We start from the raw sequence: 66434 nt of genomic DNA on the forward strand, positions 1-66434 counted from the left end.
TTCAGAGCGGTAAGTGAGCAGTGCAGCAGGGCAGGGAGAGATGCCTGAAACTCCTGCACTGATCCTCTCCTCCAGAAGCACTCAGAGGCCTTGAGGTATTAGGGGAATGGGAAGGGGGTGCCTTAAAGATACAACATTCCTCTTGCAAGCTGCAGTGAAAAGGTGGTTTGTTTGGGTTTTTTAGATGAAATGTGTAGTGACATGGTCCTCCGCATCTTGCTGACTCTGCACTGACAAGAACAGTGAGGCTGAATCACACAGAACTGCCTTATGCCCAAACACATGGACTGTCAGCATCCCGCTGCTGCCAGGCACAATGGCCATGGCCTGCGTCTCTTCCAACCCAGCACCTCACATGTTGGCAGCATGGCTCACTGCTGTGCCGTGGCATGGCCACAGCTTAAGCTGAGCAGAGACAACCTCGGTTGCCAAGCTGCTCTCCATCATATATTTGAAAAGTTGTCACTGTCAGGTGAAGTCCCCAGTGATGGGAAAAGGGGAAACATTGCTCCCATTTCTAAGAAAGGGAGAAAGGAAGAACCAGGAACTACAGGATGGGGAGCCTCACCTCTGTGCCTGGGAAGATCATGGAGCAGATCCTCCTGGAAGAGGAGTTAAGGCACATGTGAGATGAGGGAGTGATCTGAGACAGCCAGCATGGCTTCACCAAGGGCAGAGCATGCCTGACCAATCTGGTGGCCTTCTGTGATGGAGTGATAGCATCGGTGGGCTAAGGAAGGGCAACTGATGTCATCTACCTGGAGCTGTGCCTTTGACGTCATCCTGCACCACTTCCTTACCTCTAAATTGGAGAGAGACGGATTTGAAGGCTGGGCTATTTGGTGGATAAGGAATTGGTTGGATGGTCGCAGCCAGAGGGCTGTTGTCAATGGCTCTATGTCCAGGGGGAGGCTGGTGACGAGTGGTGTCCCCCAGGGGTCCGCCTTGGGACCGGTGCTCTTCAGCATCTCTATCAGTGACACAGCTGATAGGAATGAGTGCACCCTCAGCAGTTTGCTGATGACACTGAGCTGAGTGGTGCAGTTGACACAACAGAAGGAAGGGATGCCATCCAGAGGGACATTCCAGGGGGAATGTCTTCAAACAGCAAGAGGGGAGATGTCGGTGAGCTGTGAGGAAGCAATCCTTTCCTTGGAGGGCGGTGAGGCGCTAGCACTGCTGCCCAGAGAGCTGTGGGTGCCCCATCCCTGCAGGCACTCAAGGCCAGGTGGGATGGGGCCCTGGGCAGCCTGAGCTGGTGGGTCAGCACCTGGATGGTCTTTAAGGTCCCCTCCAGCCTAAGCCATTCTATGATTCTATGATTCAACCCCTGTCTGCATTCTGATAAGAGATCTCTGGTCAGGGCATGGTGCAGCTGTTGGTTCAGCACCAGGCAGTCTTTCCTGAGCCCAGAATCTTGTAGGATGTGGCCTGGCCTGCACACTGGCATCACTCAGAATAATGAATGCACAGCATGAGAGGGACAGCACTGCTACCTGCTTGCAAGGGACATTCCTATGGGTGCAGCTTTCCAAACACCTCAAGCCCTGGTGCACCACACGCAGCACACCAGCGTGCAGCACAGTGACAGATCAACTTGAGTAAGATCACATGGCATGTGTGGGGATCAGGCCCAGCCAGAATGAAAAGGCAGATCATGAAAGGCAGATCCTACCTGACCAACATAATATCCTTCTATGATCAAGTAACCCACCAGATGGATGAGGATGGATGGCTGTTGATGTGGTCTACCTAGACTTCAGCAAAGCCTTTGACACCATCTACTACAGTATTCACCTGGAGAAGCTGACAGCCCATGGCCTGGAGGTGTACATTCTTTGCTGGGTAAAGAACTGGCTGGAGGGCTGGGCCCAGAGAGGGATGGTGAATGGAGTTACACCCAGCTGGTGACCGGTCACAGTGGTATTCCCCAGGGATCAGTACTGGGGTCAGTCCTGTTTAATACCTTTATTGATGACCTGGCTGAGGGCATTGAATGCACCCTCAGTAAGTTTGCAGGCAACACCAAATTGGGGGGAAGTGTCGATCTGCCTGAGGGTAGGCAGGCCCTGCAGAGGGACCTGGACAGGCTGATCGCTGGGCTGAGGCCAACGGGATGAAGTTCAACAAGACCAAGTGCCAGATCCTGCTCTTTGGCCACAACAACCCCACACAGCGCTGCAGGCTTGGGGCAGAGTGGCTGTGCGGAGGGAAAGGACCCGCGGGTATTGGTCAACACTCGGCTGAACGTGAGCCAGCAGTGTGCCCTGGTGGCCAAGAGGGCCAACGGAACCCCACACAGAGCATGGCCAGCAGGTTGAGGAAGGTGATCCTCCCCCTCTGCTCTGCCCCAGTGACGCCAAATCTGGAGCACTGTGTCCAGGTCTGGGCTTCCCAGTTCAAAGGAGACAGGGATCACCTAGAAAAAGTTCAGTAGAGTGCCACGAAGATGACAAAGGGCCTGGAGCATCTCCCATACAAGGGAAGGCTGAGAGCCCTGGGGCTGTTCAGCCTGGGAAAGAGAGGGCTGAGAGGGGATCTCAGCACTGTTTGTAGATATCTACAGGGAGTTGTGTTGTCAGGGCCGGGCTCTTTTTGGTGGTGTGCAGCAACAGGACACGGGGCAACAGGCAGAAACTGGAACCCAGGGAGTTGTATACGAACACAATGAAGAAATTTTTTACTGTGAGAGTGACAGAGAACCAAAACAGGCTGCCCAGAGAGGTGGGGGGGTCTCCTCTGGAGACCTGTCTGGACGCCCACCTGTGCAACCTGCCGTAGAGAACTGCTTTAACAGGGAGTTGGACTCGGTGGTCTCTGGAGGCCTGGCAATGCCCGTGGCTCTGGCCGGGAGGGCTGTGACGGCCACCGGTACCGCTCTGCTCCCACGACTCCCCAGTGCCCACAGCCCAGGTGCACTCGGGGCCAGCCCACCCCCCACCGCCCTGATCTGAGGCCTGGCACGCACTGAAACAGCCACAGAACATTTCAAACTCCGTCCCCTATCGCTTTCAAACAGGGAAATCAAAGCAGAGCGCTGCGCTTTGTTCCGTGGGGGAGCAGAGCTCGAGGTGAGTGGCAGCGTGGCCCAGCACTGCTTCAATCAGCCCCAGCCCTGCTTTGAAGCGGTGCAGAAATCTGAGAGGAGGGGCAGGGACCCGAGTTCTGCTCTTTCACGGCAGCTTCACAGAACCAAGAGATGTGGGGGGTACGAGCAAGCCCTGCCCGCACCGGAAAATACACCTCTGAGCAGGCAGAGTGCAGAGCCAGAGCATCGTGTGAGCAGGAGCAGTGCCGAGCTGCCAAGCCCCTTCTCCTTCGCAGCCTCCTCTCTTTCCCACAGTACAGCTCCATATGCTGCCCTCCGTGCTTTAGAGCCACGCTGACTGAAGGGCAGCATGCTGTGTCCATATGCAGAGTTGATGGGTGCACTATTTGATGGATGGAGAACTGGTTGGGAGATCGTACCCAGAGAGTGGTGGTCAGTGGCTCAGTGGATTGGTGATGAGTGGTGGCCCTCAGGGGTCAGTGCTGGGACCTGTGCTCTTTATCAAACAGGTGCCCCGTCCCTGCAGACAGCCAAGGTCAGGCTGGACGGGGCTGTGAGCACTCATGGAGCTGTGGGTGTCCTTGTTCATTGCAGGGGGTGGGAGCAGACGGCCTTTGAGGTTCCCTTCCAACTCGCATGCTTGTACTGTTCTCTGACCCCAGAACAGCTCGTACCCCAGCCATTGGGGTAAAGCTGATCGTTGAGGTTCCAAAGGTAACGCGGGTGTGTGGCGTTAATTGGGGGTGCACGCAGATGGCTGAATGAATTCCCGCCCCTCAGCTGGTGCGTGCTGACCGGCACGCGTGCGTTGTGCAAGAGCTTCATTTCAAAGAGGAAAGGGGAAAGCAGCTTCTGCGGCAGTAAATCACGATGGGTGGCTTGCACGGCGCGGACGGAGCAAGGCTTCGAGCAGAGCCCGGAGCGCTGCGGGTAAACGCGCGCCGCAAGGGGGCGCCCTAAGGCGGTGGGAGGAGCCTAAGGCGGTGGGAGGAGCCTAAGGCGGTGGGAGGAGCCACGGTTAAGCCCCGCCCACGCCGCGGACGCGGCTGTGGGCGGGGCTTAACCGTGGCTCCTCCCCGCGGTGCTCGGTCGGTGGGGGGGGGGCGGCGGCCATGGCGGTGTTCTACTGCTCGCTGTGCCGCCGCACGTCCTTCACCGGCCGCCGCCACCTGTACAGCGCCGCGCACCGGCGGCGGCTGCAGGAAGCGCTGGGCCGCCTGGAGGAGGAGGTGGCGGCGGCGCGGGCGGCGATGGAAGGCGCGGCCGTGCGGCTTTACGACCCGGCGGAACACGAGCGGCGCGTGTGGTGCCTGTGCTGCGGGCGCGGAGTGCGGAGGGACGGGAGGAGCGGAGCGCTGGCTCTGCCCCACGCCGGGCTCCTGCAGCACTTGGCCGGGTAGGAGCGGGCGGGGCGGGGCGGAACGGGGCGGGGCGCGCGGTGCCGGCGGTGACCCCCGTCTCCCCGTACCCCTCGCAGGGCCGAGCACCGGCGGGAGACGGCGCGGTTCTGGAGGGAGAACCGCGCGGAGGCGGCGCTGCGGGATCGGTTCGTGGTGGCGGAGGAGGAATACGCGCGGTTCGCGGCGGCGCTGGAGCGGGCGGTGGGCGAGCACGAGGAGCGCGAGCAGGAGAGCATCCGCCAGGTGAGGGGTGCGGGCCGCCCCCGCTCCGCTCCCCCTCCGGGAGGGACCGCCCCTCAGCGCCGCTCTCTCCCCGCAGATGGCGGCCCGCATCCGGGAGGCGGAGCGGCGGCAGCGGGACACCGTGCGGGCGGCCCTCGAGGTTGGTGCCGCGGAGCTGAGCCGTATCCAGCCCTGCTGCGCCGAGCGCCGCGGGTGGGACGGGATTGGGGGCGGGGCGGGGCGGGATGCCGCTGAGGACCAGAAATATCGTTGCTTTTTCCTGAATCGAACTCAGCCTCCAACGGAACCAGAGCTTTGTGCGGGACCTTCCGGCTGCAGCTCCGCTGCGGGACCCGCCCGGTAAGAGCCCTTTCCCCGCATCGCTGCCTGCCCGTACCCCGCCCCCATCCCAGGCCCCGGCACCCTCCGCCCATTCACATCCTTAACCAGCTTTTACCTCAAGTACAGCAAGCACCATATGCCCAGACAAATTATTCCCCCCTCCACAAAGAGGTATGTAAGCATTAATCGCCATAAAAACGCACTGTGTTTAAAAGCTTAAGCTTATCGTACTCCAAGACCAATTCCCCTTCTTCTTATCATAAAACTCCCCAAACATCGCTCAGTGCTGTTCCGGGCTCATCTCTCAGCCTGCCTTGTGGCTCCTGTGTTCCAGGGACACCTCTCGTTGTGCCGAGCTGCCTGGCTCAAGCGTGACGCAGACAGGACCAGACTTAGGCTGGATGGAATCAGGCCAGGCTTTGACCTTCATTGGCCACCAGGTGGGAGCAAAATGTTGCTAATGAGTTCGATTTCAGTCCCTACCAATTACGTGTTACAAAATAAAACGAGGGGTTACAGTCACCCCAGTGAACCTCATGCTGAAAAAGGCATCTTTGTGCTCAGGCAGATAGTGAGCTGAGGTCATCACCCAGTGGTAACTTACACTGAAGGAAGCATAAATACACGTTAAAAGAGCTCTTCTTAGAGACAGGGGAGAATGGTCTCCCTCCCTGTAGCAAAATTTCATACTGGAAGGGAATTTCTCAGGTATTTTTTGTGTACAGTGCAAGCAGTGTCATTCCCTGTTCACAGAGGCACTTACAAGCATCAGTTTCTAATTACTGTTTTATGTTCCCCTTAACAGGAAACAGAAGGAAAAGGAAACGTTCACACAGGTAATCTTGGCTGCTTCCCGGCTCCTTTTCCAACTACCCTGAAAACTCGTGGTTTGCAAGTGTAACAGGGCTAACACGGAGCAGTTTTGGAATGGTTACAGCATAACCAAAGGTGCTCACTCTTTTGCTACTCAATCGATGTGCTAAAATAAAGCACTTCCGTATTTTGAGACTGTGCTTCTGCTGTGCAAAGTATACAGCTTTAGGTGTGATCTGTCATGGCCTTAACCAAGGCAGGCCTGATGCCTTTTTTTTTAAACAAAGCAAAGTTTACTTTTTCTTCACTGCTTACTTGACAGAGCAAGCTGCGGGTACAGAGGAAGAGGGAATATTCTGTGTCTCAGGCCGGGCCATTAATTTCACTGCAGTGGTTAAATGCATTTTCCCTATGATTTCCAGGAGCAAAACCTCCCTGGCTAACAGAGGAAGATGAGGAGGATGGAAGCAAACAACAAATTGGACCTTCGTATGAGGAATTTCTCAAGCAAAGTAAGCAGCTTATATACATTTAGATTCACTCCAGTGCTGCACTAAAGAATCAAAAGGAATTTGACTGAAAAAATCTCCCCAAACAAATTGTCTTTTTAGAAGAGAAGCAGAAGCTCAAAAAGCTCCCAGCAGAGCGCGTCGGTGCCAATTTTGACCATGCCTCTCAGACAGGAGACAGCTGGCTTCCTTCCTTTGGCCGGGTTTGGAATCACGGCAGGAGGTGGCAGTCCAGGTGAGCCCGAGTAGCACGGACTGACGCTGAACTGAGGGGGAGCAGAGGGCACCAAGCTGAGTGGTGCGGGTGACACGTGAGAAGGGACGCCATCCAGAAGGACCTGGACAAGCTTCAGAAGCGGGTCCCCATGAACCTAATGGGGTTCAGCTAGTCCAAGGTGCTGCACTTGGATTGGGGCAGTCCCAGACATGAATTCTTCTCCAGTCTGTGCTCCTGGAGAGCAGCCCCATGGAGAAGGACTTGTGGGTCCTGATGGACAGAAGCGGGACATGAGGCAGCAGTGTGCGCGTGCAGCCCGAAGGCCGACAGTCCCCTGGGCTGCAGCAACAGAGGGGTGGCAGCAGGGAGAGGAGAGGGAGGGGGTTGTCCCCCTCTGCTCTGCCCCTGGAAGGCCCCACCTGCAGTGCTGTGCCCCTTCCAGCCTAAGCCATTCTATGATGTCTGTCAAGTAGCTGAAGATAGTGCTAGGAAGCACAGTTCACTGAAAGAACAGAACAAATTGAGGGAGCTCCTGTTCTAAATTATCATGTATAGCACTATCTCATGAGATGAGGCAGCTTTCATTACCTCTTTATAAAGATTGCTGAATGCTGACACCTACACTCTCTTTCAGGCATCAGTTTAGAGCCGAATCAGGGGAAAAGAAGAAAAAAAGGTGATCAGAAGAGGAAAACAGAACAAAGCAAGCTCTGACCTTTGTGAAAAGGTGAACTATAGGTAGCTCTACCTTCTGTCAGTGCCATGTCTTTTGGTACTCACACACACACATATATATACAAACACATTTGAATGCATTCAGTCTTTTGAAGGGTGATATTACTAAGGATGTGATGAGTTGAGCACAGTTACTGAAAGCTACGTGGCAAGGGGATGCTGCAGCAGATCCACTCTCCCTCTAAAGGACACTAAGCACGTATCCAGGCATGGATTTCTGAAGTCATAGACAACACAAAGGCAGATCCTGCCAGCAAGGACAGTCTGTTGCCTAAGCAGTGCCTTCATAGATAGAACTTCCACCTTACACAGCATGTCCTGCCAGTGTCCTGCACTGCATTTTAGCATGGTATCTCCTTAAATAAATTAAACTTATTTAAAAAAATCCAGTTCTGCCTCACATGAAGGGCAACTGTAATTAATCTTCAGCAGAAGAAAGGAAGGCTTAGATTTTTTTTTTTGTTGTATGGCAATTATTCCTCTAAATAATATACTTCATTTTAGGGCTGCTTCTCTACACTTCCCTTGGCCTGATCAATCTTGTTTCCTTGTAAAGAAATACATGGTCATGGCTTGTTAGAGGCAATTTAAACAAATAATCTAAGTATCTTACCCTATGCAAGAAATAGGCTTCTATTTTCCTCTTACTAAAAACAATGTGTCTTGCATCACCTAGAGCAGCTAGTGATGTTAAAACTTTCCCACTATAAAAGAATGTTTATGCTGCATTTGCAGTACTTTATAAATGCAAAAAGCCTATCAAAAACTGGCTAGAATAACAAGACAAACCCTGATTTGTACCAGAATCTACCATGAATAATGCATTAATACACACATTTTTGAACAAGCAGCAAAAAAAATTATTTCAATAATTTTATTGTATGCATCTGTATATGACATTGTTGAAGAGGTCGCTGGAGAACCTGCAAAGCAAGAAGTCCCAAATCAGACCACCAGTTCAAAGCAAGTGACTGGGAATCTCTGCTTAAAGAAGAGCACTCAGTCACAGTATGCTTTGACAGCAAGGAGGATGTATTATCTACAGCCCACAATGCTGGGAGAGATCATGCTGATTTCCCCATCCAAAGGGCACTGCAGACAAAATAGGAAATTCCTCTAATTCTGGAGGGCTGATGTTTCCAGAAATTCCACCTTAAGAGTTAGAAGGCAAGCAACATCCTCTGAACAGACTGGAAAAGTGACTAACCCCAAGCAGCATGAAATCACACACCATATACTTGCTGCTGCTGCATGCAGCTGTTTTCTAGCCACTGACATGGTAAAACCCAGTACACGAACAGTCTGCTGTCTCACCTTCCTACGCATCCTCCCCTGCAGCAGGTGCATCTCCACCCTTTGTGTTTCTGGTGTAGATCACTTGGGCTCGGTGCTTAGATACCAGTTTGATCAAACCTGTGAAAGAGGCAGTTTGAGCACACACCTACTGGGCAATGCCAGGGATGTTGTGCTGTCCTGGGCCGTTTTAATGCAGTGGGCCAAAAGATGTCCGATACAAAATACCACCAGGGTACGTGACATTCAACATTAAAGATTCAAGATGGTTTCCACTAAAAAGAATGGAATCCCAGTGTTAGCAGGGATAATGACTGAGTACACGTACATACTTAAGGCTTCTGTTCAAGTCCAGGACTGGCTGCATTACAGCTTATCTTGACAGTATTTTCTTTGTACAGTATTACCACTAAATACATCAGAACCTTTGAAATACAGATGGAGGCAGTAGCTTTTGGAAAACACACCGAATTGTGTACTTCAGGTGCAGCATGAAATTTTGTAAAGTGGTGATGAAAATATCTAATTCCAGCAACCTGGTGTTCTTCCAGAGTTTTGAGTGCTTACCTTTACCAAGCAGTTCTTGGAGAGCAGCTCTAGCCAGAGAGCCTCGAATCTTCAGTCTTTCTGAGACAACCGCTGGTGTGATGAGCTTGTAGTTGGGCACTTCTTTGCACAGTTTGTCATAGGTGGCCTTGTCAAATAGCACAAGGTTGTTCAACTTGTCTCTCACTTTCCCCTTGGACCACTTCTACTCAAAGAGAGAGAAACCAACCATCAATCCGTCTTATAAGCAAAACTTAAAGCAGTAGGCTTGGCTATTTAGCACATCCTAAGAACCGAGCCACACCTTCAGCTGGCTCTGTGTCGCCTCACAAACAGGAGGACTAACAAGTCACGCAAGGAGCACGGCGCGGTGCTACTCGGATTGAACGCTACCCTCCGCAATTCACCGATCAAGCAGCAGCTCCCACAGCCCGACGGCCCCGTCCCCCACAACCGGGGCCCAGCTCAGGCCGCGTGTGTGCGAGGCCCGAGGCGCCGTTCCCACCCCCGCGCGGGCTCCCACCTTTTTCTTGGCCTTGCCTCCCGACTTGTTGACTGGGTCCTTGTCCTTTTTGGCGGACTTGCCCGCGTCCTTCTTCTTCTTGTCGTCTTTGGGCGGCTGCAAGACGGGATGGGGAACGGGACGATGAGGGAAGGCGACAGTGCCCGGCTGCTCGCTCCGAGCCCACCACCTCTCCCCGCGCCGCCCCCGCCCGGCCCCACGCTCACCATGCTGCGGCTGCTGCTCCTCCCAAGATGTCGGCCGAGAAAGGAAGCTCCGCACGCGCGGCGGCCGGAAGACCCCGAGGAGGGGGCGTGGTCTGTGACGTCACTTCCGCGACCACATGAGACAACGTCACTTCCGCGTGCGGGCGGCGCCATGGCGATCTTCAGCGTGTACGTGGTGAACAAGGCGGGCGGCCTTATCTACCAGCTGGACCACTACGCGCCGCGCAGCGACACCGAGAAGACGTTCAGCTTCCCTCTGGACCTGGTCCTGCGGCCGCGCGACGAACGCGTCGTTGTGGCCTTCGGGCAGCGCGACGGCATCCGCGGTGCGCGCCGGGCCGGGGGGGTGCCGGGCCGCGCCGGGCCCCGCTGACGCCGCGCTGTCCCCGCAGTGGGCCACGCCGTGCTCGCCATCAACGGCGCCGAGGTCAACGGGCGCCTGACGGCCGACGGCAAGGATGTGCTGGAGTTCCTGAGCAACCCCGCCAACTACCCCGTGTCCATCCGGTTCGGCCGCCACCGCCTTTCCTCCAACGAGAAACTGATGCTGGCCTCCATGTTCCACTCGTGAGCCGGGGGCGGCGGGCAGCAGGGCCGGGGGGCGGGCATTGAGGCCGGGGGCTCAGGGCCGTCTCGTTACAGGCTGTTCGCCATCGGCTCGCAGCTCTCCCCGGAGGTGGGCAGCTCGGGCATTGAGATGCTGGAGACCGACACCTTCAAGCTGCACTGCTTCCAGACGCTGACAGGTACCAGCCGGCCTGCTCGGCTCTGCAGGGCTGCCCAGGGCTCAGCCTTCCTCATGCTCCTCTTTGTGATTCCAGGGATCAAGTTTGTGGTGCTTGCTGACCCCAGGCAGGCGGGGATAGATGCCCTGCTCCGCAAGATCTATGAGATTTACTCTGACTTTGCTCTGAAGAATCCTTTCTACTCTCTGGAGATGCCAATCAGGTAAGGGAGAAGCCTGCTGCTAGTAAAGCAGCCTCAGCTCTTCTTTGCTTTGTGCCTGTGCAGTAACAAGTGCTGGCACAGCCCTGAAGTAACAAAGCAGATACAGAGATGACAGAAGGGGGAAAACAGTGACTGCTGCAGGTATGCGGGGGAGTTGTAGTACGTGACCTTTAAAGGTCCATTCTAGTTCCTAAGGATTCTATGATTCCACATGGCAGTGACCAGTGCTTCTTCCAGACACTGCTCTACTGAAGAAATGAGAGGTGCTGCTCCTTGGTATGATCCCTGCAGTCCTAACATAGTCTTAAAGCCCGTATAAGAAGCTTTATTCTTACCTGGCAACCAGTCCAAGGTTTGACAGCAGTCAGATTGCTGTCTCTTAACTTACAGGATCTCTCCTTGAAGGAAGCATAGCCAGGCATTGTAGAGGTGCTGCCTTGCCTTAGCCTGTTCTGTAAGTAAAGCCATCCATCCTCTTCTGATTTTCTGAATATTTCAGATGTGAATTATTTGATCAGAACTTGAAGCTTGCTTTGGAGGTGGCTGAGAAAGCTGGACCGTTCGGACCTGGATCATAGAAAATGACTTGCTTGTTGCACGGACTCCTCTCCATAAAGAGCAGGGCTTTTCTCTTCCCTGGCAGCTGTGTCCCAGAGCTCTCTTCACCACAGCAGAGACCTCACAGTCTGAAAACATGCTTCCCATTTCCTGAGATACTGGGTTGCCACCCTCACGTAAAATTTACCTTAAACAGATTTATTACTGCTCTTTACTTTGGGGCCACAGAATATTTTTCTGGTTTTGAAGCTCCTATACCTGTGAGTGAACAGTGGAAGACACAGCGTAGCCCTACTGCTATCAGTTGTTTTCTTTCCTTTCATGATTGTATATATGAATTTTTCCTGTATAGCTCTAATTTATAATTTTACAAAGGGTTTCTGTGTAGAAATAATAAACATTCCTTAGAGAGGTGGATGGCCTCTTGTTTTCTGTAAATTTACACCAGTACCACCTCATGAGGATGAGCAGTTTTGGACAGTTCTGCTTTCACCATTCTTCACAAGACAACCAGAGCCCTACAGACAGTGCTCCATTTTTATTTCACAGAGAGTACAAGATACAATTAAGTACAAAATGTAGTTTACTTCCATTATTTTAATTAAGGCTGACCATCTACTCTTGCAACCAAGCTGCTGAGTAGAGTACCTCTGATTCTTCATGAGTTGAACTCTCTCCTCTTCCAAAAACAATACATCCCGCTGGGGAAAATATGAGGATATTCAACAAAATCATGACCAAAAACCTGAGTCCAGTTATTGCCAAGAGTGATGGGTTAGAATGATCAGTGCTGCCCACTGTCAGCGGTAGCCCTGCTCAGGTTTTCTCTGAGATAGACCAGAGCTGTAAGAGATGCAGTTTTTGGCTGAAAACATTCTAGACTATACATCTTTTAATGACAAAATAAAACCCAATGCTAGAAATACTAGCTTTCATAAAACCTAGCTGCAGAGGATGTGTGCTGGTGGCAACTGCTGTTGCAATACCTGCTGCTTCGTTTTCCTAGCTGATTTGCAGAGTGTGCACTGCAAGCAGACTTGGCAGCAGCTGCCTACCTTGCAAATCATTAACACCGTCAACAGGAATCACACTGGGCACAACCAGTTAACAGAAGGAGCTTCTCTAAATGCTTTTCCCTGAAGTACTGGGAGTTTTCTTGGAAACCTGCCTATTTCTAAGTGGCTGTGGAGAGCCACATCGCAGCACTACATCAATGTTCCACTTGTCCAGAACAAAACAACACAGTACTTTATAAAAACCAATCCAGGGTAAAGCTAAAGCAACACCGCTCTCAATCAGCTGTGAAGCTGTACTGTAATAATCATTATTCACTGCTCTGTCACAGTTCAAGGGCAGAGATAGCAGGGAGCTCTCACCTAAGTCAACGAAGACAGCTGCATTCACAGCAGCTGCAAGAGATGAATGAACACAGCAAAGGTGCAAGTCAGTGCTTCTGAACAGCGAGACTAAAAAGACAGTTAATGGTGGAGACCAACAACAAGGACAAACCGAAATGTGACAGCACCTGAAGCCAGTTATGTTACAGCACTTTTAGTTTAGTATGTCAGGCTGTGAAACCTGCTTCCTTCACTGATAGCGCTGTAAAAAGGAGGTACAGTAAAATCACTGCACATGTAAACTAGCTGAATTATCACATCTCAAGGGAAACCTCGTGTCTTCAGGCACATGAAAATGAATGAGAAATTGAGATTTTTATCTAGGTTGCAGCAATAGGTAAAGTCACTCTTAGGCCAGTTAAATAAAAAACAAGTATCCTTCATTTGTGTCAGTGCAGGAGCATCCTTTTCACCAAGCAGTTTATCCTCAGTCAGCTTTCTTGGGAATCCGCCCCATCTTGGTGCGGATGTTCCGCAGTAGGAAGAAAGCCACAGTGCACACAGCGCAGGTGATTTCAGCCACCCAGAAGGCTGTGGCCCAGCTGTAGTGCTTGGCAATGGTACTGAAGGGCAGCCCAGCCAGAAATCCCCCAACTGTAAGGAAAACAAATGAAACTAGCAACACTTGACCTTCTCACTTTCACTTGTTGATGCTGTTTTTTAACTTTTTTTTTTTTTAGGTTTAAAAATTCCTCAGGTGTTGTTTGAGCTTAAAACACATGACAAAAACCTGTCACATACACCAGGAAATGTCTGGGACTTCCAGCTCATACATCTGCTGTTAGATGTCCTCCTACAATCATTAACTTGGCACGGAGGGGCCATGCCATACCTCACCAATAACAGGAGCGGCCGTCACTTTCTAGGAAGAGGGAAATGGACATTACTCACCATTGGCCATCAGAGCCACAATAGCGTGGGAGGTGCCACAGAGGTTGGCAGGGGCACTTTCGTTGGCTATAACCCCAAACAGGGCGATGGGCCCATACGAGGAGAACCCAAACACAGCTCCCAGAGTCAGGATCCACAGCTGTCAAAACAAGCAAGGTGAGAAACGAGATCTTTGCGTTTTGCCTCTGCCAAGTCAGCAGCTACATAGGTGCACGGTACGAGGAAGAGGCGTCACAGTCACACTTTCTGGCTGACACTGATTCCTTAGTCTGCAGGCAGAAGAACTCAAGCCCGAGACACACAACCCAGCTGCATCTCCAGCACACCAGTTATGCAGCGTGGGCTTCCCACTACCCTGCAGGTCGGCCCCTAAGCTGTGTACACATGACATGCCCAGTTCTGTACGGAAGAACCAGAACACAGATGGGCATGGGCAATGCACCTGTGAAATGATGGAGAGCTGCGACTCAGATCACCTTTAAAAACGATTCCAGGGATGCTAGACTGAAAAAGCCATGCTCAGTTTAGATGCAAGCAACTGATCAGATAACGATAAAGACTATCTGATAACTTCTCTGTTACTAAATAGAAACAACAAAACCAAAAGCAAAACAACAACAAAAGCCCAACGTTTCCAGTTTGGTGTTAGCTTACACTCTGAAAAATTGTGAATCAGGTAGCTCTTTCTAATCATTTATGGAAGGACAACAAAGGGTAAGTAAATCTCCAATCTCCAGATTACAGCATGAACAATAAACGCTATTTCAAGATGCTCAGGAGTAAGTAAGTAGCATCATATTTTCCAGATGGGGAACAGAAACAAAGAGTTAGGAAAGAACTTCCCGAAGTTACACAGAAAAGTGCCTGCAGGAGGAGGATCATTCCTTCTGAGCACACTCACAAAACCCCTTAAGTAACTAAATTTCACCCAATGAGTAAATGTCCTCAGAACTTTCTATACAAAACTTGAGTTTTGAATTCAGACTTTTTACAGTCAGTTAGTGTAATCAAATGGTTATAAGAAAAGGTTTCTTTTACAAAACTTACAGTAATCTTCTCAATGCCCTGGTTCTAAGGTCTGTAGTGCTAACCAACCTTGCAGGATTGGAAAAAAGCAGATCAGTGAAAGCAGAAACAGGCAGAGGGAGAAAGAAATGCAAGGCAGAAACCTCGTGTTCTTTTAGGCCTGTAAGATCAGCTAGAGGTTGGAAGGCTACAGTCCAGAAGTGATTTTCCTGAAGAAGAAAAGAGTAAGATGGAGAAGATACATTTCAGTTATTAAGCAATCACAGTGTCAGACTGAAGTCAGGTCTATGCTTAGAAAACCTGCCAGCTAGGTTTAATGCTGAGAATCACTGAATCTGACAGAGGCCTATTGCAAAACATCAACTCGTTCATCTTTGCAAGGCATAATTCTGTACCTAGTATGACTTCAGACTCTGGTCAGTTTTCACACTTTTCTCTACTGAAGTTTCAAAGCTGCATTTACCAAAGGCTGTACCCAACTCCTTGCTGACCAACTGTCAGCAAATTGCCCTACGTTTCTCTGCATGGGCAGTTCTTCTCATAGCATCATATTATGATGTTTCATTGACAAAAATTGCCTAAACTTACTCTCCACCAAAACGAATTTTTATCTTTTCACTTGGTTTACACCTCTCATCCATTGCCATCTGTAGGAATGTTTTCAGTTGGACAGCCTTCAAACACACAACCTCGAACTCTGCCATCCCACTGCATTTGCGTGGTTCCCCTCAAGCCACAATGCGGCAACCCTTTCCCATGCCTACACTGCACACATACTGATGCACAACTGCTTGTGCATGGATTACCTTGGGAGAGTTGCCTGTGACTGTTACCCGGAAAAGAAACATGGAGACACACATCCCTGCCATCATGGAAAGGAGCAGCGTGTGCCGAGGATTCCCGTAGTTTGACAGACCAACCTGTAACACAGACAGGAAAAACAAGGGTGAGAGCCTGCAAGGATTCCTTCCAATTTATATTCATAGTGAAGGATGCCATCTGCCCTGCCAGCAACATGGGTGGTGCATCAAAAGCATATCCTTTAGCAAGACTTCTGGCTTTGTTTGAGTAAGAACCCAGTGAGCTGGGTTTTAGCTGTCTTCTGGCTGGAAAAAAAAAATTATCAACAACTACATCACATCTCTTTCAACATGGAAATTTGGAAAGCAAAAAGCAGAACTGGGAACGGGCCTATTTCTCGTAGCTGTGAGCTGTGGCCTGCAGTGGCAGCACCAGCCTGACTGCACCCATTTAACACCTCAGTTACGCTGCTGAGATGGACTGTGTGCCTCCAAACTACCTCTGCATGAAGGGAAAGAGATGGGTTAATCAGGAACGGTCTGGTTTTTAGGGGTCCCATTTCAAAGCAGGGTTGTTTACACACGCAGCTGCATCCAGGAGAGCTTAGGAAGGCAGAAGAAGAAAACATGATACTGAGTATTTTCTTGCACAAAGTAGCAACTCTGTGCCTCTGTGTTCTGGGTATTCTGAATCTCCAGAACAACACAAATGTGTGCACAAGGGGAGCAGGTATGCAGGTATAACAGGAGGAGGAAAAAATATATATCTTTAAGCATTCCCAAATGGAGCCAAAAACAAAATTCAGAAGCAGCTCAGACTGAAGCTACGCTAGCTGCCCAGCACACCTGCGTACTTACTTTTGCTACTGCTCTGTCAGAAAGATATCCAGCAGCAATGCTTCCCACCAGGCCCCCGATCTCCAAGGCACTCATGTAGGAACTACCTAGAACACAGCCAAGCAAACAACAGCCTATCAGATGTGGTCACAGCAGAAGAGCTGCTGTGCTTTAGACCAAGCTCACTGATGTCAGCTCACTGTGAGCTTTGAGCAGCACTGCTGGACAAGATCCTCCAGCTCATTGCTGTGCAGGAACACCACAGTCTGCCAGGAGGGCACAGGACAGCACTGAGGCATTCAGCACGTGCAGTAACTGTATCAGCAAGTTATTTCAACATCTGTGTGCATCAAAGCAGGCAGGCCGGAGGCAGGCACACAAGTCACTCAGATATGCCCGGATCCTCTTGCTGTACCCAGCTGAGCTCTCTGCAACACCTCCAAGACAACAGCCACAACATTTAAAAATGCAGCTTTGCATCTTACCCACAAGCATGGATTGTCCCCTCTCCTGGATCAGGAAGAGCTGTCCCCAGTCAGTACAGCAGGTTTTCACACCAAAAACCACCAGGTAGCCTGTAGAGAGCACCCAGAGGTATGGCGAGAGGAGCAGCTCTGCCAAAGTGCTGTTGTCACTGGGTGAACCTGTAAGTATATCAGCAGCATAGTGTTACTCCGGCTTGAGCACTGCCACAGGACCACACCAACTCAGGGGCAGCAAGGAAAGCTGTGCGAGGAGGATTCATGTGTAAGGGCACCCTCACAGGGGAAGATATTCATCCAGAGATGCCGACTTAAGGTTGCACCTTGGTCTTTGCATCAGTCTTATAGACCTAGCCTCCCCAAAGAACACCCTGGGGAAGGAACACTGCTTTCCTACGCTAAGAGGAGCAGTCCAGCAGCACATGCATCACAGGGCAGTGCGGATGATAGATGAGTTTCCACTAGCCTTTAAAATTTGACAGCAAACCTATGTTGCAATTCTCCCCTACCTCTTCTGCTTTCATAGAAGCATCACACTCAGTGGTCTGAGCAAACATTTACTAACCAGATGTCCTAGTTAGGACAGAAAACACTGAGCAGAGTCCACCACAAGCCAGGGGTCAGGAGAACCACGGAGGGGTGAGGGGAGAGCTGCCTGTCCTCTGGAACAAGGGAGAAAGGCTTAAGGAGCCATTTCCTGCTGCTGCACTTTTTCCTCTCCATTACCCCCTGGAAGGCTGAGCTCACAATCTATAAAAACCAAGGCCCCGTGAAACCAGGGTGGTACTCAGTATGAGGAAATAATATGGACTGGGAGATGAAACAACTGCAATGTGCATGGACTGGTGGACTGAGGAACAGAACTGCCATGGTGGCCAGGCCCTCCCTCTGCTGCATGTTGCTTCCACAGCCTCAGAAATATCAGCCCCCATCTGCACGTAGCTTGGCGTATGATTTATATATGTGTGTGTGTTTCAGATATAAGTCATGTTATTTCATATACGTACATAGAAAATAAAGCACACACATATATATACACATATATGTATGATTTTAAATTAAAACACGACAGCTCGGCACTTAGCAGAATAAAGCTGCTGAAAGCATCCCTTTAAATGTATCCTGCTGAGCATTAATTTCAGGAAGAAGAAAGGACTGAGAGCTCTGTCCAGGGAGGGTGGCATGCGCGTACCAGAACACACAGAAGGCGCCGCACCATCTCTCGTGCTGCCCACTTACGGCTGAATCTATTGCTCACCTTTCTTCCCCTTCTTGGTTCCTTGGTCAATGTTGGGCAGCCCAACATCCGCTGGCTCATTTTTAATCAGGACAAGGCAAACAAACGAGACAATCACGCAGATGAAGCCAGAGAAGGACAAAGTCATGCGCCAATCGTAGTTCAGAGACACGAGAGCAGCGACAATGGGGCCTAAGCCTCCAGCCAAGTTCATGCTTGTAGACAGGATTGCCCACCAAGTCCCAAACTGGGAAGGCTCAAACCACTGCACAACAACAAGAAAAAGGGCATAAGGGCTGTGAAAGAAGAACACAACGTTGCTAATGTTGAAAATCCTCAATACAAGTCCACTCTGAGTGTTCCGGGCAACCTGAGCACAGCTCTACAAACCCAGATGAAGCGGGAGCCTCTCCTCTTGACCCCGGTCATGTAGGAAACTCCAAATGTTACACGAGTGTCAGTCACAGGAGCTTGACAGGTGTTCGTACCGTGAGCCAGCTCAGGACTATTTCCATTTACAGAGGATGAAACTGAGACACGGGATGGGAAAGACAAATCTGCGAGCGTGCAGTTCTGCGTACTCACAGGACAGGAGCAGCGTCCTCCTGGAAACGTCTGCTGGCACTGCACTGTGCGCGGTAAGGGGAGAGCTGTGGGGTATCTTTAGGACTCGCTGCTGCATTAAGATCCACGCTAACACAAGGAAGAACTCTGCCGTCAGAGCGACGGAGCCCTGGAACAGGCTGCCCAGAGAGCTGGGGGAGTCTCCTTCTCTAGAGATATTCAAGACCCGCCTGGACGCCCACCTGCATGACCTGCTGCAGGGCACCTGCTCGATCAGCGGGGTGGACGTGGCGATCTCCAGAGGTCCCTTCCAACGCCCGCAGTTCTGTGATTAGATATCGGCTCTGCACTGAAAGGTGTGCTCAGAGCCAGAACCACGCGGGCAGCTGACGGCGCCAAGAGAGCACCTGCAAGCTACGCTCGCGAACATCTTCAGAGCGCACCGCGCGGGTCGCTTCCGCTGTTCAGGAGCAGCGCACACACAGCCCGCTCTGGCGGCTCTCCTCTCGCCGACCGCTCCGGCCCCGGGAGTCGGCTGCCGCGCAGAACGGGTCGCGGCCGCTCACCCCTTTCCCGCAGCGCTTCGGGATTCTACGCCTCGCGAGCGCTCCCCGCCCGGAGCGGGGCCCTCACCTTCCGCAGCACCTTCCCGCACGGCGGCCAGCCCAGCCCCTGCGCCAGCCCGTTCAGGAACCACAGCGCGGCGAAGGCGCCGACGGAGCCGCTCCACGAGAACAGAACGTTAACGGCCCCGACGAGCAGCAGCCCGGCGGAGAACAGCCAGCGGGCGGACAGCCGGTCGGACAGCACGCCGCTCACGAACTTGCTGATGGCGTACGCGGCGGACTGGCTGCTGGTGATCAGACCTGCGGCGGCACGGCGCGGCACGGCGTCAGCGGAGCGCTCCCGCAGCCCGTCCCGCAGCGCTCCCCGCGCGGCCACACTCACCCAGGTCGTCTTTGTCCAGCGGCACCTCGGCCATGACGGCGGGCATCACGAACGAGAAGGTTTTGCGGTTGAAGTAGTACAGCGTGTACCCGACGAACATGGCTGAAAAGATGACCGCCCGGTATCGCCCGTACCCGCCGACCGCCATCGCGCCGCGCTCCTACGGGGCCGCCGGGGCGAGCCGAGGAGAACGGAGCGGGGCGAAGCGGCCAGCAGCCCGGCCTCAGCAGCGCCGAGCCGTAGGAGGAACCGGCAACGGCGATCGATAGCGGCCGCCCCGCCCCTCGCGGAAGTCCCGCCCCCCTCCTCTATCTCCATTGGGCGCCGCACTCTTCCCCCCGCCCTCTTCATTGGGAGCCCCGCCCTGCTTACCGCCCCTCTCCGCTTTTCCCATTGGGTGCCGCGCTCTGCGCCCCACCCTCCTCATTGGACACCACACCTTGCGTCCCGCCCCCCCTCATTCCCCATTGGGCGCCTCGACCTACGCCCCGCCCCTCACTCTATTCCGTTCCGCCGCGCGCGGACTCCCGCGCTGCCGAAGGTCGCGGGGCAACCTGTGGCACAGCCCCTCCCCCCTCACCGCGCGGGGCCCCCACGGACTCCGGAACACGGAAGTGCTGCCCACTTTTAATTTTCAAAGCAAACAGAACTTTTTCTTAAGGAGACCGTCAAGAAGCGTCGTTTTAATTTTTTTGGGGCGGAGGCCAACGGAGAACAACACGGGACGCACATCGACACGTGGTGCGCGGAGCAGCACGAAGGGCCCCGGGGGCAGAGGACGCGCAGGGCGCACCGAGCAGCCCGAGCACCCCGAGAGCAGGGAGCAGAGCTCACGGGCACTGCCGGGCGGTCCGTCCTGGCCCCCAGGCCGTTGCGGGGGTTGGTCTGACTACCAGGTGCACTAACACTTTCCTTCCAGCTCTGCCGTCCGTTCTTGCAGTTTCTGAACTTTTGGTTTCGGTAAACTAACTGCTCGATTAACGCTTTTCAGACTCTGCTACACAGCATGGATAGAAATGGTTTTAATTGCAGTCTGTGGAAATAGACACATCTCATTCTCATCTGCCTCCCCACTCCTGTTCCACTTTCCCGTGAATCCAATCAAGAACACACTTCACCTGAAACCACACTCTCTCTTTAAGCGAGGGTCTCTGTTGCAAAGACAATGCCATCCCACCAACACATGCTTCCAAATTAATCCCACTGCTCTGCCAGCTGAGGTGTGGCACCCAGCGCCCGTTCCAAGTCACTTCCTAAGGCTTCCCCTGTTTCTCAAATTGTATTCCCTCTACAGCAGAGTCACCGTGGTGAATTCTGTACTGAAACAATGCTCAGTGGGCACACTGCCCCCTTCAAACATGTAAGAAAAACAAAAAAACCCAAATTGACTAAGTTAGTAGCGGCAAAATCCCCAGAAAGAAGAAAATGTACATCTCTATCCCATTTTGTTTTCAGACTGTTTGTTGTGTTCCATTTACATCATAACTAACCCAGTCCATTATAAAAACAAGAAGGTAATGATGAAATAAATAGATGTTGACACTAGAGGGATCTCAGGGGGTGTTACAACTCATCGTTTTTCCTGCTTTCTCCTCCAGCTTCTGGTTTCTTCTCTTTTTTGGACTCTGTTTAACGAAGTAAAAGCTGTTACACGCTGTAATAGCTTTAACAAGACACAGTGCACAATCGAAAGTCACTGACATTCATTAACTATTCCACTCAACTTTTGATCTATGGTACATAAGTCAAGGGAATATTTCTTGGACTGATATTCAGCTGCAGAGAGCTCAAGATATTATCCCCCCCCTCCACCTCTTGCATGTTGGGTGTCTTCACAACACAGATGGCAGAAGAACATGCACATCAGCTCTTTAAGTACTTTGACAATGACAGCCTTACAGCAAAGGGTCTGGCTATCAACTGCTGTGACAGAGGCATAAATCAGCTTGACACTGAACACAGAAAATGCAGAACAGTAAGGAACCAATAAATTTCATCTTCCTCTTTACAGAATTAAGAACTACTCAATAATCAGGAGTTCCACCATATTCCTACCTCCTACATCTAAAACATGAAGACAAAAAGCCTGCACTCAGCTACCAAGTTCCAGACCACTATTCAAACATATACTCACCGGAGTCTGATCCAGGCTCCTCATCTATCACTACTTTCTCAGTCATAGGAGGTTCCTTGGCTGGACTGATATCCTCAGGTTTCTCTGTATTTCAAGCAGAAAGAAACAGTACAGAAGTGAAACTATAGAGGTTATATGGAGGGAGATTAGGTGACCATTAGCAAGGCTCAGCAAGCCAGCAGCGGCATCTCAGGAAGACGCTCTAGTACTTCACTGTGACTGTGGCTCTCTTTATGACACTCAGAAGAACAGAGAAATGCACCCTCTTACTCCTCTGTCTGCTGGGATTTAAGTCCCTAGAAGCCCTGGAGATCCACTAACTGTACACACCAGCCACCTTTGGGGCTGTGACTGCAAGCAAGATGTCTTAGGCAAGAGGAACTCTGCTGACAAACAGCAGTCTAGATTTAAGAGTAACAGGGCACTCAGAATTTGATGATCTTAAAAAAAAACTTCAGACAATACCAAATCTTAATGATTTTTTTTTTAAATGAGAATCCCCTAAGCTACAAATCTCTCTCATCAATCTATTCCTTGACACAGGACACAACCATGAATACTTGTTCTAGACATCCAGAAGGCAACTGACAGCTTATCTTTCTTACAAAGGATACAGCCCCATACATCCCAGGAAGCAGGGATTCAGAGGGGAACTAGGAGGACCATTTGGTCCTTCACCTAACCCATTTTCACATATTTAGCTGCCTTCAAAGAGTATTACGGTACGGTAATTATATAATAGTAAGGCCATACTGCCCAACTGCTCCTTACCTTCTTGCTTCCCCTCCGTGGGAGGGATAGTGTTCTCACTCTCAGAGGTTGCTGTAGCATTCTTGCCTGAATCGGATTTTGTGGCATTCTTCTCCTTTTTGGGTTTTGGTTTTGCAAACTTGGCTTTGTTCAGAAGATACTGCACTTCCCTGTCCAGGCCTGCTATCTTCAGCTCTATATCTTTGGACAGCAGGACAGGTTTCTCAGCAGGAGACAGCTTATTCTGTTCTGCCAGTGTCTCGTTTTTCCATATCTGTGGGTTGGGAGAGGAAAAATACTTTTTGGACACTTCTTAGTTCCAGGAATCACTCTATCAGGAATCACACCATCTCAAATATATCTTCTAATATTGCTCAGGATAACACTGCTCCTTTCAACTAGCTTCTTAGTTACCCAGACATAGGGCAAAAAGAAACACAACTCTCAAAACCTACTGAAGAACTACATGTAGCCAGATGATTGGCTGTGCCACCACACCTGCAGATAATGTCCCCATGCAAAACAAAAACTATTATTCCCCCAGACGTTTCTGAGGTCACAGTGGGGATTAGAAAACACTGAAACACAAAAGGTTTCTGGTGCCACTGAAACAAGACATGCACTCTCTATTTCCCCAACCTGGAGTGGAAGCAGACTATTACTTAGAACAAGAAGCACAACCCCAACTACCCCATCATTCCATCACTCATTACCATTGTTTCATTGATTGCTTTTTCCAGTGTACCCAGTTCCACTTCTGTGAATATTTGGTCAGATTCCGGGATCATTCGGGCTCCCCTTAAAATTAAAAAGAAAATTTAATTTTGTTTAGCCAAACAGACCATGAACAGACTATGCTAGGAATGGAAAACAAGGCCAACAAACAGAGCCATCACAACAGTAAGAGGCCAAAGGACAAAGAACAAGAAGCCTGTTTTGAAATGGTGCATACAGCATTGAACGCTTCTCCTTCCACTTTAAACAGGGTTTGTGAGCTTCTGTTAACACAGTCTGCAGAACCAAGCTCTACAGAAGCTGAATTTTGGCCACCTCTCCTCACAAGCATTAGTGACTTTCAGAAAACATTTCATCTGGTCACATTTTCTATGCAGGCCTCTGCATACAGTATCGGTTGCACAACTCTTCTTCCTAGCAGCTTGTCTTACTTGAGGAAGATGTTTGAGTGGTTAAGCAGACTCTCCAGGGCAGCCAGCCGTTCTGGCCATTTCCTCCTTTCCTCAACACGGAAGAAGAGGTTCCTACAAAGCTTCTTCAGCTCTGCAAGCTTGTCTTTCAGCTCCTGTAAATGGAGGAAAGTAGAAAGAAAAAAATTAGCTTGCCCAGTGTCAACTCTGGAAGTTCAAACAACAGTTGTGTAGTTCTCTATCAAGTAAACTATTTCCATACAGTAAAAAGACTGTGTGACTAAGCTTTATGTTAAATCAACAGGTTACTGATGAGACTGTTCAAGATCATTCATTAACCTGTGATTGGAAGAACTAATACACATTATCTCCATGCTTAATGCACAGAGGAAGCAAGACATTTTCAAGAACTAGATTAGAACAGTCAAGTTGGATCTATCAGCCCATGTGGTGATTCCTATGTCAGTTATAGCAGACTGGTATCTTGACTGCAATACCTTAGTTGTAGCTGCATAGCCCTCCTCCTCCATCCAGTTTGAAGCTTCACTAAGCTTTTTGGAAATTTCTTCTCTCTCCTCCTCTGTTGAGACAAACAGGTACTCTTCTTGGTAAAGCTTGTCCTGAAAAAAAAAAAAAAAAAGCAAGGGCTTCCTTCAAACACCACTGAGTGTGGAAGGGAAAGAACAGCCAGGTCATCTGCTTCTAATTGGACTGGACCCCAATCTCCACGGCTGCTGCATTCACTGACTAGGAGATTCTCCTTCAGGCCTCCCAAATCTGAGCTCCTGCTCACAGCATTACTAGGAGTATGATGGAAATACACAAGGGTTGGGAAGGCAGTAGTGGTCACCAGATACATGATGCTAAGGCTGTTGCTAGTTGCCTCTTCTGTACAACAGTCCTTGAGAAGCTGTAGCTTCTTTCCAGCCCAAGTACAACTGATCCAAAACACACATGTAAGCATACATCTGATATAATGGAAACCCAGATTTAAGGTGTTGGAAGTGCTGAAGTGAAGTGGTCATTCCCTGTTGAAGAAACCTCTCAACTTACATGGGTTTGGGAGGCCTAATGTTAGTAGAGAAAGTGACTGAAGGATGACAGCTGAGCTCTTCAAATCAGTTCAGAGAAGATCAGCTGAACTACATGAGCCACTTCTACCCACATTCCAGAAATTCTCATTTCTTTATATTCCTCTTACCTGGGTCTCAAAGATGAATGACTCCAAGCTGTTGGCTGATTTTTCTCTTTCCTGTTTCTCTAGATCTCTGACTGTCAAATCTTGGAGCCTAGCAAGCAAACAGAGTAGAAACTGATGGCAGCAAGTACCTTTAGGTGAGTACAATATCATATACACCTGTGGCTGAGCACAGCTGCACCATGTGCACAATTACCATTCCTTCAATCCTCCATCTCTAGGAGAAGCAGGTGACAGGTGGAAAAATAATAAAGACAAAGAGCAGAGAACTCTTCAACTCTTTATCAAATTCAGAACACTGACTATTTAAAACCAGAAACACTCTTTGACTCAAACTCAGCAGCAAGTTTTACTATTTGCATAATGCTTCTCCAGCTGCTGCTATCTCCTCTGCCACCAAGATCTTTGTTAGATTGAGAGTCACCTCTAGGCAGATTGCAGCAGTCCCAGAACATGGACACACATGCTATGGCAATCCAGAGTTGCCAGCATCTACTTTAGAGATATTTTTCTCTGGTTTGCTTCAAGCATTTGCCAAAGACAGGAAGCTAATCTAAGACCAGGCTGGGCTTTGTAGCCTGAAGCAGCCAGTTTCACTCAAAGCATATCAGTTTAAGGGAGCAGAAAAGGTATCACTCCTGCACAGGGAACAGAACTCAGGAAAAGACATTTTTTTTGAAGCCTTCTCTTCCTTTGGGCCCAAAGCAACTCACTTCCTTCAACTACAGCTTTAACCAAGGAGAGCCATTTAAAACGTACTTTTTCACTGAGCTCTTCAATTCATCCTCCAACAGGTCAGGCACATCATTTACGTCCAGTTCCATGGTGATCTCATGGACAAGCTTCTGCTTCTTGGGTGCTTTGACTTTTTTCTCTTCCTCCGTTTTGGCAGCAGCGCCTGCACTAGAACTCTTGGAAAGTTCTTCTTCTTTCACAGTTTCTCTGTCTTCTTTACGATCCTGTAACAGACAGGATAAATTTTCAGGCATGATGAAAGATTTGCATTGTGTTCCAAACAGTCTGAAAGATGTTTTAATGCAGCTGAATTCAAAGGACCTGGTTATCCAAGATTGCTCAAGGAAGCAAGAATAAAACTTGGGCATGTCTGCAGGACAAAACTGGAAATGTGCACTAACACATTTCCACAGGAATGGTGTGGAATTCTGTATGCAGAGAAGACACTGAACACTCAGAAAGGACAAAAGACAAAGAGAAACTTGAGTAGAAGAGAGTACGTTTTGCACTTACTGCAACTGAAGACAAACTAAACAACTTTTTCCAAGGCAGGGCGTTTACAGAGAAAGAAGAATGCCACCAAGCACTTCAAGACTATAACAAATTCATTTGCTATTTTACCCACTACTCAAACACCAAGATCTCAGTCCCGTTCCTTCAACACGATGCTTACCTGAGCCTCTGATTTCTCGCCTTCTTCGTTTTTCTGTGACGCTTTCGGAGGGACAGTTTCTGCCTGATCTGGAGGTGGTGACTGCTGTTTCTCCTCTCCCTGATCTTCACCAGCATCTTCTGCACTACTCTTCTGGCCTTGTTTCACACCCTGCTCTTCTTTAGCTGCTTCTGCTAGGCTTTCTTCTTCTTCCTGGTCAGCATGGGCAAATAAAGGGGAAACCAAAAGAAGAGTTTTTAAGTAGAAATTCCATGCAAATTGTTTCACAGATCAGAAAACTCTCTGCGTAAACAAAGCATTCACAGTGACTGTAGTCATTAGTGAGGGACTCCGCTAGGTGGGCTAGAGGCAGAATATTAATTAAGAGCTCAGTGCAGGACATGCATCCATGGCACAGAACTTTCACCTCACTGGAAGGAAACCGAATCAGTACTGCCAAAGTAACTGCAGTTGTGCCTTCATGGCCCAAGAGGATGCAAGGAGCCTGGAAGACCTGCACTACCAATGCACAGGTAGAAACCTATTTGTATGACACCACGGCAATTTAGAAATGAGCGACTTCTACAGAAACAAATTCTTTAAAGTTAGTCCACCATCGCTGGACTTGCCAGCAAAAAACTCACAAGTCTTTTTAAACACATATCACATGAAACTTGGAAGAATACTGCACTTCCTGAAAAACAGATTTAACGTCCTGATGCTCTGCCAGTCACCCTTAGTTCTGCTCACATGAATTGCTGCCTCTTTAGCAGCTGCAGCAAGACCCTTCCCTTTGCCATCAGGGTACTCACCTGAACCGAGTCTGTCAGATTCTCTCCAGTCTCTGGTGTGTGGCCACCACCTCCAAAGAGGCTTGATATGGTGTTACCAAGTTCTGTTAATAGGAGACAAAAATTAAGGAATGCAGTGGAAGGAGGAAGAAAGCCACCTTCAGCTCTCAGTTCTCCTCCCAGTTGTGATAATCACCAAGGAGCTTCCCAACAGCTTTGCTATATACACTGTGAAGCCCATTCCTTCCTGACTTTATTTTGTGGATTAGTGTGCTCACAGAAGTTCAGCCTCCACCTCTGCAGGACTACAACGTGAAATTTGTAACTTCAGCTAAAAAGCTTCAAACTTCAGCCTATGCCTGCATCAGCCCTCCCTGCATTTCTCCTTCACCCCCAAACATGCACATTTCCAACTTCTCTCTACAGGGTAGTTTTTGCACTAGCTCTAAAACCCAAGCAGTGCAAAGCACAGATCAGAGTATCACAGCCCAGACAACCAGAAGGGAGAATGACACAGGGCTGTGGATACAGGACTTGCTTTCAGGACAGGCTTTCTGAAACTATCAGCTGCAGATGAATAAAGAGAGAACACCTATGTTTCAAGTTGCGATGCATGCCAGTCACCATAGGAGCAGGTGACATCTCAGAACTCCTTGCAGCACCCAGAAAACACCTGCAAAGGGCCTTTATGTTTTCTGAGCTGCACATACAATCAGAGGCTGTGGTTAACTGCGTAACTTCCTTCCCCTCCACACACACAGTGCTTGCTGTGCTCAGATAAACAGTATGCTTGTAGTAATCCCAGCTACGGCTGGTAAAACAAGATCAGCATGAATATCGAAGTTCAGCACTTACTTGTCAGTGTTGACTCCTCCTCCAGCTTGTCTTCCACCAAGGTCTCAAACACAGATTCCACCTTAGAGAAGTGAGCACAGAATTAGTTTTAAGCAGACCTTCACTGCCATAGACAGGGACAGAACAGGGGAAAACACACAGGCTGACAAACATCACAGGGCCATGCTTACCCGGTCAAGACTCAGTACTCCACTCTCATCCATATTGAAGTGAGCTTTAATGCCTTTGGACTCATAATCCGAATGCTTCTTGAAACTGTCCCCAACTCCCTTTAACCTCACAGTAGTGAGATTGAGAGATCCAAAAATTCTGATGACAGAGACAAAAGCAGAAAAGGATTGAACTTCAGTTGGCAGAACAGCCAATCGCTTCTCACATTCATAGCGATGGACAACTGCACAGAGTAAGGAACGGCCGCTGTTTGGTTTGCTGAAGCATGTACTGGTGGCCAGTCTGATACACAGGCTGGGCACAGTGCACCACCATGGAACTGTCTGCTCAGGTGCTGGCCTTGACTCACCGCAAGTCATCCTGGTTCAGGAAAGACAGATCTCCATAGTTGACATAGAACTCAAAGTCATCTGTGTAGCGGTTGAAAGTGATCACTTTACGCTGCGGATAAGGTGCCATACGCTGGAACAAAATCCTCTTGTTATGCTTTAAACTCTTGGATTTATCATCCTCCTCAACTTCACGAGTAAACTCCACCTGCATCACAAATATAAATTAAGACATTGCAACTACAAACTTCCTTTACAGCATCTTCCATTAGAGGTTTGCAACAGCATTTGGATGCTCTACCTCATGTAAATGATGGGGAAATTAAGTATTTTTCAATACATATTTCTACATGTTTGCCTTCTTGGATAAATCCTTTCTATATTTTGAATGCTCTCTTCTGTTTTCTTTATAAGACTGGCAGAAAGATCTGCTTAACTTCCCAACCCCCTACAAAAATCCAACAGGTCAACCAAAACATTCCTCCCAACATAATCCCATTTACCTAATACCATGCACCAAAGAAGGTGAGGAAAGTATTACCTGGATAGGAAACATGGCTGCATCTCGAACCATGAAAGGCTTCACCTTAAAGGCTTTACTCAGAGCAGCTGCCTGGTAGACTGCACCCATAGCAGCAGCCTCATCAGCATTGATATTCTTGCCCAATTCCTCTCTATGAAGTGGAAAGCAAAAGACATGAGCTTTGCAGCCACTGCCACTTGCAGTTATTTGTCAATAGGAGACGTACTAGAAGGGGGCCTCACATACTCACTTGCCCACAGCTTTCAGCAAAACTTCCTGCACTTTGGGGACCCGTGTGGCACCGCCAACTAGAATCACCTGGTCAATTCCATCCTAGGGATTGGAAACAGTCACCTTGTCTTTGAGAAAGCAATTTTGGAGAGCTAAGTTCAGGGTTTCCTTATGCTCCTTCCTTAGTCACCACACACTGATGTGGTGCTTTGAGAGCAACCATGCTACATCCTGCAGTCCCAGGGCAGGTCAGTGCCTGAGAGGTCCCAGATAGGCTAACATCAGCCATGTCAGCAATAGGCATCTGAAATCAGGTCTATCAAACAGGGTTGATACAGTCACTGCTCAGTTACCTGAAATGCAGGACTTCAATCAGAATCAGTTAAACAGACTACAGTTTACACCAGAGGACCAATGACTCACAGGGCAAGCTGGACCAAAAGAGATGAAAACACAGCCTCTTAAGAGAATCAGTGCGTTGCTCTGAATATCAGAGCCAAATGATGCCCGAGAGCATCCTGGCACTCTGAAATGTAAACATTTAATAGCATAATAAGTTTCTCCAAAGGATTGCATCACATTTGGTTCAATTACAGTCAGCAAAAAGGCTTCTAAAGGGAGTGCCCAAAGGAGAAGCCTGTACAGCAGTAACTCAGCTTCCAAGCAATTTTAAGATAAAACTGTAGAAGAGAGATTGGAACCAGCATGCCAAACAAAACAATGAAAGACCAGTCTTTAAAACCTACACCCCAAGAGTACAGATTTAGAAACAGAAACAAATCAATCCTCCAGCTACCTTGTTTCTGGTGGAAAGTGCAGAGAGCCATGACAGACTCCTGCTTGACACTGCAAGAAGTAACTTCTGCAGCACCAATTCCACTCCCTTTGACAACAACAGGCATCTGTTCCTCTCAGCAGTGCTAATGCCTTGCCACAGTCACTGATGCTTTGATCACTAGACAGCAGCTCTATAAACAGAAGCCTTCTGACTTCCTAATGCATTCCTAAACATACCAGGTTCATCTCTGCGCTGCTCAAAGCCTGCTGCACAGGTCCTGGGACTCGCTGGAACAAGTCAGAACACAAATCCTCAAATTCTTGCCTTGAGACTTTGGCTTTGAAGTCAATGTCATCCAGCAGCCCCTCAATCTGCCCAAGAAAAAAGGTAAGAATTAAATTTTCACAGAGCATTCTACAACCAAAATCTCTACCTAATTTACCTAACATGCAAAGAAGTTCCAGTGTTGTTATTGCACCTAGGACCTTATAGCATTCCACCTGAGCCCTGTAATTACTGAAGTGATGACAGGATGGAACGCAGACGTAACAGACAGCTTCTCTCAAACCCCATGGAAGTTTAGTTACCAAGCTTCACACAACAAACCCTCATCCAACGCACTCATTTGATCAGTAGCGCTACTAAGTGGGCGTAGGTTTAAAGGAACTGCCAGTGCCACCACCTCTGAAAGACTACAGGTGATGTTATACTGAGACTGCAGAGGGACAGCTGGCATTTAATAACATTTATTAATATTTACACTATAACCAGTTAATTATATTAGGCAATTAATCTAAATAACCTCATCCCACCCTCAGCCTTAAGAACTCTGGAAATTCTGTAACCTTCGTACCTGTGCCATGTGGTCAGCATTTGCACTCAGGACAGTTTTCAGACGGTTGGCCTCCTTCAGCAGTTTGGCCATGGCTCGGGGATTCTTTCGGACATCTTTTGAGGGGTGCTGATCATTAAAGAGCTTTGCCAAATAATCTCGGAGACGAAGTTCCATCTCCAAACCTCCAAGAGTACGGTCAAACCTGAGCAAAGAAGGAATCAGGACAGAATAAGTTAAAGCAAGCTGAAAGCAAACAAAGCTCACAAATTATTTCAAGAGCAGAAAGAGGTCAAAATAGCCGATGTACTATCAGCTGTGACTGCAGAAGAGTAACAAATGCTCCAAAAAGAACACATTACATGTCAAGAAAAGAAAGATTCACCACCACAGTAGCCATTGAACAAGAAACTTCATGATGTTTATGGTAAAGGCCTTATTGCTAAGCACATCAAACAGCTGAGAAGCCAAGCGATGACTGTGTCAGGTCCTAGGTATCTTCTCAGAAACAGTACTGGTTTCTAGGGTTCAAACTGCTGAGCTGAATACGTAATCAACTCCCTTTTCTTATTTGGCAACGTTTAACTGCAGTGCATTTTCGCTCCTCTCCAGAAGGATATTCCACTTTTTCCAAACTGACATGCTCTACTTCTGAAAGATTGTATGAAATGGAAAGAGGCAAAAATGGATTGAAGCTGTTTAAAAAAAACAAACAAACAAAAAACCACAGCAGTCTGAAATAGTATCTGTATTACCTCCCGGGCTCCTGCAAGTTCTCAGCTACCTTCTGCACAAGACTGTGATGTCAGAATTATTAGTAACTGTAGCCATCTCACTCTAAATGTTTCCCACTTGGTTATCCAAATTACCATCCTCAAGTCTCACTGAAAAATTCTCTTTAGAAGAGACTATGAAACAAAAGATTTCCTTCCTGAGACCTGCGGGTTTTGTGTGACTCATGTTGAATTCTTACCCAATGCCCTGGATCTGCAACTGAGGTTGGGTTCCCGAGTCCTTAGTTTTCACTGTCTGATACGTAACAATAGTACAAACGGTGCTTCCTGCTCCCATGTCGTAAAACATGATATTCTGAAAAGAGAAGCTGGGACGGTGAAGCAGAAACACCTCGATATCCCCCATGAAAAAGGAAAGAACCCATGGCTTTCCAAGCTTGATATACACTAAGGTTATCTATTCCCTGGACTGGCTTTACACCATACGACAGAGATGCAGGACTTGTGCTTCAGTCAAACTAAGGAGATGTTCAGGATCACATCTGACACAAGTAGACAAGAAAGCTTTTTCACCCATTCTGTAAATCAGAAAACAAAGCTTTGCGCTTTGAAAGTTTCTTAAACCTCAGCAAGATCAACTAGTTCGAGTCAGCCTTCCAAAACCTTAAAGAATTGCTAACGTTGCTCCCCACCAGTTGATGGGCAAGGAACCAACAGGTTTACAAGATGTGAACTCCTAGCCACTGGGCCTTCATTACAGAAGCTCTGTGGCCTCTAAGGCTATATCCCCTTCACAGAGAGTTTAATCTCTTCATCTCCATTATGAACAGAGGAAATTAGTTGAACAGCAAGTGTACTTCCTCACTGTTATGGTGTTTTGACTTTTCACTCTGTAGCACTCTCTCCCCTTTATGCACGCACTTGTGTGGTACTCGGCACCTCCCAGCTACACCTACCTGTGCAGTGGCATTGATGTCTTTCCTCCTGAAAACTCCATAGTTCAATGCTACAGCAGTGTTGTCATTGATTAGCTGCAGAACCTTCAAGTCAGCCATGCGAGCAGCGTGCAGCACTGCTCTCCTCTCTGCCTGGTTGAAGTATGCAGGAACAGTGATCACTGCATCCTTGATGGGCTGCTCTGCAACAGACATGTTGTTCCGTTAGAGCAGCCACATGCAAATGCATTATAATACAATTGGGGCTATTTAAGTCCTATAATACACAAACATATGCAGATACTGTAAGAAATAGATAAATCCTTCCAACCTGCAAATTCCTCAGCCAGACCACGTGAATAGTTCAGGACCATACCAAGCATCTCCTCCGGAGAATACTGGATCGCCCTACAAGAAACAAAGAGCAGAAGTTTGTAAATACATAATCAGCTATGGAAGTCCAACAGCAGAAGTCCTACTCATAAGGAAGCCATAAGCAGTCACTTACTCTGATAGCTTGAAGATAACCGTCTCCCTCTTTGCATCCTTCACCAGTTCATGTTCTGGGAATCGGGACTGGTACAGTACCACTTGAGGGTTATCAATTTGCTTACCCAGCAGATCTTGAAAGTATCTGAATGCCACCTTGGGGTTCTTTATGGACTACAGAAAGAAAGGAAATAACCAAATTGCATTTCTTTGGCTTTGCTATTGTCAAACAAACCTCTTTCAAGAGCAGGAACATGCATTCTGTGTATGTGAACTGCAGCTGGCATCATAATTAACAAGAATTCTTACCATTCCTAGTGCACTATCACCAAAGAGACGCTCATTCTCCTTCAAAGAGACAGCCACAGGTGTTTTCCTCCGAGATTCCCTATAGAGGAAGGAAAAAGGTGATACAGGTGAACACTCAATACAGAAGTCCTAGTGACAAATGGCAATGTTTTCTGTTCAGAAAGACTACAGGAAGATGCTCAGATACCACCTACCGAGAGAAAGATAAACTCCATTAACTGGAAGTGCTACAGTAACATCATTTCTCTTCAAAACCTTCATATTTTCCAATGTTTCTTATAACAAGCTTGACTGAAACATGGACAGCAATCTTTTAAATTAATAGCTGAAGCTCTAAGGGTCAGACTACTGTCTTTCCCATAGCACTACAGAACTTAAGAATGGACATATTCTTTCTGCTACAAATCCAGCATGAAAGCTCTAAGATGAGTGTTTCACTACAATAACTATTAAATGGCTTAAAGTTGTCCACTAAGCTCATAAATACCTCTGCACACCACCCATTTCTGAATACCTTGTAACATGTCAGCAATCCTCTAACAAGGCCGCAACAAAACGACTTGCTCTGAAGAATGAAGACTCATAAGCCATTTTCTGGAACGTGCTACTTTGTAGTTAAACAAAACTTCCTTTATTTTTGTTTTCTTCCACCAGTGAGCAAAGCAAGATGGCTTCTGCCAAGTTTTAGGGTGAAAAATGCACTTATTATCTGTCTGATCCTAGACTCCTACGAAGTGAGGATGTTCCTGAGCGTACGCCCCCCCCAAGCCACATTTTTTTCCATTCATTATCTTGGGAACTGTAGGCTGTGATAGCACCCGAGTGAAAGAAGAGTTTTATTTGCTTCACAAGTGCCTGTGGGTTCTGAGCAGGTCCAGAAAAACAAATCAGTCTTCAAACTTTGTTATGGAAAAGCGATACTCCAGCTTCTTAACTCTATATGCAGAAACGTGATACCACATCCTCTTGCATTTGTAGCACAAGATATTATTCAGACTATGGGTTGCTTGCTTATAATCCTCCCACCACCAAAGAACAACTCAGCACCCTTAGGGATAAAGGTACAGGCCAAGCTGCTGCTGTGGTGCTCAGGAGTGCACTCCACAGCCATGCTAGGAAACACAAGTACTGAACTCAGACCATCCTACATTAGATGGAAGGGGATGTTCCTCTTGTGATACAGAAACAGAACTATCCGCAGCCCCTCCTTATCCCGAAGTTGCAGCCCCTAAAAAAAAACTCCACGCGAGCAAGAACCCACCACCCCTGTGCGCCTTCCCACAGCTGACAGCAGCACTTAGGTGTGCCCGAAGGACAGCTGCTTACTTGTTCAGGACAATTTCCATCGGCACCCCAGGCTTCACAATGGCAATCTTCATGGATTCGCTGCCCATGTCCACGGACATCACAGCCAGCGGCTCTGCAGCACGGCAGGAAACAGACGTGAGCGCTCGCACTCGCACTGAGGGAGGGGGCAGCTCGGCGTGCAGCACCCCGCCACCAGCAGCCCCCGAAGGGTCAGGGCTGCCCCAGCCCCAGCGAGGCCTAAGGGCCGCTACCGCTCGAGCCGGGCCCGGCGGCACCCGGAGGGCGGCAGCCCCCAGCATCCCGCCCACCCCCGCGGGAGCGGCCCAGGCCGCGTACCTGCGTGCGGCAGGCAGCAGGCGAGCAGCAGCCACCCCAGCATCCAACGGGGCGCCCGCGCCATCCTTCTCGCCGCCACGGCTCCCGGCCCGCTGCGGCGGCGCGCCACCCCCCTCCCGCCCGCCGCTGCGCCCCCGGCACCGCGTCTCGCGCAACCCTCGGCCCGGACGCGGCACGAGCTCATTGGCGCGGACGGCAACGCCGGGCACCACGCGCCCAATCCCGCCGGCCCGCGCGCCCCCATTGGGCCACGTCAGGGAAAGCCGGAAGCGGGCATGACGGGAGCTGCGCCGCCATTGGCCGGGCGCCCCAGGGTGGGCGGAAGCTTGCTTGACGGCACGATTCGCGTGCGTGCGGGAGCGCCTCCGTAGTAACAAAGGCGGGGGCCACCCGTTCCCCGCGAGCGCCCCCTGACGGCCGGAGGACCCCGCCCCTCCACGGCCCCGCTCTGCCCCGTTTCACGTCTCAGTGCTCTGACGCGTTTCCAGTAAATTGTTTTTAAAAAGTTAACATAAAAAAACAACATCAAAAAAAACAACAACAACAAAAAACCCGCCCGCGGCAGTGCACGGCGAGCGCTGTTGCCCGGCTTTCCCCAGCGTGGCCCTCAGTTCATGAACTGCGTGTAGCCCTCAGCCCCCGTGACGATGACGTCCATCCAGATGCGCATGGCCTCGGCTGACGGTGCCACCATGAAGTAGAGGCGGTCGTGGGTCTTCACGCAGAACGTCAGCGCAGGGTTGGGGCTCTGCGGAGGAAAGTGCAGGGTCAGCACATGGCAGCGGACTCCCTCGGCCCCGGGCTGGGCCTTGTCTGCAGGGCCCCCACCCATCCACCCACATCCTGGGGACACACTGTGGCAGCCACACCCAGGTCTCACCTTAGCGGCGCTGCGGAGGTGGTCGTAGTAAACCTCTTCGATGGCTTGGAAGTAGATGACGCCCTTCAGCTTTGTCTCGTGTTTATCTGCACCAAGAAGGGAACCGGTGTCAGTGGGGGCATGGGGAAGGGATGGGACAGCGCATGTGGAGCAGGACAGCCACCTGGCCATGGTGCTGGGGCTGAGCACAGGCAGGCACCGGGGCAGGGTTACCACAGGGGCACACTCAGGGACTCACCCACATAGTAAGAGACAGTGCGCTTCATGCGATCAAAGACAAACCAGCGCTTCTTCCAAGACTTGATCTTGCCCCCCATCTTGACCAGATAGCCCTTGCACATCTTCTCTGTCAGAATGACGTGGTAGCATGTGTCCACATTGTGGCCTGAGGACTCGATGTGCAGCCGCAGGTCAAAATCCTCCTTGCGGATCGGGAGGTACCGCGTCAGAGGCCGAGCCTGGGAAAGCAACACCATGCTGCAAAACCTGCTGTGTGGACACAGCACTATGCACCTATCGCCACCACTGAGCCCAGTGGCACCTCCCTGCCTGGGGAGGGGGCTCCAGCATCCCAGGAGAAGCTGGGAGCTGTGTCCCGATGCCCCACACCTGTGAGAAATGTTTCTCCCGCAGCTTGACCTCCTTCTCGACCAGCTTCTGCCGGCGGGCAGTCTCATCCTGCAGCCGGCGCTCCAACTGCTCCCGGCGCCGGCGCTCGTCCTCCAGTGCCTGCCGGCGCAGCTCCATCTCCCGCTCCTGTGAGCACAGAGGTGCTCAGGCCAGTGGCTTGGGGACCCAATGGTTCAGGGACATAGCCCCTGTCCCGGTCCCAGCCTGCTCCCAGGGGTACATCTGCTCACCCGGGACTCCATGAGCCGGGACTTCTCGGCATGTGCCTCCTTTAGCATCTTTTCCATCTCCTCAATCTTTCCTGCATCCATCCCACTTGCACTGTAAGACAAGCACAGCTGCCATCCTGCAGAGGACTGAGTGCCACTGGGTCAACACACACATGTAGCACAGCTCTTGCTGCCCTGCCTGTGCCAGGGGCTGGCTCAGCACAACCCAACGCTGCTGGAGGCTCTCGGTATGCAGCAGCAAAGCCCCTATGCTTGGCTGGGGCAAGGACAGGATGCCAGGCCCCATCCCTCCAACAGATGCCCCAAGGATCAGCCCTGCAGAGCTGGTGCTGGCAGAGGCTGCAGGTGAGCATGGGATGGAGGATGGTGCCATGAAGGTGTCACAGCAGACAGCTCGCAGCAGGCAGCTCTCATGCAGCACTCAAGCCTCTCCTTGCACAGTGCAGCAGGGACAAAGAGCCCCTCCATACCCCTTGTCTCTGCAGAGTCAGGCTCTGCCCCTCATGTGTGAAGGGAATCCTGGCTCAGCAGGTAGCTGCAATGCCTACGGCAAGGACTCCGGGCCAAAGACATGTTGCCTGCACTCTTGCACTGCTCAGCCTAGGGGCTTGAGCCAGCCCCAGGATTACCTGGACATGTTATCAGGCGAGCAGGCTGAGTTGTTGCCTGTGGAGATGCTGGTCTCCATGCTGTCCGAGCTCTCCAGGCTGAGGGTGTCATATGCGTGGTCCAGCTCCTCAGCCCGTGGGCCTGCACCGTGGGCGTGGTGGTGATGGAGAATGGAGTGATGCATGAGCGGAGGGTAGGAGGGGGGAAAGGGGGACTGCCCGTGCAAGGCTTCCCACTGCGACTGAGCCTCGGCTGCTGCTTTCTGCTTCAGCTCTGCCAGACGCCGCTTCTGCTCCTCAATCACCTGCTGACCTGCGCCCCGGGAAGAAGGAGAGAGCAGGTCAGCAGGCAGCTGTGGGTCTGCAGGCTCTGCTGCCTGGGTACAGAAGGGCACAGAGCTGCTGCAATGGAGCACCACACTCAGAGCTCGCTGCAGCCTGGCTCTGGGCTGTCCTCAAGAGCCCAGCTCTGACTCTGCAGCAGCACCATGCCTTGCTGAGCACTGCATGCAACAGGTGTGCACAGACTGCACCCAGTGGGAGCTGCACTCCTGGCTCAGCATCTCTGGGAGTGACAGAGGGGTCAGAGTGGGGCAGGGGGAGATGGAGGTGGGAGCTGCAGCTGTGGCTCTGTTGTGTGAGCAACAGCACCCATCAGGAGGAGCTAGGCCCAGAGCTCAGTCAGAGATGGTGCCTCGATGCTGCCTCTGGTTCCATAGAAGGGCTGGGCAGTCCAACTCAGCGGCCAGGCCCTGCTGCGCTCACAGCTGCTGGAGCTGCAGCAGCTCCCCCGGTGCCCCTCCCCAGGCACAGGGCTGACATGCGGCACAGCCCTCCCCAGGGACACAATGCAGCCGCTGCTCTGGGCCAGCAGTTGGCACAGGGCCCTGCCCGCGCTCTGACACACACGGCAGTGACAGCCAAGGGGTGCATGCGTCAGGCTGGCGGGAGCAGGCTGGGCAAAGCGTTGGCAAGGGAACAGCCTGGGACCGTGGCTGCCAAGCCCAAAAACCCGCCTCGGGGAGCAGCAGCTCTGGCCTAAAGAACGCCACAGAGAGGTGCTGGCCATGGCACAGCCCTGCAGCACGCCGGCTCTCGCCTCTTGTCTCAGATGCATGACTGTCCGTGCAGCGCAGCACTCAGGAGGATGAGGCAGGACCTGGGCTTCCACGCCCCTGGGGGATGTGGGAGCACTGAGCTTCTCTCAGCTCCTGTGTTGCACAGAATGCCTGCAGGGGCTGGGGGGTTTGTCCATAAGCAGACACTGACAGGCACCCTGGGGTCCTGGCTAGCCATGCTCCCTCCCCATCCACGCAGAAGGTATCAGCAAACAGCCATGCTTCTCCCTTGGGGCTACTCTAGGCAGTCCGAGCCGCTCCACGTCTCTACCTGGTACATCGCCTGGCTGCAAGGGCTCTGCTGGGAGTGAGTCGGCTGGAGATGCACCGTCAGGCGGAGGGATTGAGGGAGGGGGAGAGAGAGGGGAAAAGCGAGAGACCGTGAGCGAGGCGCCGTGTCCCGCTGGAGCCTGGCTGCTGCCTCCAGCTGTGCTGCCCATGAGGCTGCCATGGCCCTGGCTGGTCCTGCTGCCCTTGGCTGGGCAGGGAAGGGACAAAGCCAGATTCCCTCCTCTGCCAAGCTGTGCAGAGAGGCTGGACCACCACCACAGCCCGGGCTGCTCTGAGTGGCTGGGAAGGAAGGCACACCCAGTGGGAGCACAGCCCCAAGGAGCTGCGGTAGCATGGAGCTGGCACTCACCCTTCTGCTGGAGGGCCAGCTGGCGCTTGGTCTCAATGTCCTGCAGCGTGGCTGCCAGGTTGCGTGGCAGGCTGCCTGCGTGGCTCGGGGCATGCAGGGGACCCTGGGGCAAGACAGCATGCGGTGAGCACTGCCCCACGCACTCAGGATGGGGCTGGTGTTGAGCAGCAGCAGCCCTGCATGGGGCACAGCTCCTGCCATGGCTGTACCTTGGGTGAGGGGCTGCGGCCCAGCATGGAGATGTTGAGCTGTGAGGACGACGGGGTGCCGCTCTTCATCCGAGGGTTGAGGGCACCAGTGTCACCCTCCATTTTGGCACGATAGACCTGGGCAGAAAGATGCAGAGGTGAGAGGGGAAAGGAAGGCTGCAAATTCCCACATCAGGCTGAATGCTTCAGCTCCAACATCGGTACCAGCTCCTGCACCTCTCCTGTCGTATGCACACTGCTCACTCTGACAATGCACCAGCACAGAGTGGTGCTGGAGGGAGTGGTCCCACATTGCTGCAGGCTCTGCACCCAGCTGAGCACCTGCCAGCTCCCCTCGGCCATTAGCCTCCCCCAAAACAGTGGCACCATACTGTCCCCAAAGCCTGAGCCGTAGCCCCATGCAGCTGCAGGGGGAGCAGGGCATTACCTGGAGAGGCTTTTGAGAAGAGTGAGCTTTAGCTGGAAGTGGAGGAGGGGAAGAAGGAGGAGAGACAGGGGAGGAGGTCTCAAAGCCAGCCATGACCTCCTGGTACCACTTCTCTAAATCAAGAGCTGGGAGCCATACTGGGCCCCCCGGAAGTTGCTTCTCCATCTGAAGAGAGACACCGCATGAGATGGGAAGGACAGAGAAACACAGAGAGAGGAACAGACACAAACAGAGAGCATGAGAGGTCAGACCATCACTGCCCTGTGTGGTGCTTGGCCTCAGGTCGCAGGGGCACAGCAGGTGAGGTGCAGACCCAAGGGACCCCAGTGACCACTGGATGAGCCCTAGCAGCCCCAGGACACCCCTGCTCCTCAGCAGCCCAGCACCACATGCCAGGCAGAGCTCGGGTTGCTGCCGCACAGGTAGCAGAACAGCAAGGGCAGCAGTGGGGCTGCAGCTCATGGTGTTGTTTGGGCTGTTTCAGCAACACCCCAGGCACCTCAGCCCTTTCTGCATGTCCCCTTCAGCCTGCCAGCACCACTATCTGCCCAGGGAATATTTGGGGGCATAGAGAGGGAAAAGGGACACAAACCTCTGTGGAGATGGAGGGAGAAGAGAGAGCCGGCAGAGAAGGAGGAAGAGGAGTGCAGCCTGAGGATGAAGGAGCTGGAGGGGCATGGCCCAGTGGGGAACCAGCAGGGGCACTGACACTGCCCAGGATCCCCGAGAGCTGCTCAATGGTCACGTACTGGGCAGAGAGAAGCAAAGTGAGCCAGGAGAAGGGCTGCTGGCAAGGACAGCCAGGCAGCGATAGGCACAGAGGAGCAAGCAAACAGCAGTTGGGGACAAGCCCTCAGAAAAGGTCTCAGCGTCCCAGGAGAAAGGGCAGCAGGTGGTGATGCCGATGCTGCACAGTGCAGAGCACGGACCTCAGACGTCCCTTCTCCATCCCCTCATCATGCCCCCAGCCCAAGCACCGCGCAGCACAGACAAAGCTCTGCTCCCACCTGCTCCTCCCTGCATAGGAGCGGTGACCAAAGCCCAAGAGATCCCCACGGCCAAAAGGCAAAGGGCTGCCACACCGATCCACCTCCTCCCTGCTCTGCTCCTGAGCCCTGCTCCAGCACCCAGAGGGTGAACCCTGCATGGAGCAGACAAGAAGCACTCCCTGGCAAGACTGGGTCGCTCCTACTGCTCCTCCCTGCTCAGCTGCAGCTAAAGAAATCACCCAGCCTAGGGAAGAGGTGAGCTCTGAGCACCGGGTGCAGGAGGTGGCCACATGGCCAGCCCACCACAGCCCCAGGCAGGCAACCCAAGCATGCTCTGGGGTGGGTACCTCGTTGGCTGCAGGGGGCACAGCAAGCAAGAAAGAGCGTTGAGCAGCAGCAGGAGCAGCAGCAGAAGCTTTAGTGTCCAGGCTGGAGCCGTATGCATTGCTGTAGAACCTGAAAACGTCAGACAGCCTCATGTACTCCTAGAAATCCATGGCGGAGAAGGAGGAGAGTTAGACCCATATGCTGGCCTCATGGCATTGACCTCAAAACAGGAGCAAACCTCCCCATGCACACACGCGACCCATTGCCACCAGCCGAGCCCTTCCCTGCCTGTTACCATCCCTGTCTGCAGCTACCAGAAAGCAGGGCCAGGTGTCCCAGCATGATGCCTTTCTGCTGCTTTACATGCAGTATCACCATGTGCTAGGGACAGAAGACTCCAGCCTGCACTGCCACAGCTCCATCACCCTGAGCCAAGGGTTCCCAAGGTCCCCAGGCACAAGCCCTTCATGGCAAGATGGCACCATGGCAATAGGAGGTGCCTCGAGCTGCACCAGTACAACTGCAGGAAGGCAGTTCCTCAGCCAATGCTAAGCGAAGGGGAGGCACGGAACATCCACAGTGCACCAGGATTAATGCAGATGGCAGCAGCTCGGCACCAGCCACAGAGCTGGGTACAGCCCAGAGCAGGAGGAACGTGGCAGGGACAGGCAGCTGGTGTTACCAAGCTCAAGTGCCAGAGAGCTAAATGGGGAAGAACCCGGCTGCACTGCCTTGGCTTGCTGCTGCAGGGTGTGACACGCTGCCCCAAGGCATCCTTAGGGGTCTGGCACCCACCCCACTGCCAGCAAGGAGATCATTGCACAGGCTCAGCCCGCCCTGCATGGGGCAAGCACGCAAGCACATGCAGTTAGTGCCATTACCTCTTGCATCTTGGGGTAGGAGTGGGCAGAAGGAGAAGCTAAGGAGGCAGCTGCTCCTAGTGGGGGACTCAGGGGCTTAGTTCCCTGCAGCAGCTCATAAGGCTCTGAGATATGGAGGGTTTCCTGTGGGAAGGCAAAGATCACATAGGCGAGGCACGCAGAGGCAGTAGGGTCACGGCAGCAGCAGCCCCTGTCCCCACGTAGGCAGCAGAATGTGGAGGCATGAGGGCACCTCACCATCCTGCACCTCTCCCCAGCAGCAGCAGGGTGGGAAGCACTGCAGCCCCAACCTAGTGAGAGCCAGACCGGGAGGTGCTCTGCAGCTGTGCTATCCCCTCTCCTCTGGGCACTCTGCCCCCCTCCATGCCTCCCACTAACAATACAGGCTGGCTCAGGGCTCCTGCAGCATCCCAGGAGGCTGATGGGGGTGATGCTGCTGCTCCCAAGCCCAGCTCCATTGCATTTCCCTCCCTCCCAACCTGGTGACAGTCCCTGCAGCCCACAGACAAGCCTGGAGTGGTGTGAGTGCACAGCTTCAGACAGATGGTACTACAAAGCAGAGGAACTGCTGCAGACATAAACTGCAGTGCCCCAGGCTTGCCCCTGGGGGTGGGAGCAGCTCAGCACACAGGAAAGCAGCTCTCAGGACAGTACCCCATCTCCCCAGTTACCTCTTTGAGAGCTGAGGACATCTTAGGGAAGCTCCTGCCACCTGTGACAAGCTGGTATCGTCTCTCTAGAGATGCAAGTTTCTCCTTCTCCTAAGCACACAATGACAACAAAGGCAGAGAGAGGAGGAAGGTTATCATCACGCAGTGGCCAGGCCCCACCACGCTCACCCTAACAGCCAACTCCTGCTGCAAGAGGAGGCAGGATCCCTTCTCAGCCTAATCAGCAACATCTGCAAGCTGGGATGCTGCAGTGACCTGTCCTGCCTCACGGAAGCACTTCGCACACTCCTGCACCCGTGGCGCAAACATGTAAGGCTAGGGAGTGCGTGACAACCCCCTGGCCCTAACTGTGGGTATTACCTTCTGAAGGAGCCGCAGGACGTCATTCCTCTCCTGGGCCAGGCGTTCGGCCTCCTGGGCGCTCTGCAGCCGGATCTGGGCAGCCTGAGCATCCAGCGCAGCCACCCGCTCCTGGGGACAGGCAGGGGCTGAGCAGGGGGAGCTCAGCAGCGTGGCTGGGCTGGGGACATGGGGTACTGGGGACATGGGGTGCTGAGGAGCTATTCGCGTGGGACTGCTGCCCCGTGTCCCTACCTTCCTGCGGGCGATGCTGCGGTGGTACTCGGCCCTGCTCTGCAAGAGCTGCTGGCTCCGTGTCTCACGCTCCTCTTCCAGCCGGCTCTCCCTTTCCAGCTGCTGGAATTCCAGGTCCTCAAAGAGCTTGGTCTCCGTCTCCAGGGCCTCTGCTTCCTTCAGACACACAACAGGGTGGCCACTCACTCCCGTGCCTCAATGCAAAGGTAGTGGAGGAGGCACTGGGAACAGATCCCATGGGATGAGCTGCTTGTGATGGCTGGGAGCTGCATAAAGATTAGCTGCTCCCAACCTGACCCCATCCAGCCCAGGGCCACACTCTGCCAGGCAGCAGAGCCAGAAAATGCCATGTGCTAGCAGCATCATCACTACCAAGCAGCACACAGGGAGCATGGCAAGTGCCCATGTCACCAAGCTGATGGCAGATCTGCCACGGACCGGCACTACAACAGACAAATGCCCTTGGCCCTCCAGCCTTTAACTAACGGTGGCACCGTGGAATGCTGGCACTCAGCTCAGCGTCTGCAAACACTGCCCTGGCAGTGCTTCCACTGCGAGAACACATTTCCCATGCTCCAGGAATGGGACCACCACCACTCTGTGGCCATGCAGAGGGCAGAGTGTGCAGGGCGGCTGCTGGGGCTCCTCCATACCAGGACCATTGAGCATCCCTGCCCATTGCGCTCTGTGGGCAGCACCTGCTGTCACCCAGACCCACGTCAAATGCAGGAGCATCTGCCACCAGCCTGGAAAGGGGATGCAAGCATCTGTGTGCAAGAGCTGCACAGTGAGGGCTGCTCCAGCCAAAGGCTGGGGAGAGCCAGCAGCTACCAGAAAATACCAGATAATGGGAAAAAATGCTGCAGGTCGACACTAACATAAACTGACAGGACTGAGTAAATAAACGCTCACAGGAAATAGCTGGAAGCACACGCACACGGGGACACAGAGCTCCCTTGAGTTCCCATCTCAGAAGGCAGCCTGGGGACGGCACCCCAGGAGGACAGGGACCAACTCCCGCAGGCAGTGCCCAACCAGACACACGGACACAGCGACGCCTTTGCACCCCGGAGACGCTCAGCATCTGGGTGCAGGGCACTCCAGCTCGTGGGCAGGCGGGCAGGGCGCAGCCCGGCTCTCTGAGCCCATGTGTGGGGCAGATCCCATTGCATGGGGTCAAGCAGGACCCCAGGAGAGGACACCACGCTCAATGTGGAGCCCTGCTGCATGGCACACGGCTCCTCCTTGGCATGCTCAGGGCAGGATCCGTGCTTGTGCCCTGCCCAGTCCGGAGCCAGCACCGTGCCCTGGGGCCGGGTGAGCAGCAAGCTTACCGACACGGCGCCAGCCTCCTCCGGCCCGGCTGCGACGCTCTCAGTACGGCCCCAGCTGCCAGGGAAGAGCTGGCCTAAGCTGGAGCGGAGGGAGGTGGGCCATGGTCCAGGAGGGGTGGGGGTGAGACACTGACCCTTCGCATCTGCTCCCGCAACTGCTCCCGCATTGACTCAGGGCAGTTATCAAGGTGGCTCTTCGACTCATTGTAAAGCGCCCGGAGTTTCTCTAGCTCCTTCCTTTCAGCATCAACCTTTGCCCTTTCCTGAATTAGGGGAGAACAAAACAGAACAAAAAAAAAAAAAGGGGGGGGGGGAAATAAAAGAGAGAGAAAACACACTTCTCAAATCCGCGCCATGCAGAAGCTGCAGGATTAGACAGGGGTCAGCCAGAGAGGGGCATTTACCGAGAGACTGAGAGAGTAAAAGCCGTGAGAACCCTGGGCTGGGCAGCGTTACAGAGGTTATGACCAGCCCTGGACCTCCATCTCATGTTTCCATGCCAAAGACTAAGTCTTTGGGGTTGAAAAGATCAATGTTGACCTGGCTTTGCAACATGAGTTATGTCATCCCAATTCTGCAAACTGCCATTAAAGGGCTCCAGGAGCTGCTGGAGGCCCCTGTTTTACTGCACAGCCATCTTCACAACCACCACCAGAGCCTTCTGTTAATGTGCCCGGAACCCAGGGTGCTGCTGTCAGCCAGAGTAGCTCCAATGCATCGGTGAGGCAGCTGCTGTGCATCTCTGCAGCAGCGTGGCTGCCTGCAGGACAACAGGAGGCCAAGGTCCGTGCTCTCCTTGCAGAGCTGCATGGGCTGTTAGTGACATGTTAGTGGCAGGGCAGATGCACAACAAATACTTGTTTCTGTCCACAGTCAGTGCAGCCAGAGACGCCTGGCTGGCAGGGCACAATACGTAACCCTGGTTCGAGCTGCTGAGAGCAGAGAGCACAAAAAGGATCAGGAGTCCCAGCTCTCCGCATGCAGGCTCTGCCAGGACAACCCCCTGGCACATCAGACTGTGCACTGCCGCATTTTTGTGCATTGCTCAAACAAGGAAAGCCCCATCCTTGCTGGGACATTGCTTAGAAACCCCGAAAATTCCTGCAATCCTGGAAAGGAATCTTGCCCACGAGTATTTTGCCTCAAGGTCCCGTCTTACAAGTGCCTTCACTTGCTTGGTTTCTGCTGGATTTGCTGCTGCCCTGCATTCAGGTAACAGCACGGTGCTGCCTGCTGCCTGCGTGGTCCCCTTCTGAGGACTGTCCTTGCACACTACAGCAGCCACATCTCAGTGGCAATGGTACTGGTGGCACCAGCGTGTCCCACAGCTGTCCTTGCACGTCTCCCGCCCGGCACTGCAGACACATCCCTGGAGCTGGTACAGGATCCCCCCCACTCCCTTGGGGCAGGAGTGGAGCTGCTCCCTGCTCCCTCCAGCACAGGAATGCGGTGAGCTGAGGCCATCCCTCCCTCCTGGGCACAGACATGGGGGCAAAGCGGACAGAGGATGCAGAGGTGTACAGGACGTGCTGCTGCCCTGCACTCCAGGGCTGGCCGTGAGTAGGGAGAGCAGAAGTGTCAGTGGTTAGTGACAGCACTCAGAACAGCCGCTGTTAGAGCCAGTTAGTGCAGACTGAATAGGAAAGCAGGTGGTTAAGTCAACTGAGACCCTGGGAATGGGGCTTCTTTTTGCTCCTCTCCTAGTGCTGCACAACGCTGCCTTTCACTAGAGAAAATGCCTGCAAACGGTCAGAAAATCAAAAACAAACCACAAATCCCCAGCGCTGCAGTGGTGCTGCTGGGATGTGCTGGTGGCAGCTCAGCCCCACGTGGCCCCAGCTGCATATGGGCACTGAGTGATGCACGTCAGGGTCTTACAGCCTGAGACCATTGCAGGGAGGCAAGATGTGGTCTGCCCTCCCACCAGGACTGCAAAAAGAATCCAGGCCCAGGAAGGCTTACGGCAGGAGCGCACCCCGCAGCCCAGATCTGCTGCTCAGCACCCTGCAGGGAGTTCCTGGCCAAAGCTGCAAAATGCTTAGAAGAGAGCAACCCATACACCTCCAGCAAGATGGATGCTCAAGCAGTTACCACCACTATGTGTGATCAAAGCATCCTGATGGGCAGTAGAGCCGGTGGGCTTGCTGCAAACCTCAGTCTGCAGGAGGGCAGTGAGCCGGGCAGCACTGAGGCCCCATGGTCAGTGCTGGGGCAGCCCTGCAGCACCAAGCCTGCCAGCGAGACCAACAGCACGTCCCCAGCATCTGCCTCTGCCCTCCTCCAGCAGGGCTGGGGGACAACGCGCCAGTCCCAAGCAGACAGACAGACAGACCCTGGCCCAATGTGAACCCAGAGAGAGGAGAGGGAAAGGCACCACCCAGCTCGCTTGCCCTTCTTCCTCCTTTTCTACTCAAACACTGGTGCTCCCACTGCACATGAAGACACCTGGGAAGACCCTGTGGAGCTGACACAGCAGCTGTCACCGAATGCCTCCGCAGATCCCAGCGACATGTTCCCCAGGTGAGCATGGGAGAACCCCACCAGGGTCAGCCCTGCATGTGGGCACCGGGGCAGGGGACGGCACGCCACAGCCCCAAGGGGACAGCCCTGCCTCGGGGCTCACCTTGTCCCGCTCCTTCCGGATGCTGGCGTCCAGGCTGGAGAGCTTCTCCTGCAGCTGCTGCACCACCTCCTGCTCCTGCTGCAGCCGTGCCACCTCTGACTCCCGCTCACCCTGCAGCAGTGCCCTCTCCATCTCTGCCTGGGGGGGCACAGCCATGTCAGCATGGCTGCTCCAGCCCCCTCTGCTGCCCTGTGCTCACTCTGGTGCTGCCCAGACCCTTACCTCTCGCGATGTCTCCTGCAGCTGCTGCTCCAGCTCCTTGACGCGGCCCTTCAGCTCATCCAGGCGGCCGAACACACAGGCTCGCTCCTCTTCCAGCCGCTGTGCCTCCTTGGCACGGGGGCCCGCCAGCTCCTCATGCTGCAGAGGGGGTGGGTCAGCACAGTGCGGCACGGAACGGCACAGCCCAGACATCCCCATCCCCTCACCTCATGGTGTGTGCTCTCGGTGCTGCTGCACTCCTCCTTCAAGTTCTCCTCATCCGATCTCTCCAGGCTCTCCCTCTGCCGCAATACACCCAGCTCCTCCATGGCACGGCCCAGCCCCACTGTGCCCCTTGGAGCCCTCCGGCCAGCATCCACATGGCCAGCCAGCAGCTCGGAGCCGTCTGTCTTTGTGTACTCAGCACAGAGGTTCAGGATGGTCTCCAGGCGCTGCCGCTCCTGCGGGGAGGTTTGGTCAGTGCAGATCCGCAGTGCCCATCCCAGTGCCCACCAGTGTCCTGCATCAGCACGGCCGCCTGCATCAGTGCAGGGCATGGGACTCACTGCTGTGCCCAGGGAGGGGACGCAGTGCCCGTCTACAGCAGGGCACATACACACAGATGGCAGCGGGACAGCCAGGGCCAACACGCCCACACTGAGGAAGGAGAACTGTTTCTTGGGGAGCGCTGGCTGCCAGCAGTTCACCGCAACCACAGCAGCGGGACTCGGGGCACTTCCCTGTTTCCCAGCAGCATCCCCTGTGTGTCACCCTGCCCTGCGTGTCCCACTCCCACGCACTCTGGGTCATCACCACCTCTGCACACAGGAAGCGCTTCCTTCAGCTCTGGGCACATCGCCCATGTTGGGAAGGTCCCAGCTGCCCTGATGCACTTTCAGCACTCCGTGCACCAGGGGCTGCACTGCTCCATGCCCATGCACAGTGCACTCAACCAGCCCTGGGGAGCAGTCAGAGTGTCGGCCTGCAGCGTGTGCGGCAGGCCCAGGGCTGGAGACAGACTAATTACAGACAGCAGTCCCAGCCGAGCGCCGCGCTGCCTCTGCACGGGGCTATTTCTAGGTGGTGATTCAGGCTGCCTGTGCCTGCCGTGACTCAGGGCTGAGTAAACAGGGCTCCTGCTGCCAGTGCCATGGCATGGGGACAAGCAGAGGGCAGGCAGCACCCAGCAGAGTCCTGGATGGCACCTGAGGAGGTGAAACCAGCCGGCGCATCCGCAGGGCACCTTGAGTCCTTGAGGGTGTGGGCTTTGCCTACCCATCATCCCGGTCCCCTCCCTGGGGAAACGCAGGTGGTACCCCACGCCAGCCATGGGCAGCACTGGGTGCAATGCCAGTTTGGGACACGCACACATCTCCTGCTCTGCACACCATCTGGGTGAGCCAGGGCCAAGCAACGCTGCTCTGGCCCCAAGGAGCACTCCCCTGGCCCCGCTGCCCCTGCAGTCCCCGGCTGCTCCCAGCAATCCACTGGGCAGCAGGGAGAGACAGATGCACAAGGCAAGCCCCACCCAGGCAGCTGCTCGCTCTATAAAAACTCTATCCTCAACCCTAAATATAGAGATGCAATGCCCACAGAGCCTCCCAGCAGTCGCCAGCCGGGAACAGCATCTGCACACCACGCACAGGCAGCCGCTGTGTCCCTGCTGAGCCCAGCCCTGGCAAGGCACACTTCACTTTGCAGACCAGAGGCACTAAAAATTACACACCTACAACAGAAGGCGGCCATGCACATCAGAACAACGCTGCCTCAGGCTGAGCCCATGGGTTTCCCCAGCTGCCACAAGCAGAGGGGCTTGGTGAGAGGCAGCAGTTCCCCACACACCAGGGTCACCAACTGCCACTCCTGGCCATAATCTCTCTGGATAAGCTCGAGCCTAGGAGCCTGTTCACATCATTCATAAGCTGCTGTCAGCAAAATCCCCAAGAGAAAAGGCCTACATTTTGAAAATAACAGAAGCTCAAAGCCATTTACAAAGAGGCTACCTTGCACTCGCTGACCCCCTCCCACAGCCAGCAGCCCCCGCGCCCCTCGGCTCACCAGCCGCTCCATCTCCTGCTCCCGCATGCGCTCCTCGCGCTGCCGCCGGTGGTACTCCAGCAAGTCGTCCTCGTTGTCGCTGATCTCGGTGATGCTGTTCTTGCGCTCCCGCACGCCTGCCGGCAGCCGCGTGTCCCCCGACAGCTTCCTCTGGGTGCGGGGGCTCTGCCGGGGCGAGGGCACGGCCAGGGAGCCCAGGCTGTGCGCGGGGCTCAGGCAGGAGCCGAAGCTGGGGCGGCGTGGGGACGGCTCCGTCGACAGCGGGGACGAGGGGCTCCCGGCCCTGCTGCTCCTCCCACCCGCGGAGCCCGGCTCGTCGTGGCCCTTGCGCCTGGCTCGGGGGCTTCCGGGGACCTCCCTGCCCAGCCGAGGCTGCGGGGAGGGGGCATCCGGGGCCGCCCGGGGGCTGGCAGCCCGGCGTGACAAGGACGGGCTGAGGGGCGGCAGCTCCCGCATGCTCTCCACGTTCCTCCGGGCCGCCCGCGGGCTCTCAGGGGGCTGCAGCCCACGGCCACTCTGGCTGCCGTGTGCCGGCCCCACGGCATCCGGGAGAAGCCTGGGTGCAGGCTGCCGGCCGGGAGCAGGAGAGTCCCTCGGCTCTCGGAAGGGGCTGGGGGGCCGCTCCTGCAGGGCTGCCCGCACCCGTGGCGCTGAGGAGCCCAAGGTCCGGGGGGCTGGCCGGGGGCTGCCGGGCGGCTGGGCACGGGGGCTGCCCGCCCTGTGCTCCCCGAGGGGATGCGGGACCGCGGCGCTGTCCAGGGCACCCCGCCAGGCGCGGGGGCTCTCCGCCGGCCGAGTGTCACTGGGGCCCCCGTAGGGTGGTGGTGGCGGGCGCTGCGGGGGGGGCTGCACGGCGTGGTTGTAGCTGGAGGAGCGGAGTGGCACAACGGGGGGCACGGCCGGGCCCTGCTCCTGGCTGCTGGGTGAGTGGCTGGTGTAGCCGCCGCTGCTGGCGGGTGAGGAGAGCGGGGAGAAGGGCGGCGAAGCGTTCTCGTAGCTGGAGCCCCCTGAGGCAGCACTGGGGCTCAGTGGGGGGGACAGGAGGCAGCGCCCACCCCCATTCACCATGGGGCAGAGCGGGGACTGCCCGCGGGAAGGTGACTTCTTGCTGGGGGACACCGGCTCCTCCAGTGCCAATGAGTCCATGATGTCCTGCAAGTCCTTCTCGATGGAGCTCACCAGGGAGCTGTGGCTGGGCTCCCGCGCGGGCAGCTGGCGGCTGCCATTCACCAGGGCCTCGGGCTCTGTGGGCAGATATGGGAGCTGGTATCAGGGCGGGCAGGGGCACCATGCAGCCCTGCTCCCGCAGCCCCCGAACAGCACAGCTCTGCAGACAGCCCCTCACCCGGCCCAGCCCAGCCCAGCTCCAAGCCGCCTTGCAGGGCTTGCAGAGGGTGCAATGACCAGCCCTGGGGAGATGGGGCAGGAGATGGAGGCTGGCATCCAGCTGGCAGATCAAAGCTCATTTCATTTCCATTAAACCCTCCCTCCCCACAGTGCAAGGCTCCTGCCTGGAAAACCATACTGTGCACAGCCAGCCAGGAGGGCACAGGCATGCTGGCACGCAGCCTCCCTGCCTGAGCCCGGCCCAAGGCCGTGGTGCGTCTGGACACAGCTCTGCGTGCCACCGATGTGCCTGTCACTCAAAGGACACACTAATAACAGCAGTGGCAGCTCCCAGCCAGGACAGCGTCACCACGCTGGCATGGAGCAGCACCACACTGGCAGATCTTGAGCAGCCACAGCAAAACAGACAGGCAGCAGCCAAACACCAGCATGAGGCCTGACACCGACCTGACCCCTGCTCTTTGTGCACCACAAGTGCATCTCTGCTGTGAGGGATGCCATCAGCCCCATAGTCTGGGCAGGACCCAGAGTAGCAAGCATCATCTCTGCACATGCAGTCCTGCCTGATATCACAGGGGACAGAGATACAACCAGGGACCAGGTGGGCAGCAGCTACGGGCAGCTGTAGGATGCTCATGGAACACAGCACCTCCGCATGTCTTTACCCCCTGTTCCCAGCTGTAGGGCCTGATGTCTTCCCATCCCCCAGCACTGTGCACATGGCACAAATCATACCACAAGCTCACAGCATTGGTGCTGAGCAGGGCACAGCTGCACAGATCCAATGAGCACCAGTGCCTGGTGACTTCCAGCACACACAGCATCCTGTGCCTGACACCAGCTGCCTCCGGGGAAGGGCTGGGGGCTGTCCCAGCACCAAGTAGGTCCCTGCCACCTCCCCGGTAGGGAGGGACCATGCTGGGAATCAGCGGGCAGCAAACAGTGGTGCTGAAAGCTCCAGCTGTGCCCTGCTCAGGGACGCACAGCCACGGGGATGACGTGGGGGATGGCATGCAGGAGCTGCCAGATCGGATCAGCACAGGGCCTGTCTCATCCCCCACCCTGGAGCCAGGCCGGGTGCAGGGACCTCGCGCCTCGCAGACAGACACAGCGAGATAAGCAGCTGCTTCAATTAAATGCTGCAGCCAGGGAAACGGCCTTCGCAGCCTCCTTGTAGCCAGCCCTGCATGTAAACAGCAGCTCTCAGGCAGCAGGGGGGCCTGCGTGCGCCCAACTGACCTATGCCCCTGAGCTGAGAGAGGACTGAGAGCTCTGCCCCAGCAGCAGCACAGCCCCAAGACCCACACACAGCAGGGGGCTCGAGTTGGGCAGAAACCTCTTATGCTTTTCTCAGGCACCATTAATAATTAACAGACATCAGCACAGCCACCAGGCTGAGTCATCAGCCAGCAAAGGCACCGTGGAGCATCCATGGATGGGCACCACAGGAGCCTGGAACCCGCTGTGATGACGGGTGACCTCGCACAGTTCTGTACTCCCACTCATACCCAGGAGAACCTCAAACGAGGGCAGCGGGCTGCCTGCTCCAGGCAGCTTGCAGTGGGACTCCGGGGAGCCCTAACATCCCCACAGCCCCACTGGGATGAAGAAGGGCCACCTACTTGCTGGCAGTCCATAGAGAGCTGCGGGGCTCCTGCCTCCTGCCGGGATCATGCTCTTCATCCACTTGGCTTCGGCGGGGTGGTTGAAGCGGAGGAAGGTCGCCTGACCCAGGCAGATGGTGCACCCTGGGGAGAGAGGGGGTTCAGCTCCAGTGTGGCGGGGCACGGCTGGAATCCAGGTCACTGCCTGCCATCCCCACAGTCAGGCGCATCCCGCACACAGGCACAGCTGGGGCCACGCACGGAGCAGGGCTGGCAGAACTCCAGTGCTGCCGCCAGCTGCAGACAAGACAGCTCCTGTCTGCTGTAGGAGAATGCCGCTTCTTGGCCCAAACCCGGAGCCTTCGCAGGGAAGGCTGCCGATTCGCCATTGGGGAGGAATGCAGGGACGGGATCCAGGCTGCGCCAGCCCCAGGGAACAGCAGCAGAGGCTGCAGATGGTCCCGCTGAGTACAGGCGGCTCAGACGCTGTGCATCGCTCACTGCATGGCTGCACGCTGGGGGACAGGCAGGGCAGTAGGGCGGAGTGGCACAGGGAGGGCAGCAGCCCCATTGTGGGCTGCATTCACTGCTCCACCACCTCCTGGCTGCAGCTCAACCTCCACAGCGGGAAGTGCTGCCCGCACCCACCCTTCAAGGGCTGTAAAAGGCGACTCACAGGCACACGCGGGTGTGTGAAGACAACAGCATCCGGAAGCCACGGTGCCAAAGTCCCACACCTGCACCACGTGCACGGTGCTGGGAGCGGGCAGCATGTGGCCGGCCGCCTTCCCGATGGGGCTGCTGCCAGCCCGCACCATGCCGGCGGTGCGAGGCTCCTGCCTGGCAGCCATGCTGCTGACACACCCTGCTTTGAAGCGCCTCCAGGGCCCCAGGGAGAGGCTCGCTCCTCGCTGTCAGCCGCAGCTGAAAATCCCTTGCTGGAGGGGATGCATTTTTTGGAGCAGCTGAGCTGGCAGCGCGCAGCCAGAGTGCAGCCCCAGCTTCGGCCCCAGCAGAGCAGGTGGGTCCGGATGGAGGGAGCTGGGCCGGGAAATCCCCAGGCAGGCAGTGGGAAGCGGAGTGGGGAGCACGTGCAGGGACCACCCTATGCCAGGTATGGAGGAGCAGAAATAACAGGAGAGCACATGCCAACCCTAGGTCCCACCAGGGAGCTGGCAAAGGGCAGCCCGGTGCTGTATGTGACACCAGCACGCAGCCTGGCTCTGGGCAACACAGATCGCATCAGGTTAAGAGAAGCCCTGCACATGTTAGGTTCAGCTGGCAGAGCCACCCAGCACTCCAACGTGTCCCTGTGCGGATGGACCCAACTCTTCTATGCTTCTCCCAAAGCTGCTCTTCCCAGAGCGGTGGTCACCAACCTCCTGCTCCATGACCCACCGTGCCTGTCCCAAAGGAGCCGTGCGTGCTGTCCAGATAGCGTGGACACGGGGATGTCAACAGCACCCGCACCCATCGCCCATCGGGTCCTTTTCTCCTCCACTCACGTGGCTCTCATTGTCCCCGGGGGGGGGAACCCGCTGCAGCACCCGGTCCCTCCCGAAGCATCCAGCCGCTTCCTGCGGGGTTTGCGAGGGAAGGTGCGAGGAGCATCTTCTCTCCGCAGCAGCAGCGGGACCGAACGGCCCCCGGCCCGGCTCCGCACCGGCCGAGCCCCGCCACCAGCCGCCCCTCCCCACTCGGCAGTACGGGAGCCCCCGGCCCGCGGCTCCCAGGCCTTTGCGCGTCTTCCCCGCCCCGGGAGCGCCTCGGATAAATCACCGTCGCTAATGAGAGGCTGTCAAAGGAGCGCAGGATCCGGTTTTCTAACTCCGGCGCAATCCGACACCGCGGGCGATGAATGAAATGGCGGATGGAGAAAGGCTGAAAGCAGCCACCGCTGTCGGAGGGGCCGGGCTGCCCGGAGCCGATCCCCGCCCGGAGCCCCCGCCCCGGCTGCCCGTGGAGGCGCGGTGCCCGAAGCTCGACCCGGTGACAGCTCGGCATCGCCCGTGCCCCACGGCCCGGTCCCGACAGACGGATGCAGACAGATGGAGGACGATAAACGAACGAGACGGCGCTGGCGACGAGGCGACAGGCGGCAGCTCCGCGGGGCGCCGGCAGCCCGGGGCCGCCAAACAAAGCCCAGAACCGGTGCGGTGCCCTCCGCTCCCCCCAGCGCCCTTCTCGCCGCACCCCGCGGCGCCTCCGGGCACGGATACGCGTGGCCGTACCCCCCCCCCCCACCCCGCCGCCGCGCGGCGCCGCACTCACCGAGCCCGAGCCGCCCGCTGGCCGCCGCCGCCGCCCGGGCAGCGGGAGCCGCGCACCGGACCGCCCCGGGGAGGGGCCGCGCGGGCGGGGCGGCTCCGCGGGGCACGGACGGCGCTCCCGGCGCGGCAGCGTGGGGACCCCGCGATCAGAAAAGGTGATTCACGGACAAAATGGGCAGGCACGGAAAATGTGAGAGGGACCGTGAGGGAGCCAGCCGCTGCGCTCTGCGTCTCGGCGCTGCCCGCGGTCGTGGCCGCTTGGGGCCCCCGCTCCTCTCCTGGGGACCACCCTGAGCTCCCCCCACGCTCACATGGGGGCTGTGGCAGAACGAGGAGGCCCCAGCCCCTCCAGCCACACAGGGCCCTCTGAGCACTCGGCCCTCTGCTCCTCGCAGACATCAGCAACACGTCTTGAGGTGGTTTTCTTCTGGAGCAAAGACAACCCCTGAAAGGTGCCACACCTCCAGCCAGGAGCTGCGGGCACGGGACAGGCAGTGGCAGGATGGCTCCGGAGACATCTGTGCTATCTGATGGCACAGCCCTGCCCAGGAGGACCGGATCCTGCCCTGGAGCTGCTAAGTGCGATCTATCCGCAGCCCTACCTTGAGTGAGGCGCGTGGGCCGCTGGATCGTCACACCGTCGATGGTGCAGGCATTGCCGCAGGGGTGCAGGGTGAGCATCCCTCGCGCGTTCTCGATGTAGCAGTGCTCAGGCGCCAGCCCTGGGCCCTGCAGGACAATGTCCTTCGCAGCCATGCCAATCATGGTCCTCCCTGCGGAGAGAGAAGCTGAGCATCCCCACTGTCCTGCGGTGAGATGCGCTCCCAGCCGTGCCCACGGGGATCCCCGAGAAGCTGCTGCTGGCAGCAAGCAGCTACCTGGGTTGGGGTGCACCCGAACATTGGGGGGATGCTCCAGCAGCCGGCACTCACCTTCTTCCAGCGGCAGCAGTGTGATAGCGGTGCTGAGGCGGCCACTGCCCAGGCTCACCAAGTGCGGCTTCTCCGTCTGCACCTTCAGCCCCTTGCCTGTGTCTATCAGGTCTAGGGGGCTGTTCTGCAAGGGTCAGAGCAGGATGGGTCAGGGCTGTGCAGTGCCGCAAGCAGGGGCAGCCCTCACACGTGTCCTGCTCGGCCCCTCCTGGAGCAAGCAGAGACAGAAGCCGCCTCTGTCCCTGCCGTGCACCACAGTAACAGGTCATAAATATTTACAGGCTCCTTATCTTTCTACGGCACAGGATGAGAAGGGAGGGGAGCACATGGCACCTGCGGCAGCAGCCTGCTCCTTTGCACTGCCAGCTCTGGGCCACTCTGCAGCACCTCTCCTGCCAGCACCCATGTGCCCCAAAACATGCCTGTGTGCATATGGCTGTGCAGACAGAGGGGTGGAGGCCAGGCAGGACAGACAGACAGGAAGATGCAGACAGTCCAGGGCTCCTTCCCTCCCGTGCTGCCAGCCCTGTGGAGCTGCACCAGCAGTGTGCCCAGGTCAGTTCCCGCAGGGAAGATCCTTGGCTTGGGCTGCTTCTAAGAGGATCCGAGGCAGCAGCCACTTACCTCAATTGGCTTTACTGCCGATCCGTAATAGGATCGTTGTGAGGACCGGGTGAGGAGGAGAGCACTGCAGCAGGGCTGGTGAAGAGGGGAAGGGCTCCTTGCTGCACTCCCACAGGGGGTCAGTACTGCTGTCGCAGCCAGGACTTGCCTCCCCTCCCTGCACCCTGTGCCACTGAGGCAGGACCCTGCCACACGCTGGGGCAGTGCTGGTGGGCATGGCTTGCCCCACCTGCCGCAGCCCCGTGCCTCACCTGGATGATGGTCTGCACCCTGCGGGTTGGGCTGGCGGTGGTCCTGCTGGGAGCCTCCATTGTGTTCGCACGGAGGCGCCTGGCGATGCTGGGCACGGGCTGGGAGAGACAGAGGTGTTGGTATGATGTGCCCATGTGGGCACAAGCAGACCCTGTGCTCAAGTCCTGTTTCCAGCTCTGCAACAGCTGCCCAAAGCCGGTGTGCATCACTGCCCAGCAAGCACAGGCTCCAGCACACAGGGACACCCACATGCATGCTAATCTTAGGAAGGAGCCATCATGCTGGCAAGGCTCCAGAGATGCTGCAGAAAACAGACCCCATTACACTGGGAGTGGTCGGCAGCTGGGCCCTGGTGGCCACAGGCAGACACACCAGAGCAGCAGCCAGCTGTTCACAGCAACATCTGCCTCTGCGCGCACTGGCTCACAGCACAGCCCAGCACACCCACACACTCCTGACTCCAGCACCAGGGTGCGTGCCTTCATCCCCATCCCTGTGGAGGCTGGCAGCATCCAGATTTGGGGGTGCACGAGCTCAGTGCTGTGTCCCCTCCCACTGCCAGCACTCAGAGCCACCGGGACAGCCGGGACACGGCTGCCACTGCCCAGCCTTCCACGCAGCCCAGGGCTCTCCGGCCACACACACTGCCATCCACCCTAACCCTAACCCACTCCTGCCCCCCGAGGGCAGCCCCCAGCAGCAGGCCTGGCCCGCGTGACGCACAGACACAGCACGAGGCCAGCAGCCACCCACAGCCTTCCTCTGTTCTGCGCGGGGAGGAACCCGGCCCATGAGCGACGATTTCCCTCGCCCAGCGCTCACACCGCTTGTTGTGCCGGGACGCTCTGGGGTTACTAAATTTACCGTCTGCTCCTCACGTCCCTCCCTTCCGCCCAAGCCTGGCTGCACGCAGCTTAACCCTTCCCAGGCAGGCTGGCCCTGCCATGGGAGTGGGCTCACCCTGCTAGGGACCCTGGGGCCAGCTGCTGCTTGCGGTGTCAGGGTCCTCTCCCTCCCAGCCCCACGGCCCGTGCAGGGCAGCTGGGGCATGTGGGGTGCAGCGTGAGCCCCGAGCTCGGCTTCCCACAGCAGCCCCGCACCAGCATCGCCCACGACCCTGGTGTCCCACGAGGCGAGGGACAACGCTCCCAGCCGGGCTGGCCCTGAGCGCAGCTGCGGGGGCGAGCGGGCAGCTATTACACACCACGGAAAAAATGAAATGCTGGAAAACAGCAGGCGTCAGATTTAGGGCTGGGACGGAGCCCAGACTGCTCCGCTCGACACGAGGGCTCAGTGGGGCTGTGGCCGCACCGTGCAGGAGGGCTGTGCCAGCTGATGTGCAGAGCACGGGCACAGCCCCTGGGTAGCCGGGAGCAGCTCCGCGGTCCCCGTTAGATGCAGACACAGGGTCCCCCGCTTTCCCTTACCTGCCACTCGGTCCTGGTGCGGGCGCTGAGTGGGAGCCTCTGCGGCAGGGTCCCCACGGCCCCAACATGCTGGCGGGGCTGCCCACCGCTGCCCGTGCGCAGGGGAGCCACGCTCCCCAGCATCGTGAGACCCCACAGCCCACCCGCACCTTCGCCAGCGCTGAGGCCCCGGTACGATGTCCGGAGGAAAAGCCAGTGAGGGGCTGGGCTCCGGCATAGGAAGGGAGCGGAGCCAGGGTGGGATCCTGTGCGGGTGTTAACCCCTTCCCAGCACGGAGAGCCACGCCGCACCGGTGTGCAGCTCTGCGGGGGGGACTGGGGCAGCCCCGGCCCTGCCGCCCCTGTTGGGATATGCCCCCACTCCCGCTCGCCACCTGCTGCATGATCCTACTCGACCCCGCTGCCCTCCACTCCATCACCCCTGTTGGACCCCAACACGGGCTCCAGCTCTCCCTGCCGCCCACCCCGCTTGGGATGGCTCCATCCCAAGCAGCACCCTGCCCGCTCCTCACCAGTTCCTGCAGGGGAGATGCCCGCCGACCCCCAGCCCTCCGCCTGCAGCGCAGCCCCCCGTCCCGCGCAGCCCCGCACACGCAGCCTCTGGCGGAGGAATGCGGGGCGGGAGTGCGGCCGCCCCGGCCGGCGCCCCACCTCTGGCGCGGACAAGGCGGCCTTTCTTCTCCCGCCGCAGCCTGCTAAACACGCCGCTTGTTCCCGCCGTGGGAAGAGGCAGAGGCAGCAAATGCCAAAGGGTCGGGCTCAGTTACCGTCAAATAGCAAGCAGTCCCCGTGCCCCCTGCGTGCAGGGCTGCCCTCGGGCTGGCGGCTCCCCGCACGAAGACAAAAGCCCCTTTCTTCCCCGTGCAGGGCAGGGGCCTCACCTGGGAGGACGCCGAGCCCCGCGGCCCCTCCCGCCCGTCCCCACCCAGCGGGCCGCGGGGTCACCCCACCGCCATAGCTGCTCACAGGAGACCTCGGCCCCCGGTTGTACGGGGTGGGGGGGGCACAGCAGGGCCGAGACCTGAAAACGGGGCCGGGGGCACTCAGGACCCGGCCGCAGCGGGCTGCCAGCCTTCGGGGGTCCGACGGCCGTGTGCGGAGCAGCGCAGCGCTGTGGGCTGGAGCGCAGTGAGGGGCACCGCGCTCTCCCCCGCGCACCGCAGCACCGAGCCCGCGGGTCCCCGTCTCCCTCCTGCGGTGCTCGAGGGCTCCGCGCGCGGGGGCAGGCACCTGGCAGCTCTGCCCCACCCTGGGGAAGCCCGGAGCAGCCCCTCCTGCAGCTGGGCCCGGTGCTCGACGTTCCGCCCGGCCGCTCGGATGAGTCAGGGGCGGAAACCGCGCAGCATCCACAGCCTCCGTCCAACTTGGCTGCCTTCTCCCTCCGCAGCTGCTAACGCGCTCAGAGCGCTCTCACCCCTTCCCACACCCTCTGCCCCGGCAAACGTGCAACCAGCGGCCTTCCTCCCGCAGCTGGAGAGAGCGGAAGCGGGGTGTGTGTGGGGGGGGTAGGGGGCACTCGAGGCCGTCGGGGCGGGGGGGCCGCCCTCAGCCCGGAGCTGCCCCGCGACGCCGGGGTTCGGTGAGAGCTGGTCTGACGGAGGCGCGGGAGGGGAAGGCCGCCAGCTCCGGGCGGCAAGGTGCCCCGAAAGTCCCTGCGTGGGGCAGCCCCCACCCCCCCCGCCTCCCATCCCACCCCGAGGGGGTGGCGGAGGCCGTATCGCGGTTGCTGGGGTAACACAACGCGCCCGGCAATAACATCGGCATAAATCAGCCGCAAAGACAGCTCCTGCGGGAGCCGAGGAATCCCGGCCGCGCCCGCTGAGCTCAGCGCCGCAGGGAGCGCTCCTGCACCGCCGCTGCGCGTCGGTCGAGGGTTTGCAGCGATGGGAGGGTCGGCCCCAGCTCCCCACCGAGCCCCTCCGTCACCGCTGCAGGGCGGCCGGCCGGGGCTCAGCGCCGCGGTACGGCAGGGCGAGGGGAGAACGCTGCTTCGAAGCAGCACCGCAGCAAACGAGGGGCTGAGGGACGTGAGCACCGCACAGCCCGGCGGGGAACGGCACCTCCGCCTCCTCGTGGGCAGCCCGGGCTCTGCAGCACAGCGGCGCGGAGCGTCCTGCAGCCAGCACCACGTCTGTGCCATCGAATGGTTTGAGTTGGAAAGGACCTTCCAAGGCCGCCTGGTGCCACTCCCTGCAGTGCACAGGGACACCCACAGCTCCATCAGTGCTCACAGCCCCGTCCAGCCTGACCTTGGCTGTCTGCAGGGACGGGGCACCACCGCCTCTCTGGGCAACCTGTGCCAGTGCCTCACCGCCCTTAGTGCCAAACCTTCTTCCTTATCTCCAGTCTGAGTCTCCCCTCTTTCTGTCTGAAGCCATTTCCCCTTGTCCTATCACAACAGAGCCCCATAAGGAGTCTGTCCCCTTCCTTCTCACAGCCCCTTTAGATACTGACAGGCCGCTCTCAGCTCTCCCCGCAGCCTTCTCTTCTCCAGGCTGCACAGCCCCAGCTCTCAGCCTGTCCTCGTAGGGAGGGGTTCCATCCCTGGCCCCATTTCTGTGGCCCTCCTCTGGACGCGCTCCAACAGGTCCACGTCTCTCCTGCACTGAGGACTCCACCTGTGGACGCAGTGCTCCAGGGGAGGTGTCACAGCGCAGAGCAGAGGGGCAGCAGCACCTCCCTGACCTGCTGCCCGCGCTACTCTGGGTGCAGAACAGGGGCTGGTTGGATTTCTGTGCTGTGAGGGCACACAGCTGCCATCCACCAGTACCCCCAGTCATTTCTCGCAGGGCTGTGCTCTATCCTTACATCCTCCAGCTTGTACTGACAGTGGAGGCTGCCACGGCCCAGGTGCAAACCTTACACTTGGAGCATGTGCTGTTAACCACTACATCCAGGTGAGGCACAGTCAGGTTGCCAATGGTCAATATTAACATTGAACCGCAGCCCTGGATAAGCACTGAACAATTTTCCCCTCCCTGCCAACAAACACCCCATCATCCTGGGAAGGAAACCTCCCAGCTCTGTCATTCTGCATCACCACGAACCCCTGTTTATGTCTTGAACGTCTCTTCCCATCCCCACAGCAGTAAGCCCCCATCCAGACAGTAACACTCGCTCAGCATTTCTCCCTGCAAAGTATGGTTATTGTTGGGGATAAATAGCACTGTTTTAGAATAATGGGCTATTACTTCCATCCTATTTCCAATGTGGCTAATTAGCACGTTTGTTTCACTAGACATAGTTTGATAACGAAGCTTTGCAAGTAGACCAAAGTTAGAGCTATGCTAGTAATTAGATTTCAAGCGTTTAATAGCTGATCAGCAAATGGCGAGGCTCCCCTGCTGCTCAGCCCAGTGTGCGGAGGAGGGCAGTGGAAGCTGGGGAGATAAAGCGCAAGGAGATGTTACCCGAGGTGACTTCAGGTTGCTGAGGAAGTTTCCAGCTGAGCCCTAACCTACTGCTCCTGCATCCCGCAGTGCTGTGCTGGGAGGGCAGCGATGCTCCGCGTATGTCTCTGGGGTGTGCTTAGGCCCTGGAAAAAGATTGTTTCCTTGGCCTGGGTCTGGTGCCCGGCCCTGAACCTGCAAAGCTTTCTGCCACTGATTTCTGCGAGGCGTTTGCTGATAACGTGCTGATTGCAGGCAATTGCAAAGGTGCTTATCTAATGAGTCATTAGAGAGAACTACAAAATAGGAGAAAGTAATTGACTTAGCAGTTCCTGCCAGAGAAAAAAAATGCCTTCTAATTGGAGAATTTTAAGTAGAGCAAACCAGAGCAATTTTAATAACATTAAGCTTAAATTGACAGTGAAATGAGTGAATGCAAAAAAGCAACAATAAACCAAGTGTACACAAACCGTAAGGCACTGCGGAAAGAGTGCGGTTAGGCTTTCCAAGTTACACGCTCAGAGTTCAGACAGTGCTGGGAATGGGGTTGTTTTTCTCCTTCCCAGGTTAAAAAACACCCTAAAAAACCACAGAAGAGCAATGCATATGTTGCTTACAACACAGCCTGCGTCACTCCCTGAGGCTCAGAAAATTCCTGTTTTTCTGCACAGTGAATGAATGGAGGTATGAAATGCTGTGTTCTCATTCCTGGCCACAGGAGGAGCAAACACCTTCCATGGTGCAGGTGTTCTTCTTGTGTCTGCCGATAGTAAATAGAGCTGGAAATGCACTCAGCCTGAAGTCGGTCTGTCCTGCACAACCCTTTGTGTCTTTCACTTCTGAAAGAGGGGAAGAAAATCAAGCCCCATCTCCAGAGCTTCATCGCATCAAGAAGAGGCTTTATCCTCTCATTTTAGGGCAAACCCACAGCATTTCACTTGGCTGAGCAGCCCACAGGTTGAAAGCAGTTCCCTCACCTGTTATTAAAGGATTCTTAAGTCTGATTTGTAAAATCACTCTATTGATCCTAGCAGATAATTACTTGTTAATAATGCCATTCCATGAAGTGCTCCTAGTGGCTCTGACACTCTCTGCTGGGGAAGTTCGCAGCGTTTGATGAAGTGCTGCTTCCTGTTTGAAAGCCTCACAGGTTTGCTTCGGGTCCTTTTGTTCTGCAGTGATGTTTACATCCAAACCATGATCACAGGCATTAAATCACAGCTCAGCTCAAGCTGTTGGTTCCAGAGAGAGAGAGAGAGAAAGCAGGGATGTGGGAGCAAGAGCTGTGCCCTGCAGTGCTGCCAGCCCTCCTGCTAGCACCTTCCCAAAGGCATTGCCCATACCCGGGACCTGCACTGCTCTGGGTGTGTGGGATGCGCCCAGTGCACCGCACTGCCTGGTACAGGGTGGCAAGAGATGCACATAAGTGTAAATAAATAAGGATCTGATTACTATGGTGCTCCATTTTTCACCGTGCCACATAAATACTAATAACTTACAATAATAATAGAGCAATATTGCCAGCTACTAGGGGGGGCTAAACTTCAAATTGATATTTAGTGTGGTTTGGATTAAACATAAATAATAGCTTTATGATTAGAGCCTGAAGTTGCTGCTAATAATGACTGATGGTGCCGCTGCACAGGAAGAATTACAAGCACTTGAGGACAAATGACCTTCCCAAAGTGGTGTGAAGTGATGCTGAGAGTTCCCTGCTCCGGTGAGGTCAGTGGCAGAGGGATGAGGTGAGAGGGTGATGAGGTTTAATAAGGCCAGGTGCAAGGTGCTGCACTTGGGTCAGGGCAGTCCCAGACATGAGCACAGACTGGAGAAGAACTCGTTGAGAGCAGCCCCATGGAGAAGGACTTGTGGGTGCTGATGGACAGAAGCGGGACATGAGGCAGCAGTGTGCGCGTGCAGCCCGAAGGCCGACAGTCCCCTGGGCTGCAGCAACAGAGGGGTGGCAGCAGGGAGAGGAGAGGGAGGGGGTGATCTTTAAGTTCCTCTCCAGTGTCCTATGGTTCTATGATTCCTTCTCAAGTTCCTGCTGTGTGACAGAATGATGCGGGCTCCTCTCTGCGTGGGACTTCTATCCCTGTATATAGAGAACTTGTTTATTTGAAATGGCTTTGGCTGCAACTTGGCAAAGCTTCGCCCTTCTGCTGGCTTCTGGCTCATTAGGTTTGTCTTTATGAAGCTTAGCACCTCCACTGAGCTCCTCTCAACAATCTGTTTTCAATGTGTTTATTTTTTCTCACTTGGCAACAGGCAAGGCAGGCAGAGGCACCACATCCATTCTTGTGTGCAGGGCTGGAAGCGGAAGAGAGGAGACCCCGGGGGGAATCCCAGATCCCAGGGTGGGCAGAGGAGGAGGTGAAGATCCCACACCTCTCTGCGTGGCCTGGGTTTATCTGGAGACTCCGTGTGTCACCCAGCTCAAAGCCACGAGCACAGCTGCTAATAAAACCTGCAAACAACATCCCTCCAGAAATGTGGTGAATGGCTTTATAAGCTGATTTGTTTGTTGCTGGAGTCATTAGTGTTCCGCTCTAAGCTTGCTAGTCAATAGCGTCAGTAATGACAGGTTGTTGTAAATGCAGTGCCATTTTTCCCAGTGTATGTGCTGATATTTTATTTAAACAGATCTGCTTTTGTGCCATTCTGACTTGAGAAAGGTCAAAGACACGAAGATTTATGAGTGCCAATTATATGTATCAATATTTAATCAGACTTCGAAGGAAATCGTTACTATCTGGTTACAGCTTCCATACAAACTGCAGCAGCCACAGTTCAGCAAGACAGGGAGCCTGAAATTCCCGTAGTCAGAACCCAAGACCCTGCCAGGTTCATGCGGTAATCGCCGCACTTACAGCAGCGCATTAGTTCAACTGCATATGCAAATATACTGCTGAAAGCACCACGTGCCTGTGTATGCAAATGTAATCAATAGGTACTCCGATTACTCACACAAAAGGAAACAGAAGTAGGATGCCTCCAGTGCACTGGCCCGAGGAGAAGCTGAACACTGTTCTTTTGCTGACGGCCTTTTGTGGTGTCCGTGGATAAACAGGGGATCCCCACACCCAAATGGGACAGGTTTTTGGGGCCCCTTGGATCTGGGCCCCCAGGGTCAGGCTGGTGTGCAGGCCGGCGGATTTGGTGTTCCTCTCCTTTATTGCGGTGTCTTCTTTCATTTCCCCTTAGCTGGGAAGAGTTTCAGATAAACACTGCTTGACATTTTAAAGTATGATTTTTTTTGCTCCCTGTAATTACTCCAAATCTCCAGGAAAGCCTTAGGCAGTTCTCAGCCTGGATTTCTCTGCCAGCTGGAGTCCCTGCTTTGTCATCAGAGTTGAGGCTGTGCTCATTCCTTTCCCCAGGACTCCCATCCCAGCTCCCATGCTGCTCCCATCCCACTCCCATCCTATCCCATCCCACTCCCATCTCAGCTTCCATCTTGGCTTCCATCCATCCTATCCTGGCTCCCAACCCAGCTCCCATCCCACCTCCGATATTGGCTCCTATCCCAGCTCTACTCCCACTCCCATCCCACCCCCATCCCATCTCCCATCCCAACTCCTATCCACCCTCCCAAACCACCTCCCATCCCACCTCCCATCCCTTTCCCAGCCCACCCCCATCCCGTCTTCTATCCCAGCTCCCATCCAAGCTCCCAACCCAGCTCCCATCCATCTCCATCCCACTCCCATCCCATCTCTCATCCCAGTTCCCATCTCACTCCCATCCTGAATCCCATTCTGGTGAGGGCTGCAGAGCTCTGCAGTGCTGGGAAGAGAGGGGCAAGGTGAACAAGTTGGGAGCGGGGAGGCAGTGGGGAGTTCCTCAGGATGGGGCTCTTGGTGTGCAAACCTAAATAAGGCCGTTTCCCGGGATGAGTTCATGTTCAAATGCTAGCAAAGCTCCGGTGACTAATTGATTTCATTGCAGGATTAATAATGAAAGGGAAGTGGATGGTATCTTCTCATTGCATCTTCTCTTTACCCCTCCATCTGTCTCAAAGCAAATACCAGTAAGTATTTTGTGTGGTGTTTTGGGCTCTAAGGCTAAGATAAGAAGAATGAAAACCAGAAAGAAATCAACATAGCCTTGCTGACAGAGAGAAGGGCTGTCCTGTGTCACGGTGGGGATGTGTAAGGGCTGGTGGGTTCATGCTGCACAGCGCACAGCCCCGCATTCTGAAGCCTTCTGCTGCACACTGCTGGCCCTGCTCCAAAGGACACTCCAGGTGAACATCATTTAGATCATGGGTGTCCAACCTTTTGGCTTGCCATATTTTTTATTAAAACAGCAACAAATGAAGACAGCAACAAAGCCATCAAACCAGTGGGCTATGTGACCGTGTTGTTGTGAATCTAACACATCAGTCTAGTTCAGTGGCAGTGGCTGTAGTTCTCAGTTAGGTCTCATGGTGTTGGTCAGAGATGTTTGATGAAATGTTGTTCTTCCTGTGCTTCATCCCTGAACAAGGTTGCTCACAAATGTCTGTGCTGCCAAAACCCTGTGCCCTGGTTTCAGCCCACACAGTGCCCATCTTACACTGATGTGTGTGTGGGTGCTGTGAGCAATGGGCACAGACCTGGGGCTGGGCTGGGTGCTCAGTGGGACAGAGCTGGCACTGTGATGGTGCAGGGCAGGGGACAGACCATAGGATGTCTGGTTTAGGCCAACAGCAGCCCAAAGCAGCTGTGAGCAGCACTGAATGGCAAAGAGAAATTCTATCCGAGCTGTCTGTCCCCCTCCTCCCTGAGCTGCTTTTCGTCATCCTTGTCCTGTCTGGGGCGAGTGATGGAAAGCAGAACTGTGCAGCTCGTGTGTGGAGGGCTCTAATGGATGGACTCTGCCTGCAAGAATATTTACTACAGCATCGTAATTAACCTGACGTGCAGCCAGAGTGAGGCAGCTGGGAGCCGTGATTCATGGCCGACACCAAGCCTCCACGAGCACAGGGACTTGTGCCTCTTCCACTTAGCTAACCAAATGAAAATAGAAGAAATGAAGTCTTCAATTAATCTTCCCCCATGCCTCATCCGTGGTGCTGAGCGGATTCACACCCGTTTGCTTGGGTTGCGCTTCGCTGTGCTGCAGGTGCTGGCCATGGGGTCACCGTGAGCGTGCAGCCCAGCAAAGCCTCTGGCATATTCCCAAATGGAATGACTCCACACTAAACAAGCAGCCTGGCTGGGGGCTGCCCACTGTGATGGGGCTCTGGTGGGTGCACATCCACAGTGCACAGTGGGGTGGTCGCAGCCCCATCTGTGGTCAGGGATGTGCAGGAACCTCCCTCTCCTGGGCTGCAGTCGGTGCTGAGCAGGGCTTCGTCAGAGGCACAGCCATGATTTTATTCTTAGAAAATCAATCGGGGGGCAGTTT

General features: G+C 54.7%; 6 protein-coding genes across 21 annotated transcripts; 2 read left to right on the top strand and 4 right to left on the bottom strand.

Annotated features, from left to right (window-relative positions):
* Positions 4109 to 7742, top strand: CCDC84 (coiled-coil domain containing 84). 5 transcript variants are annotated; one of them, XR_002432556.1, is made up of 11 exons: positions 4110 to 4445; positions 4527 to 4692; positions 4769 to 4831; positions 4967 to 5031; positions 5140 to 5184; positions 5348 to 5453; positions 5819 to 5849; positions 6249 to 6338; positions 6438 to 6570; positions 7187 to 7290; positions 7373 to 7742. XR_002432556.1 is itself a non-coding variant. In XM_021375739.1 (11 exons), the coding sequence occupies exons 1-10, from the start codon at positions 4162 to 4164 to the stop codon at positions 7230 to 7232; spliced, it is 1029 nt and encodes a 342-aa protein (XP_021231414.1). In that variant the 5' UTR covers positions 4110 to 4161; the 3' UTR covers positions 7233 to 7279; positions 7373 to 7742. The 5 variants fall into 5 exon arrangements, 3 of the variants coding, with proteins under 3 accessions (XP_021231414.1, XP_021231413.1, XP_021231415.1); XM_021375739.1 differs by having other exon boundaries at positions 7187 to 7279; XM_021375738.1 differs by having other exon boundaries at positions 7187 to 7742.
* Positions 8147 to 10023, bottom strand: RPS25 (ribosomal protein S25). Its single transcript, XM_021375742.1, has 5 exons — positions 9856 to 10023; positions 9650 to 9745; positions 9148 to 9331; positions 8602 to 8700; positions 8147 to 8210 (listed from the first exon to the last, which is right to left on the bottom strand). The coding sequence occupies exons 1-4, from the start codon at positions 10006 to 10008 to the stop codon at positions 8606 to 8608; spliced, it is 528 nt and encodes a 175-aa protein (XP_021231417.1). The 5' UTR covers positions 10009 to 10023; the 3' UTR covers positions 8147 to 8210; positions 8602 to 8605.
* TRAPPC4 (trafficking protein particle complex 4) lies at positions 9981 to 11776 on the top strand. The gene is made up of 5 exons (XM_021375741.1): positions 9981 to 10181; positions 10248 to 10422; positions 10498 to 10601; positions 10677 to 10803; positions 11303 to 11776. The coding sequence occupies exons 1-5, from the start codon at positions 10007 to 10009 to the stop codon at positions 11379 to 11381; spliced, it is 660 nt and encodes a 219-aa protein (XP_021231416.1). The 5' UTR covers positions 9981 to 10006; the 3' UTR covers positions 11382 to 11776.
* SLC37A4 (solute carrier family 37 member 4) lies at positions 11885 to 19851 on the bottom strand. 2 transcript variants are annotated; one of them, XM_021375736.1, is made up of 9 exons: positions 19544 to 19851; positions 19229 to 19461; positions 18053 to 18296; positions 16798 to 16956; positions 16334 to 16419; positions 15482 to 15595; positions 14819 to 14884; positions 13650 to 13788; positions 11885 to 13352 (listed from the first exon to the last, which is right to left on the bottom strand). In XM_021375736.1, exons 1-9 carry the CDS (start codon positions 19689 to 19691, stop codon positions 13186 to 13188), a joined length of 1356 nt encoding a protein of 451 aa, XP_021231411.1. In that variant the 5' UTR covers positions 19692 to 19851; the 3' UTR covers positions 11885 to 13185. The 2 variants fall into 2 exon arrangements, with proteins under 2 accessions (XP_021231411.1, XP_021231410.1); XM_021375735.1 differs by lacking the exon at positions 14819 to 14884 and having other exon boundaries at positions 19544 to 19850.
* On the bottom strand, positions 20207 to 34977 carry HYOU1 (hypoxia up-regulated 1). Its single transcript, XM_021375734.1, has 24 exons — positions 34779 to 34977; positions 34461 to 34554; positions 33135 to 33213; positions 32845 to 32999; positions 32668 to 32744; positions 32358 to 32539; positions 31641 to 31756; positions 30689 to 30872; positions 30072 to 30206; positions 29077 to 29159; positions 28845 to 28977; positions 28324 to 28511; positions 27974 to 28112; positions 27804 to 27864; positions 26970 to 27052; positions 26179 to 26370; positions 25530 to 25729; positions 24774 to 24861; positions 24070 to 24192; positions 23594 to 23727; positions 23141 to 23225; positions 22449 to 22701; positions 21678 to 21761; positions 20207 to 21168 (listed from the first exon to the last, which is right to left on the bottom strand). The coding sequence occupies exons 1-24, from the start codon at positions 34960 to 34962 to the stop codon at positions 21107 to 21109; spliced, it is 3114 nt and encodes a 1037-aa protein (XP_021231409.1). The 5' UTR covers positions 34963 to 34977; the 3' UTR covers positions 20207 to 21106.
* On the bottom strand, positions 35258 to 59075 carry PHLDB1 (pleckstrin homology like domain family B member 1). 11 transcript variants are annotated; one of them, XM_021375731.1, is made up of 24 exons: positions 58885 to 59075; positions 56227 to 56325; positions 55352 to 55475; positions 55022 to 55192; positions 52168 to 52293; positions 49199 to 50442; positions 47368 to 47601; positions 47162 to 47299; positions 46940 to 47077; positions 44451 to 44579; positions 42983 to 43138; positions 42749 to 42859; positions 42389 to 42478; positions 41718 to 41840; positions 40857 to 40994; positions 39094 to 39210; positions 38885 to 38987; positions 38516 to 38560; positions 37148 to 37439; positions 36519 to 36609; positions 36268 to 36414; positions 35897 to 36116; positions 35659 to 35744; positions 35258 to 35526 (listed from the first exon to the last, which is right to left on the bottom strand). In XM_021375731.1, exons 2-24 carry the CDS (start codon positions 56284 to 56286, stop codon positions 35386 to 35388), a joined length of 4224 nt encoding a protein of 1407 aa, XP_021231406.1. In that variant the 5' UTR covers positions 56287 to 56325; positions 58885 to 59075; the 3' UTR covers positions 35258 to 35385. The 11 variants fall into 11 exon arrangements, with proteins under 11 accessions (XP_021231406.1, XP_021231405.1, XP_021231403.1 ...); XM_021375730.1 differs by lacking the exon at positions 58885 to 59075 and adding an exon at positions 58167 to 58275; XM_021375728.1 differs by lacking the exon at positions 58885 to 59075 and adding an exon at positions 57655 to 58103.

Source organism: Numida meleagris, chromosome 23, assembly GCF_002078875.1.
Source record: "Numida meleagris isolate 19003 breed g44 Domestic line chromosome 23, NumMel1.0, whole genome shotgun sequence".
In the NCBI taxonomy this organism is placed as follows: Eukaryota; Metazoa; Chordata; class Aves; order Galliformes; family Numididae; genus Numida; species Numida meleagris.

What these genes read in the sequence shown, in the direction of transcription:
- RPS25 (XM_021375742.1), bottom strand. Translation starts at nt 10,008, where the DNA reads ATGGCGCCGCCCGCACGCGGAAGTGACGTTGTCTCATGTGGTCGCGGA. An exon ending in GGAGCAGCAGCCGCAGCATG is followed by an intron (nt 9,746 to 9,855) that starts GTGAGCGTGGGG and finishes CCCGTCTTGCAG; the next exon opens with CCGCCCAAAGACGACAAGAA. An exon ending in CCAAGAACTGCTTGGTAAAG is followed by an intron (nt 8,701 to 9,147) that starts GTAAGCACTCAA and finishes CCTCTTTCACAG; the next exon opens with GTTTGATCAAACTGGTATCT.
- PHLDB1 (XM_021375723.1), bottom strand. Translation starts at nt 57,277, where the DNA reads ATGCCCCAGCTGCCCTGCACGGGCCGTGGGGCTGGGAGGGAGAGGACC. An exon ending in GCTGGCCTCGTGCTGTGTCT is followed by an intron (nt 56,326 to 56,950) that starts GTGCGTCACGCG and finishes TGTCTCTCCCAG; the next exon opens with CCCGTGCCCAGCATCGCCAG. An exon ending in AGCAGGAGATGGAGCGGCTG is followed by an intron (nt 47,602 to 49,198) that starts GTGAGCCGAGGG and finishes ACCTCCCCGCAG; the next exon opens with GAGCGGCAGCGCCTGGAGAC.
- CCDC84 (XM_021375738.1), top strand. Translation starts at nt 4,162, where the DNA reads ATGGCGGTGTTCTACTGCTCGCTGTGCCGCCGCACGTCCTTCACCGGC. An exon ending in ATTCCCCCCTCCACAAAGAG is followed by an intron (nt 5,185 to 5,347) that starts GTATGTAAGCAT and finishes CCTGTGTTCCAG; the next exon opens with GGACACCTCTCGTTGTGCCG. An exon ending in TGACCTTCATTGGCCACCAG is followed by an intron (nt 5,454 to 5,818) that starts GTGGGAGCAAAA and finishes TCCCCTTAACAG; the next exon opens with GAAACAGAAGGAAAAGGAAA.
- HYOU1 (XM_021375734.1), bottom strand. Translation starts at nt 34,962, where the DNA reads ATGAGCTCGTGCCGCGTCCGGGCCGAGGGTTGCGCGAGACGCGGTGCC. An exon ending in GCTATGCAGCTACAACTAAG is followed by an intron (nt 23,728 to 24,069) that starts GTATTGCAGTCA and finishes CTCCATTTACAG; the next exon opens with GAGCTGAAAGACAAGCTTGC. An exon ending in GGAGCCTGGATCAGACTCCG is followed by an intron (nt 21,169 to 21,677) that starts GTGAGTATATGT and finishes TTCGTTAAACAG; the next exon opens with AGTCCAAAAAAGAGAAGAAA.
- TRAPPC4 (XM_021375741.1), top strand. Translation starts at nt 10,007, where the DNA reads ATGGCGATCTTCAGCGTGTACGTGGTGAACAAGGCGGGCGGCCTTATC. An exon ending in CTGGCCTCCATGTTCCACTC is followed by an intron (nt 10,423 to 10,497) that starts GTGAGCCGGGGG and finishes GTCTCGTTACAG; the next exon opens with GCTGTTCGCCATCGGCTCGC. An exon ending in TCTCTGGAGATGCCAATCAG is followed by an intron (nt 10,804 to 11,302) that starts GTAAGGGAGAAG and finishes TGAATATTTCAG; the next exon opens with ATGTGAATTATTTGATCAGA.
- SLC37A4 (XM_021375736.1), bottom strand. Translation starts at nt 19,691, where the DNA reads ATGGCGGTCGGCGGGTACGGGCGATACCGGGCGGTCATCTTTTCAGCC. An exon ending in GCTGGACAAAGACGACCTGG is followed by an intron (nt 19,462 to 19,543) that starts GTGAGTGTGGCC and finishes GTGCCGCCGCAG; the next exon opens with GTCTGATCACCAGCAGCCAG. An exon ending in CAGGCCTAAAAGAACACGAG is followed by an intron (nt 13,789 to 14,818) that starts GTTTCTGCCTTG and finishes TTGTTTTGACAG; the next exon opens with CTGTGGATCCTGACTCTGGG.